Source organism: Triticum urartu, chromosome 7A, assembly GCF_056163025.1.
Source record: "Triticum urartu cultivar PI428250 chromosome 7A, HENAU_Tu73, whole genome shotgun sequence".
NCBI classification, from domain to species: Eukaryota; Viridiplantae; Streptophyta; class Magnoliopsida; order Poales; family Poaceae; genus Triticum; species Triticum urartu.
This window is the reverse complement of record NC_141879.1, coordinates 127817751-127889839: the sequence shown is the minus strand read 5'-3', so window position 1 is coordinate 127889839 and position 72089 is coordinate 127817751. Positions and strand designations below refer to the sequence as shown.

Below are 72089 nucleotides of genomic sequence, written 5' to 3'. Positions count from 1 at the left end.
ATAGTTCTGTCAGTGAGCACATACTCACTATGTCTGGGTTGCATAACCGCTTGTCTCAGCTGGGAGTTAATCTCCCGGATGATGCGGTCATTGACAGAATCCTCCAGTCGCTTCCACCAAGCTACAAGAGCTTCGTGATGAACTTCAACATGCAGGGGATGCAAAAGACCATTCCTGAGTTGTTCTCAATGCTGAAATCAGCGGAGGTAGAAGTCAAGAAGGAGCATCAAGTGTTGATGGTCAATAAAACCACTAAGTTCAAGAAAGGCAAGGGTAAAAAGAACTTCAAGAAGGACGGCAAGGAGGTTGTCGCGCCTGGCAAGCAAGCTGCCGGGAAGAAGCCAAAGAATGGACCCAAGCCCGAGACTGAGTGCTTTTATTGCAAGGGAAGTGGTCACTGGAAGCGGACCTGCCCTAAGTACTTAGCGGATAAGAAGGCCGGCAAAACAAAAGGTATATGTGATATACATGTAATTGATGTGTACCTTACTAGTGCCCGTAGTAGCTCCTGGGTATTTGATACCGGTGCAGTTGCTCACATTTGTAACTCAAAGCAGGGGCTGCGGAATAAGCGGAAACTGGCAAAGGACGAGGTGACGATGCGCGTCGGGAATGGTTCCAAGGTCAATGTGATCGCCGTCGGCACGCTGCCTCTGCATCTCCCTTCGGGATTAGTTTTAAACCTTAATAATTGTTATTTAGTGCCAGCTTTGAGCATGAACATTGTATCGGGATCTCGTTTAATTCGAGATGGCTACTCTTTTAAATCTGAGAATAATGGTTGTTCCATTTTTATGAGAGATATGTTTTATGGTCATACTCCTATGGTGAATGGTTTATTCTTTATGAATCTCGAACGTGATACTACACATGTTCATAATGTGAGTACCAAAAGAAGTAAGGTTGATAATGATAGTCCCACATACTTGTGGCACTGCCGCCTTGGTCACATAGGTGTCAAACGCATGAAGAAGCTCCATGCTGATGGACTTTTAGAGTCTCTTGATTATGAATCATTTGACACGTGCGAACCATGCCTTATGGGTAAAATGACCAAGACTCCGTTCTCAGGAACAATGGAGCGAGCAACCGACTTATTGGAAATCATACATACTGATGTGTGCGGTCCGATGAGTGTTGAGGCTCGCGGTGGCTATCGTTATGTTCTCACCCTCACTGATGATTTAAGTAGGTATGGGTATATCTACTTAATGAAACACAAGTCTGAAACCTTTGAAAAGTTCAAGGAATTTCAGAGTGAGGTTGAAAATCAACGTGACAGGAAAATCAAGTTTCTACGATCAGATCGTGGAGGAGAATACTTGAGTCACGAATTTGGCACGCACTTAAGAAAATGTGGAATAGTTTCACAACTCACGCCACCTGGAACACCTCAGTGTAACGGTGTGTCCGAACGTCGTAATCGCACTCTATTAGATATGGTGCGATCTATGATGTCTCTTACCGATTTACCGCTATCTTTTTGGGGCTATGCTTTAGAGACTGCCGCATTCACTTTAAATAGGGCTCCGTCGAAATCCGTTGAGACGACACCGTATGAATTATGGTTTGGGAAGAAACCTAAGCTATCGTTTCTAAAAGTTTGGGGATGCGATGCTTATGTGAAGAAACTTCAACCTGAAAATCTCGAACTCAAGTCGGAAAAATGCGTCTTCATAGGATACCCAAAAGAAACTATTGGGTACACCTTCTACCTCAGATCCGAAGGCAAGATCTTTGTTGCCAAGAATGGGTCCTTTCTAGAGAAAGAGTTTCTCTTGAAAGAAGTAAGTGGGAGGAAAGTAGAGCTTGATGAAGTATTACCTCTTGAACCGGAAACTGGCGCAACTCAAGAAAATGTTCCTGAGGTGCCTGCACCGACTAGAGAGAAAGTTAATGATAATGATCAAGATACTTCTGATCAAGCTCCTACTGAAATTCGAAGGTCCACAAGGACACGTTCCGCACTAGAGTGGTATGGCAACCCTGTCTTGGAAATCATGTTGTTAGACAACGGTGAACCTTCGAACTATGAAGAAGCAATGGCGGGCCCGGATTCCGAAAAATGGCTGGAAGCCATGAAATCCGAGATGGGATCCATGTATGAAAACGAAGTATGGACTTTGACTGACTTGCCCGTTGAACGGCGAGCCATAGAAAATAAATGGATCTTTAAGAAGAAGACAGACGCGGATGGTAATGTGACCATCTATAAAGCTCGACTTGTCGCTAAGTGTTATCGACAAGTTCAAGGGGTTGACTACGATGAGACTTTCTCACCGGTAGCGAAGCTGAAGTCCGTCCGAATCATGTTAGCAATTGCCACATTCTACGATTATGAGATATGGCAAATGGACGTCAAAACGGCATTCCTTAATGGTTTCCTTAAGGAAGAATTGTATATGATGCAGCCGGAAGGTTTTGTCGATCCTAAGAATGCTGACAAGGTGTGCAAGCTCCAATGCTCGATTTATGGGCTGGTGCAAGCATCTCGGAGTTGGAACATTCGCTTTGATGAAATGATCAAAGCGTTTGGGTTTACACAGACTTATGGAGAAGCCTGTGTTTACAAGAAAGTGAGTGGAAGCTCTGTAGCATTTCTCATATTATATGTAGATGACATACTTTTGATGGGAAATGATATAGAACTCTTGGACAGCATCAAGGCCTACTTGAATAAAAGTTTTTCAATGAAGGACCTTGGAGAAGCTGCTTATATATTAGGCATCAAAATCTGTAGAGATAGATCGAGACGCCTCATAGGTCTTTCACAAAGCACATACCTTGATAAGATATTGAAGAAGTTCAATATGGATCAGTCTAAGAAGGGGTTCTTGCCTGTGTTGCAAGGTATGAAATTGAGCTCATCTCAATGTCCGACCACGGCAGAAGATATAGAAGAGATGAGCGTCATCCCCTATGCATCAGCCATAGGTTCTATTATGTATGCCATGCTGTGTACCAGACCTGATGTAAACCTTGCCGTAAGTTTGGTAGGAAGGTACCAAAGTAATCCCGGCAAGGAACACTGGACAGCGGTCAAGAATATCCTGAAGTACCTGAAAAGGACTAAGGAAATGTTTCTCGTTTATGGAGGTGACGAAGAGCTCGTCGTAAAGGGTTACGTCGACGCTAGCTTCGACACAGATATGGATGACTCTAAGTCACAAACCGGATACGTGTATGTTTTGAATGGTGGGGCAGTAAGCTGGTGCAGTTGCAAGCAAAGCGTCGTGGCGGGATCTACATGTGAAGCGGAATACATGGCAGCCTCAGAGGCAGCACATGAAGCAATATGGGTGAAGGAGTTCATCACCGACCTAGGAGTCATACCCAATGCGTCGGGGCCGATCAAGCTCTTCTGTGACAACACTGGAGCTATTGCTCTTGCCAAGGAGCCCAGGTTTCACAAGAAGACAAGGCACATCAAGCGTCGCTTCAACTCCATTCGTGAAAATGTTCAAGATGGAGACATAGAAATTTGTAAAGTGCACACGAACCTGAATGTAGCAGATCCGTTGACTAAACCTCTCCCTAGAGCAAAACATGATCAACACCAGAATTCCATGGGTGTTTGATTCATCACAATGTAACTAGATTATTGACTCTAGTGCAAGTGGGAGACTGTTGGAAATATGCCCTAGAGGCAATAATAAAAGCATTATTATTATATTTCCTTGTTCATGATAATTGTCTTTATTCATGCTATAATTGTGTTATCCGGAAATCGTAATACATGTGTGAATAACAGACACCAACATGTCCCTAGTGAGCCTCTAGTTGACTAGCTCGTTGATCAACAGATAGTCATGGTTTCCTGACTATGGACATTGGATGTCATTGATAACGAGATCACACCATTAGGAGAATGATGTGGTGGACAAGACCCAATCCTAAACATAGCACAAGATCGTATAGTTCGTTTGCTAGAGTTTTCCAATGTCAAGTATCTTTTCCTTAGACCATGAGATCGTGTAACTCCCGGATACCGTAGGAGTGCTTTGGGTATGCCAAACGTCACAACGTAACTGGGTGACTATAAAGGTAGACTACGGGTATCTCCGAAAGTGTCTGTTGGGTGACATGGATCAAGACTGGGATTTGTCACTCCGTATGACGGAGAGGTATCACTGGGCCCACTCGGTAATGCATCATCATAATGAGCTCAAAGTGACCAAGTGTCTGGTCTCGGGATCATGCATTACGGTACGAGTAAAGTGACTTGCCGGTAACGAGATTGAACGAGGTATTGGGATACCGACGATCGAATCTCGGGCAAGTAACATATCGATGGACAAAGGGAATTGCGTATGGGGTTGATTGAATCCTCGACATCGTGGTTCATCCGATGAAATCATCGTGGAGCATGTGGGAGCCAACATTGGTATCCAGATCCCGCTGTTGGTTATTGACCGGAGAGTCGTCTCGGTCATGTCTGCTTGTCTCCCGAACCCGTAGGGTCTACACACTTAAGGTTCGGTGACGCTAGGGTTGTGAAGATATGTATATGCAGAAACCCGAATGTTGTTCGGAGTCCCGGATGAGATCCCAGACGTCACGAGGAGTTCCGGAATGGTCCGGAGGTAAAGAATTATATATAGGAAGTGCTGTTTCGGGCATCGGGACAAGTTTCGGGGTTATCGGTATTGTACCGGGACCACCGGAAGGGTCCCGGGGGTCCACCGGGTGGGGCCACCTATCCCGGAGGGCCCCATGGGTTGAAATAGGATGGAACCCAGCCCATAGTGGGCTGGGGCGCCAGCCCCTATAGGCCCATGCGCCTAGGGTTCCACCATGGAAGAGTCCATGTGGTGGAAGGCACCCCTAGGTGCCTTGGGGGGGAGGGAATCCTCCCCTTGGCCGCCGCCCCCCCTAGTAGATCTCATCTACTAGGGCCGGCGCCCCCCCCCCATGGCACCCCTATATATAGTGGGGGGGAGAGGAGGGATTTTACACCAGCCCCTGGCGCCTCCCTCTCTCCCCGTTACGTCTCCTTTTCGTAGTATAGGCGAAGCCCTGCTACTGTGACGCCCTGCATCCACCACCACGCCGTCGTGCTGCTGGATCTTCATCAACCTCTCCTTCTCCCTTGCTGGATCAAGAAGGAGGAGACGTCTCCCGTCCCGTACGTGTGTTGAACGCGGAGGTGCCGTCCGTTCGGCGCTGGTCATCGGTGATTTGGATCACGTCGAGTACGACTACATCATCACCGTTCTTTTGAACGCTTCCATGCGCCATCTACAAAGGTATGTAGATGCATCCGATGACTCCTTGCTAGATGAACTCCTAGATGATCTTGGTGAAACGAGTAGGAAAATTTTTGTTTTCTGCAACGTTCCCCAACAAAGACCACTAGTTTCAAGAAAAGGGCAGAGGGAAGAAGGGGAACTTCAAGAAGAACAGCAAGCAAGTTGCTGCTCAAGTGAAGAAGCCCAAGTCTGGTCCTAAGCCTGAGACTAAGTGCTTCTGCTGCAAAGGGACTGATCACTGGAAGCGGAACTACCCCAAGTGATTGGCAGATAAGAAGGATGGCAAAGTGAACATAAGTATATTTGATATACATGTTATTGATGTGTACTTTACTAGTGTTTATAGCAACCCCTCAGTATTTGATACTAGTTCAGTTGATGTGTGTTGGAAGTGGTTCCAAATTGATATGATCATCATCGCACACTCCCTATACTTTTGGGATTAGTGTTGAACCTGAATAAGTGTTATTTGGTGTTTGCGTTGAGCATGAATATGATTTGATCATGTTTATTGTAATACGGTTATTCATTTAAGTAAAAGAATAAATTGTTGTTCTGTTTACATGAATAAAACCTTACATGGTTACACACCCAATGAAAATAGTTCGTTGGATCTCGATCGTAGTGATACACATAATCATAATATTGAAACCAAAAGATGCAAAGTTAATAATGATAGTGCAACTTATTTGTGGCACTGCCGTTTAGGTCATATTGGTGTAAAGCGCATGAAGAAACTCCATGCTGATGGGATTTTGGAATCACTTGATTATGAATCACTTGATGCTTGCGAACCATGCCTCATGGGCAAGATGACTAAGACTCCGTTCTCCGGAGCGAGCAATTGACTTATTGGAAATAATACATACTGATGTATGCGGTCCGATGAAGTTAAGGCTCGCGACAAGTATCATTATTTTCTGATCTTCACAGATGATTTGAGCAGATATGAGTATATCTACTTGATGAAACATAAGTCTGAAACATTTGAAAAGTTCAAAGAATTTCAGAGTGAAGTGAAAAATCATCGTAACAAGAAAATAAAGTTTCTACGATCTGATCATAGAGAAGAGTATTTGAGTTACGAGTTTGGCCTTCAGTTAAAACAATGTGAAATAGTTTCACTACTCACACCACCTGGAACACCACAATGTAATGGTGTGTCCGAACGTCATAACCGTACTTTATTAGATATAGTGCGATCTATGATGTTTCTTACCGATTTACCACTATCGTTTTGGGGTTATGCATTAGAGACAGCTGCATTCACGTTAAATAGGGCACCATCTAAGTCCGTTGAGATGACACAATCTGAACTGTGGTTTCGCAAGAAACCAAAGTTGTCGTTTCTTAAAGTTTGGGGTTGTGATGCTTATATGAAAAAGTTTCATCCTAATAAGCTCAAACCCAAATCGGAGAAATATGTCTTCATAGGATACCCAAAGGAGACTGTTGGGTACACCTTCTATCACAAATCCGAAGGCAAGACTTTTGTTGATAAATTTGGAGTTTTTCTAGAGAAGGAGTTTCTCTCGAAAGAAGTGAGTGGGAGGAAAGTGGAACTTGATGAGGTAACTGTACCTGCTCCCTTATTGGAAAGTAGTTCATCACAGAAATCTGTTCCTGTGACTACTACACCAATTAGTGAGGGAGCTAATGATGATGATCATGTAACTTCAGATCAAGTTACTACCAAATCTCGTAGGTAAACCAGAGTGAGATCCGCACCAGAGTGGTACGGTAATCCTGTTCCGGAAGTCATGTTACTAGACCATGACGAACTTGCGAACTATGAGGAAGCGATGATGAGCCCAGATTCCGCGAAATGGTTTGTGGCCATGAAATCTGAGATATGATCCATGTATGAGAACAAAGTATGGATTTTGGTTGACTTGCCCGATGATCGGCAAGCCATAGAAAATAAATGGATCTTCAAGAGGAAGACAGACGCTGATAGTAGTGTTACTATCTACAAAGCTAGAATTGTCGCAAAAGGTTTTCGACAAGTTCAAGGTGTTGACTACGATGAGATTTTCTCACTCGTATCTATGCTTAAGTCTGTCCGAATCATGTTAGCAATCGCCGCATTTTATGAAATCTGGCAAATGGATAAACAAAACTGCATTCCTTAATGGATTTACTAAAGAAGAGTTGTATACGATGCAACTAGAAGGTTTTGTCGATCCTAAAGGTGTTAACTAAATATGCAAGCTCCAGCGATCCATCTATGGACTGGTGCAAGAATCTCGGAGTTGGAATATACGCTTTGATAAGTTGATCAAAGCATATAGTTTTATACAGACTTGCGGTGAAGTCTGTATTTACAAGAAAGTGAGTGGGAGCACTACAACATTTCTGATAAGTATATGTGAATGACATATTGTTGATCGGAAATAATGTAGAATTATTCTGCAAAGCATAAAGGAGTGTTTGAAAGGAGTTTTTCAAAGAAAGACCTCAGTGAAGCTGCTTACATATTGAGTATCAAGATCTATAGAGATAGATCAAGACACTTGATAAGTTTTTTCAATGAGTACATACCTTGACAAGATTTTGAAGTAGTTCAAAATGGAACAGTCAAAGAAAAGGTTTCTTGCCTGTGTTACAAGGTGTGAAGTTGAGTAAGACTCAAAGCCCGACCACGGCAGAAGATAGAAAGAGAATGAAAGTCATTCCCTATGCCTCAGTCATAGGTTCTATAAAGTATGCCATGCTGTATACCAGATCTATTGTATGCCCTACCACTGAGTTTGGCAAGGGAGTACGATAGTGATTTAGGAGTAGATCACTAGACAGCGGTCAAAATTATCCTTAGTGGAATAAGGATATGTTTCTCGATTATGGAGGTGACAAAAAGGTTCGTCGTAAAAAGTTACGTCGATGCAAGTTTTGACACAAATCTGGATGACTCTAAGTCTCAATCTAGATACATATTGAAAGTGGGAGCAATAAGCTAGAGTAGCTCCGTGCAGAGCATTGTTGACATAGAAATTCGCAAAATACTTACGGATCTGAATGTGACAGACCCGTTGACTAAAATTATTTCACAAACAAAACATGATCACACCTTAGTACTCTTTGGGTGTTAATCACATAGCGATGTGAACTAGATTACTGACTCTAGTAAACCCTTTGGGTGTTGATCACATATTGATGTGAACTATGGGTGTTAATCACATGGTGATGTGAACTATTGCTGTTAAATCACATGGCGATGTGAACTAGATTATTGACTCTAGTGCAAGTGGGAGACTGAAGGAAATATGCCCTAGAGGCAATAATAAAGTTATTATTTATTTCCTTATATCATGATAAATGTTTATTATTCATGCTAGAATTGTATTAACCGGAAACATAATACATGTGTGAATACATAGACAAACAGAGTGTCACTAGTATGCCTCTACTTGACTAGCTCGTTAATCAAAGATGGTTATGTTTCCTAACCATAGACAAAGAGTTGTTATTTGATTAACGAGGTCACATCATTAGTTGAATGATCTGATTGACATGACCCATTCCATTAGCTTAGCACCCGATCATTTAGTATGTTGCTATTGCTTTCTTCATGACTTATACATGTTCCTGTGACTATGAGATTATGCAACTCCCGTTTGCCGGAGGAACACTTTGGGTGCTACCAAACGTCACAACGTAACTGGGTGATTATAAAGGAGCATTACAGGTGTCTCCAAAGGTAGATGTTGGGTTGGCGTATTTCAAGATTAGGATTTGTCACTCCGATTGTCGGAGAGGTATCTCTGGGCCCTCTCGGTAATGCACATCACATAAGCCTTGCAAGCATTGCAACTAATGAGTTAGTTGCGAGATGATGTATTACGGAACGAGTAAAGAGACTTGCCGGTAACGAGATTGAACTAGGTATTGGATACCGACGATCGAATCTCGGGCAAGTAACATACCGATGACAAAGGGAACAACGTATGTTGTTATGCGGTCTGACTGATAAAGATCTTCGTAGAATATGTAGGAGCCAATATGGGCATCCAGGTCCCGCTATTGGTTATTGACCGGAGACGTGTCTCGGTCATGTCTACATTGTTCTCGAACCCGTAGGGTCCGCACGCTTAAGGTTACGATGACAGTTATATTATGAGTTTATGCATTTTGATGTACCGAAGGTTGTTCGGAGTCCCGGATGTGATCACGGACATGACGAGGAGTCTCGAAATGGTCGAGACATAAAGATTGATATATTGGAAGCCTATGTTTGGACATCGGAAGTGTTCCGGGTGAAATCGGGATTTTACCGGAGTACCGGGAGGTTACCGGAACCCCCCGGGAGCCATATGGGCCTTAATGGGCTTTAGTGGAAAGGAGAAAGGGGCAGCCCAAGCTGGCCGCGCGCCTCCCCCCTCCCCTAGTCCTATTAGGACTAGGAGAGGTGGCCGGCCCCATCTCTCTCTTTCCCCCCTCGGGGAATCCTAGTCCAACTAGGATTGGGGGGGGAGTCCTACTCCCGGTAGGAGTAGGACTCCTCCTGCGCCCTCCTCCTGGCCGGCGGCCCCCTCCCCCTTGGCTCCTTTATATACTGAGGCAGAGGCACCCCAGAGACACAAGTTGATCCACGTGATCTATTCCTTAGCCGTGTGCGGTGCCCCCAGCCACCATAGTCCTCGATAATACTGTAGCGGAGTTTAGGCGAAGCCCTGCTGCTGTGGTACATCAAGATCGTCACCACGCCGTTGTGCTGACGGAACTCTTCCCCGACACTTTGCTGGATCGGAGTCTGGGGATCGTCATCGAGCTGAACGTGTGCTCGAACTCGGAGGTGCCGTAGTTTCGGTGCTTGATCGGTCGGATCGTGAAGACGTACGACTACATCAACCAAACGCTTCCGTTGTTGATCTACAAGGGTACGTAGATCATACTCTCCCCTCTCGTTGCTATGCATCACCATGATCTTGCGTGTGCGTAGGAAAATTTTTGAAATTACTACGTTCCCCAACACAAACCTCTGCACTTGGAGGCCCAACAACGTCTACAAGAAGAAGGTTGTGTAGTAGACATCAAGGTAGTCCCTGCAGCCTCCTTGCTTAGCCTCCTGTCATTCCCGGCCTCTCTATGGCCAGGGTCGACGGTGGCTGGGGAACTCGAGGGGTCCCGCTCTGCCCGAGCGCGGGCCTCAGCAAGCGCCCCATCTAACCTCTCCCTGGCATAGATAGCGGAGATCTGCTCAAGGCGAGGGCCCTTCTCGCCGCGGAACACAATGTCACTATCTGTTGCCATGTCGGCCAAGTGTGCAAGAGGAATCGATCCTAGAACAGAGAATCCAGAGCTAGAACAAGATGGACCAGAAAGGTCAGGGAAGTACCTGGAAGGAGGTCACGAGCTGCCGCCCGCATGGCAGCCTTCTCAGTGATCGTCGGGACCCGGCCATCCAAAAGCAACCGGGAGAGGCTCTGCCGCGCTGTCACCCCCAGGGAGGGCCTCGTCCTAGACTTGGAGCCGGCCGCCTAAAGTGATGTTGCGGCAAGGTCCAAACCCGTAGGAGGAGACCCAGTAGCCGGCACCGGGACCCCCAAGGGGGAAGCAGGCGGGGACCCTGGCGAACGAGAATAGCACACCACCCCCGGGGAGCGAAGAGAGGATGGGGGACACACGTTAAGCCCCACACTCAGCTAGTCCTCCTCCTCCCCCAAGGCCAGACCATGACTCGGGGAGGACGGCGCCATGCGAGCCAGGGATAGACCGGCGGCGCCCGAGAGGGACCGAGCGGTAGTCCCAGCCGGTCCAACGAACGTCCCCCCGATGGCGGCAGGGCTACACGGCTGGCCGCCCTGGGCGAAGGGGATGAAACAAATAAATACTCTCTTCGATCCCTATTAAGTGTCACTAATTTAGTATAACTTTGTAATAAATCAGCAAAACTTTATATTGAACTGAGGGAGTATGTAATACTTTTTTAAACACAGTACACACACAAGCGCTCATTTATACGCGCACACCCTACTCCTATGAACATCTCCGAGAGGCTGAGCCGGCATATCATCTTGAGATTTTACAAAGTCGCCATATGGAGTATGTAATACTGAAGTATTGTTTTGCAACGAAACCCGTAATTTTCCGCATTGCACATGCCACATTGTGTATTTGTGTGCTCACGTATCCTTTCCTATTTTCTAGTTTAACACATGGAACAAATAAAAGAGAGGATCCGGTGGTTACCCGGGGAAACAGCCAAGAACCCACAACACATGGCTCAATTCAAATAGCAGCCACCAAATCAAAAAAAGACAGTGCTTAATAATAGATGAGAAATAGGAACAGGAGCGAAATTAAGAGCGCTCCAGAAACTAAAGAGCCCTCAGGGCCACCCTCCCCTCTCGTTGCCCACCTCCCCGGCCTCCGCACGACGGCGACCGACGGCGACGCCTGTCCATGGGCAAACAGGCATGCATGCAAGCACAATAACCTTAGCTAGCTAGGAGCCACGACCATTAATTTGTGGAGATATCATCATCAGCCAGGCGTAAGTAAGGTTGAAGGTGAAGCCCGATCGGCGTCGATCGATGGGGAGGTACGACGGCGGGAAGGAGGCGGCGGACACGCAGCTGGGCTACCCGCTGGTGGCGGTGTGCATCGACAAGGACAAGAACAGCCAGAACGCGCTCAAGTGGGCCATCGACAGCATCGTGGGCAAGGGCCAGACCATCGTCCTCGTCCACGTCAACACCAAGGGCGTCTCCGGCGGCGTGGAGGACGCCGCCGGGTTCAAGCAGCCCACCGACCCGAGCCTCAAGGATCTCTTCCTCCCGTTCCGCTGCTTCTGCACCCGCAAGGACATCCAGTGCAAGGATGTGGTGCTCGACGACCACGACGTCGGCAAGTCCATCATCGAGTTCGCCGCCCACGGCGCCGTCGAGAAGCTCGTCACCGGCGCCTGCACGCGCGGCGGCTTCGTCAGGTTCAAGGCCGACATCCCGACCACCATCTGCAAGGGCGCGCCGGACTTCTGCACCGTCTACGTGATCAACAAGGGCAACAAGGTGTCGGCGCAGCGCAACTCCATCCGCCCGGCGCCGCGCGTGTCCCCGCTCCGGTCGCAGATCGTCAACATGAGCGCCGCGGCGGCCGCCAAGCCGCCCGAGCCGGCCGTGCCGGTGCCTACGAACCAGAAGTGGTCGATGTCGTCCAGGGGCAGCGATAACGGGGAGACACCGAGGGTGGATACCATCATCCGCTCGCCGTTCACGCGCGGGTCCATGGGCCCGACCAGGAAGTCGTACGCCGACCTGAGCCACATGTCCATGCCGGACTCGGCCGACATCTCCTTTGTCAGCAGCGGCGGCCGCCGGTCCACCGCGGATGTGTCGGACATCTCCTTCATCAGCAGCAACGGCGGCCGCCGGAGCATCGACTACTACCAGCAGTCCGCGCCGCGCATGTCCAACGGCTCCTCCCTGGACAGCTACGACCACAGCTTCGAGATGACGCCCAACAAGTGGGGCGGCGACTCCTTCACCGGCGGCGACATGTCCTTCTCGCAGAGCAGCGCCTCCTCCTTCTGCTCTAGCGGCATGGACGACGTGGAGGCCGAGATGAAGCGGCTCCGTCTGGAGCTGAAGCAGACCATGGACATGTACAGCACCGCCTGCAAGGAGGCGCTGAACGCCAAGCAGAAGGCGAACGAGCTGCAGCGGTGGAAGGCGGAGGAGGAGCAGAAGAGGCAGGACCAGCACATCACGGAGGAGTCGGCGCTGCAGATGATCGAGCGCGAGAAGGCCAAGGCCAAGGCGGCCATGGAGGCGGCGGAGGCGTCGCAGAGGATCGCCGAGCTGGAGGTGCAGAAGCGGATCAGCGCGGAGAAGAAGCTGCTCAAGGAAGCCGAGGAGCGCAAGCACCGCGGCGGTGGCGGCGGCGGCGGCGAGCTCCGGTACCGCCGGTACACCATCGAGGAGATCGAGCAGGCCACGTCGCACTTCGACGACGCGCGCAAGGTCGGCGAGGGCGGCTACGGGCCCGTGTACAACGGCTACCTCGACCACACCCAGGTCGCCATCAAGGTGCTCCGGCCGGACGCCGCGCAGGGGAGGTCGCAGTTCCAGCAGGAGGTGGAGGTGCTGAGCTGCATCCGGCACCCCAACATGGTGCTCCTCCTCGGCGCGTGCCCGGAGTACGGCTGCCTGGTGTACGAGTACATGGCGAACGGCAGCCTCGACGACTGCCTCTTCCGGCGCGGCGGCGCCACCGGCGGGCCGGTCATCCCGTGGCAGCACCGGTTCCGCATCTGCGCCGAGATCGCCACGGGGCTCCTCTTCCTGCACCAGAAGAAGCCGGAGCCGCTGGTGCACCGCGACCTCAAGCCCGGCAACATCCTCCTGGACCGCAACTACGTGAGCAAGATCAGCGACGTCGGGCTGGCGCGGCTGGTGCCGCCGACCGTCGCCGACACCGTGACGCAGTACCGGATGACGTCGACGGCGGGGACCTTCTGCTACATCGACCCGGAGTACCAGCAGACCGGGATGCTGGGGGTCAAGTCGGACGTGTACTCGCTGGGCGTGATGCTGCTGCAGATCATCACGGCGAAGCCGCCCATGGGGCTGACGCACCACATCGGGCGCGCGCTGGAGCGCGGCACGCTCGGCGAGCTGCTCGACCCGGCCGTGCCGGACTGGCCGGTGGAGGAGGCGCAGTGCCTGGCGGAGATGGCGCTCCGCTGCTGCGAGCTGCGGCGGAAGGACCGGCCGGACCTCGGCAACGTGGTGCTCCCGGAGCTCAACCGCCTGCGCGCGCTCGGCGAGGACAACATGCAGTTCTGCGGCGGCGCCATCCGGGGCGGCCACGCCGGGGGCATGCACAGTTCGGCGTACCAGAGCAACGTCACAGCGTCACGCGCCGCCGTAAGCTTTTCGTGCAATCACTCCCGACTCCCGCCATGGCTGCGACCTCCACGAATCTCGCAAGCACGCCGGCTAATCTAATCTGGATGTGAAAATTTGCAGGAAGCGAACAACGATCCTTACCCGATGAAGTCGGTGTTCAGCAGAGCGAGCGAAGCGGCCATGCCTCCGAGAAGAACCAACGTCTGACGCGTCGTCCATGGGCTGGCCATGCATGCCGTGGACGTCTTGGTGCTTGCGGGCGCAGGGCCGGGGAAGGGAACATCGAACATGCAGCAAGATGGCACTTGAAATTGTGTTTGATCGTGAGTTTAATGGTATAATCGTAGCTGCCTAGCATGAGGGTTGGGGGAGCTGGAGCTGTTTTCTTGTTTACAGTGATTAGACCAAGATTTGTGCAAAATCTCCTTGTACAAGCTGTCGCTAATACAGAACAATGTGGCTCTGCCATTGCCGTGTACCAGACGTGGCTGTAATTTGTGACTCTCTGCAGCTTTTTTGGAGGGCAGTGGGAAAGGATCAGTAATAGTGGGCCGTGCTACGCGTCGGTCGGCTGATCTTTTGCAAAAGGAAAATGTTTGGGCGCGGTGCATCGGCCAAACTTTTGGCCGGCTCGCTCCTCACGCTGGCCCAACGCGCAATACGCAGTGATCCTCGCGCATCCCGCCTCCATCCCCTACCTCCAACCCTCACGCGCGCATCCCCTCCCCCTCTCCGGGCTGCGACGGAGGCCACCACGAGCTCCATCGCCGGCGGCCAGGCGCTCCCTCGCGCACCTGCCATGGCTGCCTGCTGTCATGGCCAGATCCATCCCCTACCTACATCCTTCACGCGCGCACATCCCCCCCCCCTCTCCTATCGGGTTGCGACTGGGCCACCACAGGCTCCATCAACGACGGCCAGGCGCTCCCTCGCCGGCCGCCATGGCCGGATCCACCCGCATATACAAGTGTTGCAACCGTCACCTAGAAATCTTCAACAGCTATTGAAAAAAAGCTTCAACCATAGACACAGAAAGCTTCAATGGCACTTCATAACAAGGGGAAGCTGCAACCGTAGTTGGATTTTGCTACTACCGGCTAAGCTTTTTGCTACATCCATCAAGCGGAGCTACGACCTCATGACGACGACAACGACGATTTTTCCTGCAACCGTAGTAGATTTTTGCTACTACCGCTGAAGTTTTTTGCTACATCCATGTAAGGCGGAGTTGTGACCTCGCGAAGACGGCGACGGTGTTTGATTTTTGCTGCAACCGTAGTTATTTTTTGCTACTACGGGTGAAGTTTTTTGCTACATCCATTCAAAATGGCGTTGATTGACTGACGACCTCCATCGACATAATTCCCTACAGCGAGCATCAATGGCGAGGGGCGGCGGCCGAGCTACAACCGCCGCCGTCAAGAGCTGCAACGCAGGTGGATTTGTTGCATGGCGACCGGCGACGAGGACGGCCGGTGACGGTGGGGACCGACGACGAGGATGGCCTGCGAGGGCGGGATCCGGCGGCGACGAGGAAGACCGGCGAGGGTGGGGACCGACGACCACCGGAGGGGATAGGAGTCGCGCGCCGCGCTCCCCCGAACAGGACTGCCCGAGGAAGAAGAAAGAGAGCTGGGGGTGATTCTTTTTTTTTGCTTGGATCCAGTCAAACAGCTGTGCGCACATGGCATCGGGCGGTTGCGGTGCGACCGGCCGAAACTTTCGACCGGCACACCGGCGCAGAGTGCTGCCCTTTGCAAAAATCAGGAAGACGATGGGCAACAGGCTCGGGAAAGAATAGATAGCGGGCCATATTTGGGACATGCGTAGCCCATAAGATCAATCGGGAGAGCAAGAGTGTTTCCCTCGAATTTCCTAACGGACGCTCGCTGTGTCAAATTGTCGAGGCTTCGCATAGAGGTGAGCGAACTAGCGATCAAGATGGGCCGGCCCAATTACGAGATAGTGCACGCGCTACAGCTTCCGGTTTTAGGAACCTTCTGGAGGGTTCCCTAACGGTTTTGGTAACCTTCTAGAAGGTTCTTGAATCGGGTTTTCACTGGTTTTTTCTGTTTCTTTTCTTCTTTTTCTTTTTCTTTCTTTGTTTTTTTGTTCTTTATTTCATTTTTCAATTCCTTTTTCTTCTCTATTTATTTCTTTTTGTTCTCAAGAATTTCAAATTCTTTTCCAAAATTCTAAAAATGTTCCGAAGTTCAAAAAATGTTCTTGTTATTAATTTTTGTTTACAAATTCAAAAAATGTTCTCCATTTTCTCAAAAATGTTCCCATATTATATAAAATGTTCACATTTCAAAAAATGTTCATGTTTTCAAATTATATTTGGTTGTTTAAAACAATCTTCCAATTTCAAAAAAAATTCACCAATTTCAAAAAATGTTCATGTTTTCAAATTTTGTTGGGAGTTTCCATATATGTTTCCGTTTAGAGAATTGTTCGCAAATTCCAAAAAATGTTCATGTTTCAATTTTTGTTCGGAAGTTTCAAAAGATGTACGCAAGTTTTAAAAACTGTTCATGTGTTCAAGTTTTGTTCGGGAGTTTCAAAAAATGTTCCCAGTTTTAAAAATTGTTCGAGTATCCAAAAATTATTCTCAAATTTGAAAAATGTTCGGGTTTTCAAAGAAAACTTTCACGTTTTCTATTTTTGGGAGATTTTACAAAAATGTTCATGTTTTCAAAAAATGTTTGCATTTTTCGAATTGTTGAGTTTTTCAAATTCTATTCACAATTTCTAAAAGTGTTCGCTGTTTCATACAACCTTCACGTCTTTTTCTCAAAAATAACGTTTTGCGAACAAAATTTAAAAGCCGTTCGGATATACGCTCGGCTTTATTCTTAATATGTTGTGCTGCGTTAAAAACCAGGAATCTTTATAGCTGAACTAGCTAGCTGTATTTCTTTGAAGCGTCAGGTCTCAGGCCCAACCGGGAGACCCGCCTGTGCGTCCGGTCGACATTCTGCCGCAAAGAGCGGCAGATAGGACCTCTCTGTTTCCCTTGGTAATAACGCTGAGGTAAGTGCTGCCCTGACGCAAGCAGCCCATATGCAAGCAATTCAACTAAGTGCATTTTTTTCTCTATATTACATCAGCTAGTTAAACCGAGTTACACATGCAGTAAGGAAAAAAAGGGGCAGACAACCAAACAGGCCTAGGTGTCAGATGTGGTGGCAGCGAGGTCGTGCACCACCCAAGCCAATGGTTTTGTCACCCAAGCGACCAAAAAAAAGACGCAAGGACACCCAACCACACCATGGCTCCTGGTGCGACTGCTTTGGTTTTACTGGTCACACTGTCGGGGGAGACCGACACGCGGTTCACTACTCGTGTCAAGGGGTACAACTTCGTCCAGCAAAAGCTCGTCTAGCTACACTATAATCTCCTAAGGTAACACCCCTAAGGAGGAAGTGTAGAGGACACTAGTGTCGCCTGCCCTAATGGAAATCGAAAACTTGAGCTTTCATCGGAAAGATCCAACAGCCTTGTTGGCGAGAGATGAGCTAGAGCAACCATGAAAACACCTCCAAGGAGGGTAATGATGCATGCATGCACCTTTGTCATATGCACCAACCAAGTTGGAACCCGATTATCACTCGTGCAACCGCCACCACCCACCCCCACACATAGTACACACCGCAGCAACTTACGCCCCACCTTCCTTTCTTTCGCATCATGAGGCCATAACCATGCCAGCACAGCCAAACCCACTAGATCTGACTGTCCCAGATACCCACTGTAGCTTGCACCCCCGGGTTCTAGCCTTCACGTGGAGCGACTGAGCCGTCAGGAGGCAATGCGCTATCACACTGTGAACGACCCTCACACCAACACACCCCACCTAAACTTATCTGCCAACTCTATAGGAAGCTCTAGATCTACTACAAGTTGGCTCCCTCGTCACCGCCCGACTCCCAGTGTCACACTATAGGAGAGGTAGACAATGCCGCCGCCACCACAACAGGGGACATCATCCAGGCGTCCCTACTTTGATAAGTAGGACGGTGCCCCGCCCCAAATGCCACCAAAATCCCGCATGCCACCTTTGGCAGCTTGGCCCGTAGCCACCTGGAGGAGGGATGCCCGTAGCTTCAGCAATGAGGTTGCAGTGGTGGGAAGTGTTGGGAAACGTTGCATGGAAAAAAATAAAAATCTACGCACACACAATGATCTATCCATGAAGATGCATAACAACGAGGGAGAGAGTGTGTCTACGTACCCTCGTAGACTGAAAGCGGAAGCGTTTTAACAACGCGGTTGATGTAGTCGAACTTCTTCTAGCTCCGACCGATCAAGCACCGAACGTACAACACCTCCGAGTCCTGCACACATTCAGCTCGGTGACGTCCCTCGCCTTCTTGATCCAGCAGGGTGTCGAGGTAGTAGATGAGTTCCGTAAGCACGACAACATGGTGACGGTGATGATGAAGTGATCCGCGCAGCGCTTCGTCTAAGCACCGCGAGAATATGACCAGGGGTGTAAACTTTGGAGGGGGAGGGGGAGCCGCACATGGCTAACAATTCATGTTGTGTGTTCTAGGCGCCCCCTCCCCACATATATATAGGTGGGAGGAGAGGAGAGGCAGCCAGGGGGCGTCCCAAGTAGGATCCAAATCCTACTTGGGGTTCCCCCAAGTGGTGCCCCCTTTCCTTTTCCCACCGGAGAAGAAAGGAAGGGGAAAGAGATAAAGGAAGGGGGCTGAAGGAAATATGCCCTAGAGGCAATAATAAAGTTATTATTTATTTCCTTATTTCATGGTAAATGTTTATTATTTATGCTAGAATTGTATTAACCGAAAACATAATACATGTGTGAATACATAGACAAATAGAGTGTCACTAGTATGCCTCTACTTGACTAGCTCGTTGAATCAAAGATGGTTAAGTTTCCTAGCCATAGACATGAGTTGTCATTTGATTAACGGGGTCACATCATTAGAGAATGATGTGATTGACTTGACCCATTCCGTTAGCATAGCACTTGATCGTTTAGTTTGTTGCTATTGCTTTCTTCATGACTTATACATGTTCCTATGACTATAAGATTATGCAACTCCCGTTTACCGGAGGAACACTTTGGGTGCTACCAAACGTCACAACGTAACTGGGTGATTATAAAGGTGCTCTACAGGTGTCTCCGAAGGTACTTGTTGGGTTGGCGTATTTCGAAATTAGGATTTGTCACTCCGATTGTCGGAGAGGTATCTCTGGGCCCTCTCGGTAATACACATCACTTAAGCCTTGCAAGCATTGCAACTAATGAGTTAGTTGCAGGATAGTGTATTACGGAACAAGTAAAGAGACTTGCCGGTAACGAGATTGAACTAGGTATTGAGATACCGACGATCGAATCTCGGGCAAGTAACATACCGATGACAAAGGGAACAACGTATGTTGTTGTGCGGTTTGACCGATAAAGATCATGTGGGAGCCAATATGAGCATTCAGGTTCCGCTATTGGTTACTGACCGAAGACATGTCTCGGTCATGTCTACATAGTTCTCGAACCCGTAGGGTCCGCACGCTTAACGTTACAATGACGGTTATATTATGAGTTTATATGTTTTGATGTACCGAAGTTTGTTCGGAGTCCCGGATGTGATCAAGGACATGACGAGGAGTCTCGAAATGGTTGAGACATGAAGATTGATATATTGGAAGCCTATGTTTGGATGTCGGAAGTGTTCCGGGTGAAATCGGGATTTTACCGGAGTACCGGGAGGTTACCGGAACCCCCCGGGAGCTTAATGGGCCTATATGGGCCTTAGTGGAAATAGAGAGAAGCAAGGGGAGTGTGGGGCGCGCCCCCCAAGGCCCAAACCGAATTGGTTTAGGGCAAGGGGGGCGGTCCCCTCTTTCCTGCTTCCCCTCTCTCTTTCCTTCTCCCGAATCCTATTCCAACTAGGAAAGGGGGGGTCCTAATCCCGGTGGGAGTAGGACTCCTCCCGGCGCACCCTCTCCCTGGCCGGCCACCCCCCCCCCCTTGCTCCTTTATATACGGGGGCAGGGGCACCCCATAGACACAACAATTGATCATTTGATCCTTTAGCCGTGTGCGGATGCCCCCTCCACCATAGTCCACCTCGATGTTACTGTAGCGGTGTTTAGGCGAAGCCCTGCGTCGGTAGAACATCAACATTGTCACCACGCCGTCGTGCTGACGAAATTCTCCCTCAACACTCGGCTGGATCGGAGTTCGAGCGACGTCATCTGGCTGAACGTGTGCTGAACTCGGAGGTGTCGTACGTTCGGTACTTGATCGGTCGGATCGTGAAGACGTACGACTACATCAACCGCGTTCTGCTAACGCTTCTGCTTTCGGTCTACGAGGGTACGTAGACAACACCCTCCCCTCTCGTTGCTATGCATCACCATGATCTTGCGTGTGCGTAGGAAATTTTTTGAAATTACTACGTCCCCCAACAGAGGCGAACCCTCCTTTTTCCTTCTCCAATTGGGCCACATGCCAAGGGGGGCGCCACCCCTTTGGGCTGGTGTGCTCCCCTTTTATGGCCCATATACCTTCCCCGGGGGTTCCGGTAACCCCCCAAGTATTTCGATAAATACACGATACACTCAGGAATACTTCCGGTGTCCAAATACTGTCATCCTATATATCAATCTTTACCTCTCAACCATTTTGAGGCTCCTCATCATGTCTGTGATTTAATCTGGGACTCCGAACAACATTCGGTCACCAAATCACATAACTCATATAATACAATATCATCATCAAACACTAAGCGTGCGGACCCTACGGGTTCGAGAACTATGTAGACATGACAGAGACACCTCTCCGGTCAATAACCATTAGTGGAACCTGGATGCTCATATTGGCTCCTACATATTCTAGGAAGAACTTTATCGGTCGAACCGTTATGGCAACATACGTTATTCCCTTTGTCCATCAGTATGTTACTTGCCCGATATTCGATCGTCGGTATCTACATACCTAGTTTAATCTCGTTACTGGCAAGTCTCTTTACTCGTTTCGTAATACATCATCCTGCAACTAACTCATTTTTCACTTTGCTTGCAAGGCTTCTTATGATGTGCATTACCGAGAGGGCCCGGAGATACCTCTCCGATACTCGAAGTGACAAATCCTAATCTCAATCTATGCCAACCCAACAAACACCTTTGGAGATACCTGTAGAACATCTTTATAATCACTCAGTTATGTTGTGATGTTTGATAGCACACAAGGTATTCCTCCAGTATCCGGGAGTTGCATAATCTCATAGTCGAAGGAATATGTATTTGACATGAAGAAAACAATAACAATAAAACTGAACGATTAATATGCTAAGCTAACGGATGGGTCTTGTCCATCACATCATTTTCCTAATGATGTGATCCCATTATCAAATGACAATTCATGTCCATGGTTAGGAAACCTTAACCATCTTTAATCAACGAGCTGGTCAAGTAGAGGCTCACTAGGGACACAATGTTTGTCTACGTATTCACACATGTATTTGGGTTTCCGATCAATATAATTCTAACATGAATAATAAACATTTATCATGAATAAAGAAATATAAAATAATAAATTTATTATTACCTCTAGGGCATATTTCCTTCAGGAAGTTGGTTGTGATGCTAGGTTCGCCCATGATGTCACCATGGGGTGCGACATGCAAGAATTGATAGGTAATACTCCCTTTGTTTTCATTTACTATGTATATTAGCCTTGTCTTAAGGCAAAATTTATAAAGTTTGACCATGTCTATATAAATCTATACCTAATAATAAACGGGCTATTGCTCATTGGGGTACGTCATGGAAATTGCCCACAAAGTTGTAAAATATTACCCGCCAATGCCACCTACAAGTGATGAAAAACGTTTCACACAGGGGAATCCCTGCCTGCGCCGGCCCATGCAGTAGGGACCTCCAATATTGTGCTCTGCCGCTGGGAGAAGGAGCAACACGCCAGTTTGGGCTGGCCCATGTCCGGGCGACCTATTTTTAAAATTCCATTTTTATTTTGAATTTTTCCTTTTTCTTTTTTCATTTTTTCGACTTTAAATAATTTGGGACTTCAAAAAAGTTCCAAAAATTAAAAAAAATGAGAATTTTGAAATAATTTTTTTAATAAATCATAAAATGTTTGTGGATTCAAAAATGTTCGTGGTTTTATAAAAATGTTAGAATTTTTTTAAAAAAATGTTCATGATATCTCAACAAGTCTGTGTATTAAAACATGTTAATGAAATTGAACAAAAAGTTCACCAATTCAAAAAATGCTGAGGAATGAAAAATATCATAAAAATTCAAAAATTGTTCGTCAGTTACAAAATAGTTTATTCATTCATAAAATGTTCTCTGATTCAAAAAATGATCATGCATTTAAAAAAATTGTTCGTTAAATTAAAAAATGTTGGTGAATTTAAAAAATTGTTCCACCAATTTCCAAAATATTGTTCGTCCATTCTAGAAATGATCAGCTATTCAAGAAAATTGTCAAAAAATGTTCACAATTTTAATTTTATTGCAAATAGCACAAAACGTTCATGAATTCAAAAAATTTCTTGATTTTAGAAAATGTTTGGAATTTTTAAAAGTGTTCATGAATTCGAAAAGTATTCACAAGTTTAAACATTGTTCATGATTTCACGAAATTGAGAGTGATACTGTATCTCGTTGATGCAGCAAAATGTAATCATGACCATTGGAAATTACAATTTTTTTCTCCTGTTGTAAGGCACGGGCCCTTCATGATGGATCAAATGATATAAATTTTGGATATTGATATATTTTTCTAAAAACTCGGTCAAACATGCAATCATTTGATTTTTGAAAAAACAAACACACCTTATATAAAGGAATGGAGGGAGTAGTTATTAACAACTACAATAGCAAATCAATACTATTGGATTCATCAATTAAATATTTTTACACCACATATATTTATTCAGAGAAGCTAATTTCCTGCCGGCAGGAATTTAGCCACAGGCACGAACGACCCAGTTGTTCATTTTGAATCAGACGGCTCGCACAATCCGCTCCAACTGCATCTCTTTTTCCCGTGATCCACAATTCCCGCTCGATCTCTCCGCTCGACCCCATTTTTTTTAGAAGATCTCTCGGCTCGACCCCAGCTTTGTCGCGTTCGATCAAGGCCATGTTGTGACAGTTTGTCTCGATCAAGCCCATGTCGTGACAGTTTTTTTCACAATCAAGGCCACGTTGTGACAGTTTGTCTCGATCAAGCCCATGTCGTGACAGTTTTTTTTCACGTTCCCATCATTAGGCCCATGTTCCCAGGCAAGTATTACCACTTCACTAACCACTAGGTCAGCTCAATCTTTTTGTTTACAATCAAGTTACATTATACTTGTACCTTGGATATTACAAGTTTGAATAAAACAAAAATAAACAGCCAGGCTGCCAATTACGCCGTTTCTTCTGCATGTTGTACACTACTTCACATAGTTCTATTGTTTTTTCTCCATGTCCTCATCAGCTCACACTATTTCTTTACCTACACTTTTTACATGGTCTCCGATATCTTCTTTGTAATAGCATGATAATACACGTATCATACACTTGATAACTTAGGTACAAACACCGTGATAACTAACTACGACCTGATAACATGCCCTTCGATAACTTCTATGGAAATAAGGTGATAACTTCGACATGATAACATACCCCCGATCCCCACCACAGACGTGATACCTTACACACAAACACCGCGATAACATCTGACAAGGGAAAATGTTGTTGAAAACATACCCGATAACTTCTGTAGAAATAGCATGATAATATACAATTACTCGGAACACCGCGGTAACTTTGACCGGCCGATTTTAGTTGTTGAAAACATACCCCCCCCCATAACTTTTGTGGAAATAACATGGGAATATACACACAATAGAGCTGATAACTCACATACAAACACCATGATAACATTTTGATCTGGTAAAAAAATGTTAGAAAACATACACCCGATAATTCCTGTATAAATGGTAATGAAAGCACCACAAATATGATAACTTCGGTACAAACACCGATAACGTTTACCCATGGAAAAAAATAGTTGAATACACTACACCCCGGTAATTCCTATATAAGTATCATGGTAATATAAGCATGGCAGACCTAATAACTTAGGTACAAACACCACGGTAACTTTATACCCGAATAAAAAGTTGTTGAAACATACCCCAGTTACTTCTATGCAAATAACACGGTAATATTTTCATCACGGACCTGATAACTTATGTACAAATATCATGGTAACTTCGACCCGGGAAAAAAAGTCGTTGAAAACACACGCCGATCACTTCTACATAAAAACATGTTAATATACATATAACATAACTGATAACTTATGGTAACATTTGACCAAAAAGTGATCAAAACATGCCAACATGAGATCTACTTTTGAAGTTATCGTCGCAACGGATTTTTTATGTGAAACTGTCTTTTCAATCAGAAACGACAAATTTGAGCTATAAAACATTTTCCAGTGTCGAAATAGTGATAATCAATGACATAAGCTTTCCCTTGCTCTAGTGCATTTGCATGTGGAAAGAATGTTGGAGGAGCCATTTTTGTGCCCCGGTAATTTCTATGTAAACTAGATGGTAACTCACGTGCCACAGACATGATAACTTACTTAGCCTAGGTCTGATAACTTTTGACCCGAAAAAAAATATCGTCGAAACATACCAACATGGATCTAGTTTTGAAGGTCTTGTCGCGATGAATCTTTTATGTGAAAACAGTTTTTCAATCGGACCAACGTTTGAGCTACGAAATATTTTAAATTTTCACATTGGAAAGAATCTTTGATGACAACATCAATTTTGTTTTTTCTGTATGTATATAATTAGTAGCTGCTAATTAACTGCTAATGGACAGTGGACACGCATAGAAAAAAGAAAGAAAATAAGATGAAGCTAATGTATGCATGTAAGATAGGGGGGAATCGTGCGGATATGTTGCTTAACTTTAGTATGTGTGGAAGTTAGTACTGTCCATATTTATTATGGTAAATATTTATATTGCTTTCTACAAATTTGAACATTTGATCTGACTTTATAAAGATCAACTTAGGATAGGGGTAACCTATTGCAATGGGAATAAAGCGGGTCGAACTCGAAACTGCTCCCTGCGCAGTCCCCTCTGATACAGGCCACCTATCCACCAAAAGGATCCAACGGCACGTCACGCTCTTGGCCCAGTTCTCGCCAAGCCGCCGCCGTCGCCTTCGTCTCCTCCCTCCTCGCCGAGCCCGTCCACACCGCCGTCGAGGGGCTGCTCCGGGAGGATCCGACATCTGCCCGTCCGGTGCATTGAGAACCTATCCGCCTTCGGGGTCCTCCTGGTGCAGGCACCGGCGTCGCCTGCCTTCACGTCGCCAGCAGTCAGGTTCAGCAATCGATGCTATGTTCTTCAGAGTTGATTACAGAGTACAGACCAAATGTTCCTCGGCTTAGTCATTTGTACGGTTACACTTGCAGATTGGTTTGGGCGCAAGAATTGCCTACAGATTACAGAGATGTTTTTGTGTGAAATTTCAGAAATTCACACTGCTATTCCGAGCAACCAACAGCACACATACAGCAGCAATAATTTCTCACTGCCATTCAGCAGTTTCAGCCTTCAGCGCTTTCGATTCTTTAACCAAACTTTTATTCTTTTCTCTAGTCATCTCTTGCGCACTGCACATTCGCTGCTTCAGGTTATGAAATTCAGCATTATGCATGTGGATGGTGTCACCTTTTAGTTACTTTGCTGAGAAACATCTAGATGATCAACACGATGGGGAAATTTAGCGTCAGTTTTGCTTCTGTTTCCCAGCTTGTTGATGTCCTTCCTTGGGTTATTGTCCATACAACGGGCAATATTTTCGCAAACACGAGCCTTGGAAAGGTTACAGTGCACAGCTACACATACTATCAAGGCCATGTTGGGGAACGTAGCAGAAATTCAAAATTTTCCTACGTGTCACCAAGATCTATCTATGGAGAGACCAGCAACGAGGGGAAGGAAAGTGCATCTACATACCCTTGTAGATCGCTAAGCGGAAGCGTTCAAGTGAACGGGGTTGATGGAGTCGTACTCGTCGTGATCCAAATCACCGATGATCAAGTGCCGAACACACGACACCTCCGCGTTCAACACACGTACAGCCCGGTGACGTCTCCCATGCCTTGATCCAGCAAGGAGAGAGGGAGAGGTTGAGGAAGACTCCATCCAGCAGCAGCACAACGGCGTGGTGGTGGTGGAGGAGCGTGGCAATCCTGCAGGGCTTCGCCAAGCACCACGGGAGAGGAGAAGGACTTAGGAGAGAGGGAGGGGCTGCACCAAAGGCATAAAGGGTGTCTCAAGAGGCCCTCCTACCCCCACTATTTATAGGGAGCCCAAGGGGGGGGTGCGGCAGCCCTAGGAGATCCAATCTCCTAGGGGGCGGCGGCCAGGGGAGGTTTCCCTCCCCCCCCCCCCCCAAGGCACCTAGGAGGTGCCTTCCCTCCTTGGGACTCTTCCTTAGGGTTCCCCTTTCACCCTAGGCGCATGGGCCCTAGGGGAAGTGGCGCCCCAGCCCACTTTGGGCTGGATCCCTTCTCACTTCAGCCCATGGGACCCTCCGGGATAGGTGGCCCCACCCGGTGGGCCCCCGGGACCCATCCGGTGGTCCCGGTACAATACCGATGACCCCGAAACTTGTCCCGATGGCCGAAATAGGACTTCCTATATATAAATCTTTACCTCCGGACCATTCCGGAACTCCTCGTGATGTCCGGGATCTCATCCGGGACTCCGAGAAACATTCGGTAACCACATACAAACTTCCTTTATAACCCTAGCGTCATCGAACCTTAAGTGTGTAGACCCTACGGGTTCGGGAGACATGCAGACATGACCGAGACATTCTCCGGTCAATAACCAACAGCGGGATCTGGATACCCATGTTGGCTCCCACATGTTCCACGATGATCTCATCGGATGAACCACGATGTCAAGGACTTAATCAATCCCGTATACAATTCCCTTTGTCTAGCGGTATTGTACTTGCCCGAGATTCGATCGTCGGTATCCCTATACCTTGTTCAATCTCGTTACCGGCAAGTCTCTTTACTCGTTCCGTAACACATCATCCCGTGATCAACTCCTTGGTCACATTGCGCATATGATGATGTCCTACCGAGTGGGCCCAGAGATACCTCTCCGCTTACACGGAGTGACAAATCCTAGTCTCGATTCATGCCAACCCAACAGACACTTTCGGAGATACCTGTAGTGCACCTTTATAGTCACCCAGTTACGTTGTGACGTTTGATACACCCAAAGCATTCCTACGGTATCCGGGAGTTGCACAATCTCAGGGCCTAAGGAAATGATACTTGACATTAGAAAAGCTTTAGCATACGAACTACACGATATTTGTGCTAGGCTTAGGATTGGGTCTTGTCCATCACATCATTCTCCTAATGATGTGATCCCGTTATCAACGACATTCAATGTCCATGGTTAGGAAATCGTAACCATCTATTGATCAACGAGCTAGTCAACTAGAGGCTTACTAGGGACATGGTGTTGTCTATGTATCCAGACATGTATCTGAGTTTCCTATCAATACAATTATAGCATGGATAATAAACGATTATCATGAACAAGGAAATATAATAATAACCAATTTATTATTGCCTCTAGGGCATATTTCCAACAGTCTCCCACTTGCACTAGAGTCAATAATCTAGTTCACATCGCCATGTGATTAACACTCACATGTCGCATCGCCATGTGACCAACATCCAAAGAGTTTACTAGAGTCAATAATCTAGTTCACATCACTATGTGATTAACACTCAATGAGTTCTGGGTTTGATTATGTTGCTTGTGAGAGAGGTTTTAGTCAACGGGTCTGAACCTTTCAGATCCGTGTGTGCTTTACAAATCTCTATGTCATCTCCTAGATGTAGCTACCACGCTCTATTTGGAGCTATTCCAAATAACTGTTCTACTTGGAGCTATTCTAAATTGTTGCTCCATTATATGCATCCGGTATCTCTACTCAGAGCTATCCGGATAGGTGTTAAGCTTGCATCGACGTAACCCTTTACGACGAACTCTTTTTACCACCTCCATAACTGAGAAACTTCCTTAGTCCACTAGTTACTAAGGATAACTTTGACCGCTGTCCTGTGATCCATTCATGGATCACTCTTGTACCCCTTGACTGACTCATGGCAAGGCACATTTCAGGTGTGGTACACAGCATAGCATACTGTAGAGCCTATGTCTTAAGCATAGGGGACGACCTTCGTCCTTTCTCTCTATTCTGCCGTGGTCGAGCTTTAAGTCTTAACTTCATACCTTACAACTCAGGCAAGAATTCCTTCTTTGACTGATCCATCTTGAACACCTTCAAGATCATGTCAAGGTATGTGCTCATTTGAAAGTACCATTAAGCGTTTTGATCTATCCTTATAGATCTTAATGCTCAATACTCAAGTAGCTTAATCCAGGCTTTCCATTGAAAAATACTTTCCAAATAACCCTATATGCTTTCCAGAAATTCTACGTCATTTCTGATCTATGATATGTCGACAACATATATTCATCAGAAATTCTATAGTGCTCCCACTCACTTCTTTGGAAATACAAGTTTCTCATAAACTTTGTATAAACCCAAAATCTTTGATCATCTCATCAAAGCATACATTCCAACTCCGAGATGCTTACTCCAGTCCTCAGAAGGATTGCTGGAGCTTTGCATACTTATTAGCATCTTTCAGGATTGACAAAACCTTCCGGTTGTATCACATACAACCTTTCCTCAAGAAAATCGTCGAGGAAACAATGTTTTGACATCCTATCTGCAAGATTTCATAAATAATGCAGTAATCGCTAATATAATTCCAACAGACTCTTAGCATCTCTACGAGTGAGAAAGTCTCATCGTAGTCAACTCCTTGAACTTGTCAGAAAACATCTTAACGACAAGTCGAGCTTTCTTAATGGTGACATTTACCATCGTTGTCCGTCTTCCTTTTAAAATCCATCTATACTCAACAGCCTCACGACCATCGAGCTGTTCTTTCAAAGTCTACACTTTGTTTCCATACATGGATCCTACCTCGGATTTTATGGCCTCGGGCCATTTATCGGAATCTGGGCCCACCATCGCTTTTCCATAGCTCGTAGGTTCATTGTTGTCTAGCAACATGACTTCAAAGACAGGATTACGTACCACTCTGAAGTAGTACGCATCCTTGTCATCCTACAAGGTTTGGGAGTGACTTGATCCGAAGTCTCATGATCAATATCATAAGCTTCCACTTCAATTGGTGTAGGTGCCACAGGAACAACTCTTTGTGCCCTGCTATACACTAGTTGAAGTAACGGTTTAATAACCTCATCAAGTCTCCACCATCCTCCCACTCAATTCTTTCGAGAGAAACTTTTCCTCGAAAAAAGGACCCGATTCTTGAAACAATCCCTTATTGCTTTCGGATCTGAGACAAGAGGTATACCCAACTGTTTTGGGTGTCCTATGAAGATGCATTTATCCGCTTTGGGTTCGAGCTTATCAGCCTGAAACTTTTTCACATAAGCGTCGCAGCCCCAAACTTCTAAGAAATGACAGCTTAGGTTTCTCTAAACCATAGTTCATACGGTGTCATCTCATCGGAATTACGTGGTGCCCCTTTTAAAGTGAATGTGGTTGTTTCTAATGCCTAACCCATAAACTATCGTGGTAATTTGATAAGAGACATCATGGTATGCATCATATCTAATAGGGTGCAGTTATGATGTTCGGACACACCATCACACTATGGTGTTCCAGGCTGTATTAGTTGTGAAACAATTTCCACAATGTCTTAATTCTGTGCCAAACTCGTAATTCAGATATTCATCTCTATGATCATATCATAGATATTTTATCCTCTTGTCACGACGATCTTTCAACTTCACCCTGAAATTACTTGAACCTTTCAATAATTCAGACTCGTGATTCATCAAGTAAATATACTCAACATCTACTCAAATTATCTGTGAAGTAAAAACATAACGATATCCACTACATGCCTCAGCACTCATTGGACTGCACACATCAAAATGTATTACTTCCAACAAGTTGCTTTCTAGTTCCATTTTACTGAAACCGAGGCTTTCAGTCATCTTGCCCATGTAGTATGATTTGCATGTCTCAAGTGATTCAAAATCAAGTGAGTCCGAACGGTCCATTCGCATGGAGTTTCTTCATGCATATACACCAACAGACATGGTTCGCATGTCTCAAACTTTTCAAAAATGAGTGAGTCCAAAGATCCATCTACATGGAGCTTCTTCATGCGTTTTATACCGATATGACTTAAGTGGCAGTGCCACAAGTAGGTGGTACTATCATTACTATCTTTTGGCATGAACATGTGTATCACTACGATCGAGATTCAATAAACCATTCATTTTAGGCGTAAGACCATTGAAGGTATTATTCAAATAAACAGAGTAACCATTATTCTCCTTAAATGAATAACCGTATCGCGATAGACATAATCCAATCATGTCTATGCTCAACGCAAACACCAAATAACAATTATTTAGGTTTAACACCAATCTCGATGGTAGAGGGAGCGTGCGATGCTTCAACATTGGAGACACTTCCAACACATATCGTCAGCTCACCTTTAGCTAGTCTCCGTTTATTCCGTAGCTATTATTTCGAGTTACTAACACTTAGCAACCGAACCGGTATTTAATACCCTGGTGCTACTAGGAGTACTAGTAAAGTACACATCAACACAATGTATATCCAATATACTTCTATCGACCTTGCCAGCCTTCTCATCTACCAAGTATCTAGGGTAATTCTGTTCCAGTGGCTGTTCCCCTTATTACAGAAGCACTCAGTCTCGGGTTTGGGTTCAACCTTGGGTTTCTTCACTAGAGCAGCAGCTGAATCGCCGTTTCATGAAGTATCCCTTTGTTCCCTTGCCCTTCTTGAAACTAGTGGTTTCACCAACCATCAACGATTGATGCTCCTTCTTGATTTCTACTTTTGTGGTGTCAAACATCGCGAATATCTCAAGGATCATCATATATGTCCCTGATATATTATAGTTCATCACGAAGCTCTAGCAGCTTGGTGGTAATGACTTTGGAGAAACATCACTATCTTATATGGAAGATTAACTCCCACTCGATTCAAATGATTGTTGTACTCAGACAATCTGAGCACAAGCTCAACAATTGAGCTTTTCTCCCTTAGTTTGCAGGCTAAGAAAATCGTCGGAGGTCTTATACCTCTTGACGTGGGCACGAGCTTGAAATCCCAATTTCAGCCCTCAAAACATCTCATATGTTTCGCGACGTTTCAAAACGTCTTTGGTGCCTCAACTCTAAACCGTTTAACTGAACTATCACGTAGTTATCAAAATGTGTATGTCAGATGTTCGCAACATCCACAGACAACGTTCGAGGTTCAGCACACTGAGCGGTGCATTAAGGACATAAGCCTTCTATGAAGCAATAAGGACAATCCTCAGTTTACGGACCTAGTCCGCATAATTGCTACTATCAACTTTCAACTAATTTTTCTCTAGGAACATAACTAAACAGTAGAACTAAGGCGCGAGCTACGACATAATTTGCAAAATCCTTTTGACTATGTTCAAGATAATTAAGTTCATCTTATGAACTCCCACTTAGATAGACATCCCTCTAGTCATCTAAGTGATTACATGATCCGAGTCAACTAGGCCGTGTCCGATCTGTGCGTGAGACGGACTAGTCAACGTCGGTGAACATCTTCATGTTGATCGTATCTTCTATACGACTCATACTCGACATTTCGGTCTTCTGTGTTCCGAGGCCATGTCTGTACATGCTAGGCTCGTCAAGTTAACCCTAAGTGTTTTGCATGTGTAAAACTGTCTTACACCCGTTGTATGTGAACGTAAGGATCCATCACACCCGATTAACACGTGGTGCTTAGAAACGACGAACTGTAGCAACGGTGCACAGTTAGGGGAGAACACTTCTTGAAATTGTTGTAAGGGATCATCTTATTTACTACCGTCGTTCTAAGCAAATAAGATGTATAAATATGATAAACATCATATGCAATCAAATAATAGTGACATGATATGGCCAATATCATATAGCTCCTTTGATCTCCATCTTAGGGCTCCATGATCATCTTGTCACCGGTATGACACCATGATCTCCATCATCATGATCTCCATCATCGTGTCTTCTTGAAGTTGTCTCGTCATTGACATGCAAGTCGTGATTCCCTTGACAAGAACATGTTCAATGATCAATCTCATACATCACATATATCATTCATCACATCCTTTTGGCCATATCACATCACATAGCATACCCTGCAAAAACAAGTTAGACGTCCTCTAATTGTTGTTTGCATGTTTTACGTGGCTGCTATGGGTTTCTAGCAAGAACGTTTCTTACCTACGCAAAACCACAACGTGATATGCCAATTGCTATTTACCCTTCATAAGGACCCTTTTCATCGAATCCGATCCGACTAAAGTAGGAGAGACAGACACCCGCTAGCCACCTTATGCATCTAGTGCATGTCAGTCGGTGGAACCAGTCTCACGTAAGAATACGTGTAAGGTCGGTCCGGGCCGCTTCATCCCACGATGCTGCCGAATCAAGATAAGACTAGTAACGGCAAGCATATTGAACAAAATCAACGCCCACAACTACTTTGTGTTCTACTCGTGCATAGAATCTACGCAATAGACCTAGCTCATGATGCCACTGTAGGGGAACGTAGCAGAAATTCAAAATTTTCCTACGTGTCACCAAGATCTATCTATGGAGAGACCAGCAACGAGGGGAAGGAGAGTGCATCTACATACCCTTGTAGATCGCTAAGCGGAAGCGTTCAAGTGAACGGGGTTGATGGAGTCGTACTCGTCGTGATCCAAATCACCGATGATCAAGTGCCGAACGCACGGCACCTCCGCGTTCAACACACGTACAGCCCGGTGACGTCTCCCACGCCTTGATCCAGCAAGGAGAGAGGGAGAGGTTGAGGAAGACTCCATCCAGCAGCAGCACAACGGCGTGGTGGTGGTGGAGGAGCGTGGCAATCCTGCAGGGCTTCGCCAAGCACCACGGGAGAGGAGAAGGACTTAGGAGAGAGGGAGGGGCTGCACCAAAGGCATAAAGGGTGTCTCAAGAGGCCCTCCTACCCCCACTATATATAGGGAACCCAAGGGGGGGTGCGCCAGCCCTAGGAGATCCAATCTCCTAGGGGGCGGCGGCCAGGGGAGGTTTCCCTCCCCCCCAAGGCACCTAGGAGGTGCCTTCCCTCCTTGGGACTCTTCCTTAGGGTTCCCCTTTCACCCTAGGCGCATGGGCCCTAGGGGAAGTGGCGCCCCAGCCCACTTTGGGCTGGATCCCTTCTCACTTCAGCCCATGGGACCCTCCGGGATAGGTGTCCCCACCCGGTGGGCCCCCGGGACCCTTCCGGTGGTCCCGGTACAATACCGATGACCCCGAAACTTGTCCCGATGGCCGAAATAGGACTTCCTATATATAAATCTTTACCTCCGGACCACTCCGGAACTCCTCGTGACGTCTGGGATCTCATCCGGGACTCCGAACAACATTCAGTAACCACATACAAACTTCCTTTATAACCCTAGCGTCATCGAACCTTAAGTGTGTAGACCCTACGGGTTCGGGAGACATGCAGACATGACCGAGACGTTCTCCGGTCAATAACCAACAGCGGGATCTGGATACCCATGTTGGCTCCCACATGTTCCACGATGATCTCATCGGATGAACCACGATGTCAAGGACTTAATCAATCCCGTATACAATTCCCTTTGTCTAGCGGTATTGTACTTGCCCGAGATTCGATCGTCGGTATCCCTATACCTTGTTCAATCTCGTTACCGGCAAGTCTCTTTACTTGTTCCGTAACACATCATCCCGTGATCAACTCCTTGGTCACATTGCGCATATGATGATGTCCTACCGAGTGGGCCCAGAGATACCTCTCCGCTTACACGGAGTGACAAATCCCAGTCTCGATTCGTGCCAACCCAACAGACACTTTCGGAGATACCTGTAGTGCACCTTTATAGTCACCCAGTTACGTTGTGACGTTTGATAAACCCAAAGCATTCCTACGGTATCCGGGAGTTGCACAATCTCATGGTCTAAGGAAATGATACTTGACATTAGAAAAGCTTTAGCATACGAACTACACGATCTTTGTGCTAGGCTTAGGATTGGGTCTTGTCCATCACATCATTCTCCTAATGATGTGATCCCGTTATCAATGACATCCAATGTCCATGGTTAGGAAACCGTAACCATCTATTGATCAACGAGCTAGTCAACTAGAGGCTTACTAGGGACATGGTGTTGTCTATGTATCCACACATGCATCTGAGTTTCCTATCAATACAATTATAGCATGGATAATAAACGATTATCATGAACAAGGAAATATAATAATAACCAATTTATTATTGCCTCTAGGGCATATTTCCAACAGGCCATGGTGCCTTTCTTCTTAGTTGCCATTCTTCCTTGCGAATTAAGTTCATCTGTTCAACTCTAAGGCTCTATAATAACTATGCTACTACCTGCAATATGATAAAACATTTCTTGTTTCTTGTTTTTTCTCTAAGAGGAAAACTCACTTTTACAGGATTCAGAGCGTCTGATTAAAAGAAAGAGATTATGATGTATTAGATGAATTAAGGGTGCAGGAAGTCGCAACTAGCAAGCCAACGGCGTAGTGATCAAATTGTAGATGTAGAAAGATCTTGTATTGAGAGGATCAAGTGTCACATGATCGTCAATGTGCATCATATTTCCTTTTTCTTTATCAAAATACATATGTATGTTTTGAAAGGAGGTATCTGAAATCTTGTGTTTAGAGGATCAAGTGTCACAGGATTGCTTCTCTGATTCCTTTTGAAAAAAATGAAATATTGTGTAATCTGAAATCTTGAAGGTCAAATCTAGAATGTGATGTCTGGAACCTAATCAACAATTGAAGTGTGCAATTTCGAATTGAAGAAGAGGGGAAAAACACCAAGGAATTCTCTGATTCCATGTTCCCTACGGACAATGTCAACATACATTCAGGTAACTCTGCGCAAAATAATCCAGTATTACCTTCGCCCCAAAAAGCTTTTTGGGATGGAGGGAGTACAACATAGTAGTCCACAAAAATACAGTTTCATGCAGACACCAAAATCCATTCAAAAAAGCATACTCCTTACAGCCTACTCCTACTCCATATATATTTTCCCCTGTTCAAAACTGAAAGGCATGCCAATGGAGCATTTCTAAGAAGCATGTTGGCTATAAACTTTGCTACATTCGTGACTATCTTTCCACAGTGGTTACAAATAAATTCTATGTATAGTACAGTACATCATGCAAACTAGGCCCTGTTTGATAGCAAAGTATTTTCTAAGTATTTTGAGAATACTACAGTTTTTGAGATTACCACGGTTTTATTTACAATGAGCTGTTTGGTTGCCCCTAACAACTGTGCTTTTAATATTGTAGTATTGGGCAAACTGCAGTTTTTTCTCTGCATAAAAAAAAAAGAACCCCAAACCTCTTTTTTAAAAACAGAGCTGCTGAGTGCTTAAACACAACGGCTAAACAGCAAAATTTACAGCGTTATGCGGCAACAACCAAACAGGTTCTATGTATTGTGAATACTGCAAAATACTCTGTTTTGATAAAACTATGGTATCTCACACCTATAAGCAAAATTACTGTAATTTTTGATACTTTGGTTTATATAATACTTTGCTATCAAACACAGCCTAAAGCCTAAGATGACCAAGATTGTATGCGTCCCGGTTAGTACAGTACTTCAAGCATATAAGCATAATATGTAGGCACTAGGCTAGTTGACACCCAAAACTCAAGCGACGTTTGACTTAGCATGCAAGTAATAATTTGCAGTTTTAACTCTTCAATGACAAAAAAAAATCAGAAGTTCCCAAGATAGCTGCTTAGTACACCTTGAATTCATCAACCAATCAATCCAATTTGGGCAGTTGATCCATCCATCAATAGAAGCATACAAGGGAGACAACAACACCGCAAAAGAACATATAGAGCAATGGCTATGTGCTCAAGACTACAGTAGACAAGATCCCAGGATGACGAAAGAAACCACAACTAATTGAACACAGCAAGCAAGAAATTAGGGGCAACCACATTGCAATTGCATCGGCTGGAAACGAAACAGAGCCAGCAAAATTAACTTATGAAAACAGAGGCAAGTATCAACTCCATTACTTCTGCACTTTGCAGAGTTCATCATCGTACTGAACATGATCAAGCCAGCTAGAATGACAGGTTTGCACATGCATGCGTCTATGTGCAATATCATAGAACCTTTCTTGTTTCTTGTTTTTTCTCTGACAGGAAAACTCACTTTTACACAGGATTCAGAAGTTCTGACTAAAAGAAAGGGATTATGCTGTATTAGATCAATGAAGGGTGCAAGGAAGTCGAAAGCCAATAGTGTAGTGATCAAATTGTAGGTGCAGACAGATTTTGTATTGAGAGGATAAATGTCACAGGATGTCAATGTTATTTTCTTTATCGAAATACATGTGTATGTTTTAAAAGGAAGTATCTATACTTGTTTCATTGGTAAAGAAATATGTGATTGCTTCTCTGATCCCTTAAAAATAATGAAATATTGTGTAATCAGAAATCTTGAAGGTCAATTCTAGAATGTGATGTCTGGAACCTAATAAACAATTGAAGTGTGCAATTTGGAATTGAAGAAGAATGAAAAAAAAAGCACCAAGGAATTCTATCATCTCAAGTTTCCAACTGACAATGTAGATGAAAATTCCGTGTAACGCTATGCGAGTGAAGAAAAATAACCAGTACAACATAGTAGTCCACAAAAGTAGAGTTTCATGCAGACACCAAAATCCATCCAAAAAAGCACATACTCCTAATCCATATATATATTCCCCTCTGTTCAAAACTGAAAGGCTTGCCAATGGAGCACTTCTAAGAAGCATGCTGGCTATAAACTTTGCTACATTCACGACTATCATTCCACATTGGAAACAAAGAAATTCTATGTATATTAGAGTACAATTATGCAAAAACTAAGCCTAAGATGACCAAAACTGTATATGTCCCGGTTAAATTTTCCATCGGTTCACATAATACTTCAAGCATATAAAGCATAATATGTAGACAGTAGCCTAGTTGACACCCAAAACTCAAGCTACATTTGACTGATTTAATTCTTCAGCAACAACAAAAATATCAGAAGTTCCCAAAATAGCTGCCAGCGGAAGCATGCAAAAGAAACAACAACATATAGAGCAATGGCTATGTGCTCAAGTTTACAGTAGACAAGATCCCACAACTAACTGAACACACAAGACACAACACAGCAAGCAGCACACATTACAATCGCATCGCTGGAAATGAAACAGAGCTTGCAAAATTAACTTCCGAAAACATAGCCAAGTGGTGCTATTCTATTCCATTACCAAGCCAGCCAGAATCACAACGTTTGCACATATGTATGCGTCTGACATCGCTGAAGAAACTATCAGATAGACAAAACAGCGTACGTACGCTGAACGAACGAATCGCAGGTAGGTATAGTCTCGATCGGAATCAACAGAACCTGCAGAACTGGAAAAGCAGGTAACATCGATCCAACAGAACCTGCAGGGGACGAACAAGCTAGACGAGAGAACCGAGACACTTACTACTGGAGTTGATGTTGATCTACCTAACTACTACGAGACTTGGGCGATGGAGAGCTTGGCGTTGTCGAGTCGATCATGGAGGCGGAGGATGCTGGCCGCCGGTGATGTTGAGCACGGCCTGCTCCACCAGCATCAAGGTGTCTTGCATGTCGAGCAGCTCTACCAGCACGTCGTCGACCGCGTCGATGGTCTGCTGCAGCCTCAGCGCCGCCGTCGGCATATGCGGCCCGGCCTCGGGTCGCACCCGCGACGCGGGCATGATCCCGCAGAGACCGACGGCGTGGTCAGCCGCAAGGCTCCTGTCGACGGCGAAGTTCAGCCTCTGCAGCGCCCGCCTTGCCTGGGCGTCGGCCTGGTCGTGGTTACCGGCCCAGAGATTGTACGCGATTCGGCCGCGGGGGAAGGCATAGAGACCGAGAGCCGCGGCGTAGGCCCATAAGTGGTACGCGGCACCGGCGTGGGCGACGTGGACGAGGTACCTGAGCTCGCGACTGGCCTCCTGGAGTGGCCCGCCCTCCGGCGGCGGGTTGTAGAAGGTGTCGTGGACGATGGCCCTGGCGGCGTCGGTGACGGCCGCGAGCGGCCCGGGCCAGTTGAAGAGGCTGTCGACGAAGTTGGCGGCGGGCCCGATGAGGAGCGGATTCATGCCGCGGGACACGTCCTCGAGCAAGTCGGTGTAGATGGTCTCCGCTGCGTCGATGGGCTCCCGTTCCAGGAGGAGCACCACCGAGACCTCGCGGAGCGTCACGCGGGCTCTCCGGCAGCGGGGGATGACGTAGTTCTCCAGCTCGGTGGCGACGCGGCGCCTGTAGTGCGCCGCGTACCGCAGCCTCATCGCCCTCCACTGCGCCAGCTGGTGCAACGCATGCGGATCCGGAGCCGGAACCTCCTGCACCCCCTCCTCCTCCTCCATCAACGGCGGCGGCTGCACCCCATCCTCCTCCTCCATCAACGGTGGGGGCTGCACCCCCTCCTCCTCCTCCTCCATCAACGGCGGCGGCTGCACCCCATCCTCCTCCTCCATCAACGGCGGCGGCTGCACCACCACCTCCTCCTCCTCCACCAACGGCGGTGGCTGCACCACCTCCTCCTCCTCCACCACCACGTCCGGCGGCGGGTGCACCACCCCCTCCTCGTCGACCGGCGGCGGCGGCATCACCACCCCCTCCTCTTCCATCTCTATCTCTCTCTTTTTGCGGCGTGTGTTGTGTTGCGTGGGATATTCCGCTGGTGAATGAGGTGAGAGAATGTTAGGATACGGAGAGAGAGGGGAATTTATAGACGGGAAATGCTCACACCGTCTTACGGCGGTTACTTGGGCTTGCTTGCGCGGGAAGTCGCCGAATTTACAGCCAACCTCTCTCACTGACAAGGGGCGCCCACCTTCCATCCGGTGGTTTTTTACCTCACGCCACGCTTGACGCCACCCACAGAGGTAGTTTCTGTGGACGGTCGGGGTGAAAAATCCGTTACGGAGTGGGGGCCACAGCTCTCTGCGCACTGGACGGGAATCTCCTGCAGCGCGAGAAGGCGAGATATTCCTCGAGTCCGACTCTCTTTCCCTGACCCGTGGACCGGCGGCAGGAGGACCCACCTGTCATGCTCTCAGTTGCTCTGCACAGGCAGTCTGGGAAGTTGGTTAATCCGGCTGATTTTACTTGCGTACGTCATCACCACTTGCACGGCCTTTACAGCTGGCATAAGCTAACGTGCTCATCTTGTTTTTCTTTCTGACGAGAAAAAATGTGGTGTGCTGTTAATGTTTGATCATCTCCGTTCCCAGGTTGATGACACAATTAGCGCTAGTACGAGTACAACACTGGCCCAGATAGCACATATATATGACACAAGTGCAGACATTGATTCATAATATATGAGGTCTTTGTAGACATCAACACTACAATTGCTGGCTAACAAGATGTCTTTTGTACAATTGCAAACAATAGAAGGTTTCCATGTAGCGTTTGCATGGAATGAAGGGGAATGTGCGAGGCAACATAAAAAATAAACGGATAATCTAATCCAAGAACTCTGTGGAGATACAAGTAACACGATAGAAACTCGTCTAAATTTAGAATTTGGGTCAGTCGATTTTCACGTGAAAGAAGGAACCACTAGTGGGAAGGCAAGAGCTCACCGGAAAATCCCTCTAGGTCTATCTTAGGTGCGTGCTACAAATCAGCTGGCTGATTTGTTGGAAAAGCAAACCGCCTCCACAGCCGTTGGATCAGCCCGCTCTCAGCCGTCAGATCCCGCGAGCACTTAACCACGTGCGACACGCTTTGAGCCGAATGACCGTTGCAACACACTGTCGGTTGCAACACAACATACCCCCGCAGACAGACTCCCACCTGATCCCCGCGTATCGCGCGACGACGGCGACGACCATGCCATGGTCTGCCCACCATCCGCCGTTGTTCTGCTGCTACAGCAGCGCCGATAGTGAACCAGCCACCCCCTTCCCCCTCCTCCATCCACCCCAACTCTAAAGCTCGCCTGCCCTACTTCGATCCAATGGCACACATCGCTCGGGACATGTTCGCCTCCGCCTACAATCGAAGCTCTGGTGGCTCTGTTGCATCCCGGTGAACGGATCCAACTTCGGCGACCGGTGTACAGCGCAGGGGGGTGTGCATGTACACTTGCTGATTTTTTACTGAAAAAACCAGAGCTCTAATGTTGTTAGTGTGGGAAATACTTCCTGCTGATGTGCAACATCACCCTTCCTCTTGAGGAATCCAACAACTCCCACGGGAATAGCAATAATCGCGAGGCGCCGCCACCTTGACGGCGAGCTCGCCAAGATCAACGAGTAGTGTTCACTTAGCAACTACTCCATGAAGGCCTGCAGGGGCAAGGCCGCTGCCAGGGCTGCACGTGCGCTGTCGGCATTGGCTGTGGCGGCCCTCCGCATGGTGTAGGAGGAAGCAGAGCGGTTGCTCCGCGATCGCCAGGCTGCAGTCGGAAAAGGTTGTCGCAGTCGACCGGCGCCCTACAACCACTGGTGGGACGACAACGATGATGGTGTGGCCGGGCAGGGTGGCGACGCGTACGAGGTGGTCGTCCATTACCAGCTTTAGTTTTTTAGTTTTGTATTAAACGGCCCAAATATCGGTGGTTGTATGTAAATTATATCCGAACTTGAATGAAAAACGTCGTGTTTGATGAAAATCGCCTGGTTTGTTAAAACCCTATTCGAAATGTATGTGAATATCGCTGGATGGCCAACTCCCGCATTGGTAATATTTTCGCAAACATGATTCTTGGAAAGGTTGCAGTGCACATCTACACACACATACTTCAAGGCCATGGTACCTTTCAGCATTCTTCCTAGGTAAGTTCATCTGTTCAACTCTATGGCCCTATATATAGTAACTATATGCTACCATGTGCAATTTTTTTTAAAAAAAAGAGGATAACCCCCAACTCTGCATCAGGACTATGCATGTAGCCATAAACCACGTGCAATATGATAAAACATTTTTTTCTTGTTTCTTGTTTTTCCTCTAGCAGCAAAACTCACTGTTGGATGCAGAAGGTCTCATTAAAAGAAAGAGAATATTTTGTATTAGATGAATGAAGGGTGCAGGAAGTCGCAACTCGCAAGCCAACGGCGTAGTGATCAAATTGTAGTTATGTAGACAGATTTTGTATTGAGAGGACCAAGTGTCAAAGGATCATCAGTATGCATCGTGTTTCTTTTTTTTATCGAAATACATATGTATGTTTTGAAAGGATGTATCTGTACTAGTTTGATCGATAAAATAATCTTATTCAGGTTTTCGATCCGGTTTTCCTTATAAACTGGATCAGTCTCTTGGCATTATTACCATTTGAATGATAATATATTCAAATGGGACCCCCCCCCCCCCCCCCCCCGGCCTCCCCTCCCGTGACCGTTCAAAAAAATGTGATTGCTTGTCTGATTCCTTGCAAACAAAATGAAATATTGTGCAACTTGGAATTGAAGAAGAGGAAAAAAACACCAAGGAGTTCTCTGATTCCAAGTTTCCAACTGACAGTGTAGATGGAAAATCCAGTGTAACAATGCGAGTGAAGAAAATCCAGTACAACATCGTAGTCCACAAAAGTACAGTTTCATGCAGTCACCAAAATCCATCCAAAAAAGCCTACTCCTTATACATATATATTCCCCCCTGTTCAAAACTGAAAGGCATGCCAATGGAGCACTTCTAAGAAGCATGTTGGCTATAAGCTTTGCTACATTCATGACTATCATTCCACGTTGGATACAAAGAAATTCTATGTATATTACAGTACATCATGCATAAACTAAGCCTAAGATGACTGTACGCATCCTGGTTAGATACATTTGACTGTGCATGCAAGTGATCAAATTGTAGATGTAGACAGATTTTGTATTGAGAGGATCAAGTGTCACAGGATCATCAATTTGCATCGTGTTTCTTTTTTTATCGAAATACATATGTATATTTTGAAAGGAGGTATCTGTACTAGTTTGATTGGTAAATAGAAATGTGATTGCTTCTCTGATTCCTTTCAAATAAGATGAAATATTGTGTAATATGAAATCTTGAAGGTCAAATCTAGAATGTGATGTATGGAACCCACTGAAAAAAATAGCGCGCTATAACGCCGCTAATAGCACGCTATAGCGTGTAGAGAATTGCTACGCTAAATTAACTTGTGTACAATGTCTTGCTAATAGCACGTTATAGCGCGCTATAGCACGCTAATAGCATATTTTCAGGGGCCGTGCTATTTTTTGTAGCGCGCTATTTTTTTCATTGATGGAACCTAATAAACAACTGAAGTGTGCAATTTGGAATTGAAGAAGAGGGAAAAAAAACACCAAAGGAATTCTACGATCTCGAGTTTCCAACAGACAATGGAGACGAAAATTCAGTGTAACACCAAGTAGTCCACAAAAGTAAAGTTTCATGAAGACACCAATAAAGCCTAGTCCTTATACATAGGTTGCACCAATAAAGCCTACTCCTACTCCATATATATTTTCCCCTGTTCAAAACTGAAAGGCATGCCAATAGAGCACTTCTAAGAAGCATGTTGGCCCATCTTTCCACGTTGGATACAAAGAAATTATGCATAAACTAAGCCTAAGATGACCAAGACCGTATGCGTCCTCGGTTAGATTTTCCATTGTTCACATAATACTTCAAGCATATAAGAATAATATGTAGGCACTAAGCTAGTTGACACCCAAAACTCAAGCTACATTTGACTGAGCATGCAAGTAATCATTTGCAGATTTCATTCTTCAGCCAAAACAAAAAGATCAGAAGTTCCTAATCTAGCTGCTTACTACTACAATTTGAATTTATCAACAATCAATCCAATTTGGGCAGTTGATCCATATCCACCTGCGGATGCATGCAACAGAAACAACAACATATAGAGCTAACTGAACACACAACACAGCAAGCAAGAAATTAGGGGCAACACGTACACATTGCAACATCGGCTGGAAACGAAACAGAGCCTGCAAAATTAACTTCCCAAAACATATATAGCCAAGTAGCTAATTCTACTCCATTACGTCTGCAGTGTTCATCATCGTACTGAACATGATCAAGCAAGAAATTCGGGGCAACACACATTGCCCCGAAACAGAGGCTGCAAAATTAACTTGCCAAAACATATGTAGCCAAGCAGTGCTACTCCATTACGTTTGCAGTGTTCGTCATCGTACTTAACATGATCCAGAGTCACAACGTTCTAACATCTCTGAAGAAACTCATCAGAAAGACAAAACAGCCTACATCGATCCAACGAAACCTGCAGGGGACGAAGAGAACCGAGACACTTACTACTGGAGTTGGTGTTGATCAGCGCCCTCGTGTCGACCGACGAGCCCGCGTCGCGCCTGGTCCAGTCGATCATGGAGGCGGAGGATCCTGGCCGGTGACGTCGAGCACGTCCTGCTCCACCTCCGCCAAGGTGTCTCGCACCTCGTGTAGCGCGTCCAGCACGTCGTCGAGCGCGCCGATGGTCTGCTGCAGCCTCAGCGCCGCCTTCGGCACGAGCGGCCCGACCCCGGGTCGCACCCTGGACGCGGGCATGATCCCGCAGAGACGGACGGCGAGGTCAGCCGCAAGGCTCCTCTCAACGGCGTAGTTCAGCAACTGCAGCGCCTCCCTTGCCAGGACGTCGGCGTGGAGGGTGTCGCCGACCCAGCGACCGTACGCAGCTTGGCCGCCGGGTAGGGCATTGAAACCGAGAATCGCGGCGTAGAGGCTGAAGTTGCGCGCGGCGTCGGCGTGGGCGACATCGAAGAGGTACCCGAGCTCGCGACGGGCCTCCTCGAGTGGCCCGCCCTCCGGCTCCGGGTAGTAGAAGGTGGCGTGGACGACGGCCCTGGCGCCCGCGAGCGGCCCGGACCAGTTGAAGAAGCTGTCGACGAAGTTGGCGGCGGGCCCGATGAGGAGCGGATTCATGCCGCGGGACACGTCCTCGAGCAAGTCGGTGTAGATGGTCTCCGCTGCGTCGATGGGCTCCTGGAGCAGCACCTCCGCGACCTCGAGGAGCGTCCCGCGGGCGGCCTCGCAGCGGGGGATGACGTAGTCTTCCACCCTGGTGGCGACGACGTGCCTGTAGTGCTCCGCGTTCCCCAGCGTCGCCGTCACCCACTGCGCCAGGAGCAACGCATGCGGATCCGGATCCGGAACCTCCTGCACCGCCTCCTCCTCCACCAACGGCGGCGGCTGCACCACCTCCTCCTCCACCAATGGCGGCGGCTGCACCACCTCCTCCTCCTCCACCGCCACGACCGGCGGCGGCTGCACCACCACCTCCTCCTCCACCACCGGCGGTGGCTGCACCGCCACCTCCTCCTCCTCCATCACCGGCGGCGGGTGCACCACCTCCTCCTCCTCCACGACCACGACCGGCGGCGGCTGCACCGCCTCCTCCTCCTCCACCACGACTGGCGGCGGGTGCACCACCCCCTCCTCCTCGACCACCAGGACCGGCGGCGGCGGCATCACCACCCCCTCCTCTTCCATCTTTCTCTCTCTCTTGCGGCGTGTGTTGTGTTGCGTGGGAAATTCCGCTGGTGAATGAGGCGAGAGAATGGAGGATGGGAGAGAGAGAGAGACAAGGAGCGGTTAATTCGTCTTCCTTGCGCGGGAAGTCGCCGAATTTACAGCCATCCTCTCTCACTGACAAGGAGCGCCCACCTTCCCGTCCGGTGTAATTTCACATGACACCGTGCTTTTTTTTTAGCATCAGTACAGACACAAGCGCTCATATACACGCGCATACACTTACCCCTATAAACGCACGCACGCATGCCCTACCCCTATGAGCACCTCCGAGAGACTGAGCCAGCATATCATCTTGAGATTTACGAAGTCACCGTAGACGCCTCGTCGCCGACGGGAACGTCTCCTCCCACTGAAAACGCATCGCCCGAAATCCTGAAATAAATCCAGGAATAATGCGAGCACCAGGATTTAAACCCTGCTAGGTTGGGGATACCACTGTCCACCTAACCAATTCAACCACAGATTTGATTCGCCACATGACACCGCGCTGTCGCCACCACATAGGTAGTTTGTGTGGACGTCAGGGTGAATAATCTGTTACGATGTGGGGACCACAGCTCGCTGCGGATTCGACGGGAGGCGAGAGATAATGCCAAGTCTGACTCTTTCTCACTGGCATTGGGGCCAGTACCAGGAGGACCCACTTGTCATGGTACGAGTCGTGTTGGCACAAGCTAGCAGTGCTAATTCGGTTGGTTTTTTACTTGTAGACGTCATCACCACTTGCCAGCTGGCACCACCGGACTGCCATAAGCTAACGAATCTTGTTTTTCTTTCTAAAGACGAAATGTGGTCTCCTGTTAGCGTTTCATCACATCTCCCTTCCCAAGTTGATGACATAATTAGAGCTAGTATCAAGCAACGACACCTGTACTTGAGAAACGCCCGTGTGCAACGGGTTTTCGCTTCCCTACATCGCTAGGAAATGCTCGCAAGATTTCTACTATAACTTCTTCCACATGAGCCAACCAAACACAACCAAAGTGTTAAGGATAAATTGACGTCATCATCTAACCATCATCAATAATACTACATCTGCATAACCTTACGATGATCCCACACAACATTCCTTCTAGTTCCTCATCCCTCCTCAATTTTCACAAGGGTGCCCCCCCTCCCCTTATTTTAATTAAAAGTTGCCAAATTAGTTGCAGCATGTAAATCGGATGTAGCTTTACGTGGATGTAGCATTCCTCTTCATTAGATCTAGCCACGTGTGTCCAAAGTGTCATGCAGGCATGGACATCTATACGGGTGCCTTCTCATGCCCTATAAGTGCTTATTGTAAGCGGGCGCCTCTTCAGAGGCTCCCCATATTCTTGTATAAAAGGGTTGTGTCCAGATCAAAAGAATAGAAAGTTTTCTCTTGATCATTTCATTCTTTGCACATTATCAGCATGCGCAAAACACTGAGTTCGGCCAAAATCATAGAACAACAAGATCAGAAGATAAGAAGGCACAACGCCCTCTACAACAAGATCATAGAATGACAGAGCTCAATCTGGAACCCTATTGCTAATTGGTAAAGAACATCACAACAACGAATGTCTCAACCGAAAACAAGAACAACAACAGACATCTCTATTCATTTTCCTCCTGTTCAAGAAATGCAAAAGAAAGAAGATTATCCACTATTACTCTGAGGTCTACATTACGTCTATAAATTTGACAGAAATGACTAGCTTCAACGTGCTCTCCCATATATTTAAATCGAAGCATAACATAAGGTACTAAGATCAAGGAGTGTACATACTTATGTCAGGTTATGACTACCAAAAAAAATATCCGCGATGATACGCCTTTGCCACAGTACGTATGTTTTTTGTTCATGCATGCGCATTCATGATGATTTTATGACAGAATCAAGATAGTCATACCTGTGTTGTCACGGAAGTGTTCGATGACAATACTCCATTTATCATCATGGAAATGTTTTCGTTAAGGGCAACCGACACGTGGCAGCCATCGTAACGGGTCGTCGTTAAGGTATCGGGTGCCGGTTTCAGATCAGATACCCGTTAATAGCCCCGGCCAATGACGATTTTTCACGTGTCAATTTCTCATTCACCAATAGTAACACGTACCAGCTCTACTTTGTGACAAGTGTCGCACATCCAACGCATGATACGTGCCAATGACACGGTGACAGGTGAGACGACCCAACAGTGGCATGTTTACTTAAAAAGGCCACCCAATCAAAGTTAGCTGACCGACCCATTAAGGGCCTACTTGTGGGTGGCCCATTGAGAACCACGACCCATAAGAGTGGTGCCAATTCGGCCCATCACCGGCCCATTAACAATCTGACACCATTGCGGCCCATCACTAGTCCCAGATCGTTAACTACCCGCTATATCTTTGGGCTCATTTGCGGCCCCACGATTCTTTCGTCCTGTTAGCGGCCAATAGTAGAATTAAGCTGTTTTTCGGTCAGGTATGTCTTTTGGGCGGTTACCGGCCCATTCTGGAGTTGGGACAATTTCCCGTCCAGTGATTCTTTTGGCCTATTAGCAGCCCATTTTGGAGTTGGGCCAATTTCCAGGCCGGTGTGTCTGTCGGCCTGTTAACGAACGACAGCGCAGTTGGGCCATTTGTGGTCTCACCTGAGTTTTGTCCTATTAACGACCCATGTTGTCCATGGCACAATTCCAGCTCGACCTTACTTTCGGCCTGTTAAAGGCCCGAGTAGTATATTGGCGCACCTATGGCCTGATTGACTTTGATCCTCTTAACGACCCGGCATGTAATTGGGCCAAACATGAATTGAGGTCTACTTCGGCCTGCAAATAGCCCGTGGGCTCTTTACCACTATTGCAGCCCAATCTAGCTTTCAGCGTTAATGGCTCATCGACTATTTGGGCCAAAAGAGCAGCGGGAGATTTGACCCATCAAGGGCCCACGTTGATTTTGGCCCAGCTAGTAACTGTGAGCCCATTAACGGGCTCATTTATGGGCAGCAGGCCATTCCGCTAGATGAAGGGCCCACGTAGATTTTGTGCTAATTAACTTCACTGTATGTTTTGGCCGTTTGCCGCTTGTGGTGCTTTCGACACGGAAAATTAGGGGTGCAAACGACGCTAAGCACATATACGGCAATTAAGGATAAACTTGGCACATCATAACATGTATTACGAAAAACTACATCCACTGGGCAATCAAAGATTGATGCCAATGCAAATAAATGAACGAAGCTTAACGATCTACGACCTCATAATCGACCTCAGCGTGGATGACACTCATAAGCATCTGAGCACCTGATAAACTGCAAGAAAAACACGGCGGTGTAACACTTTCACGTAAGTATCCCAAATAGTAATCATCCCAAGCGAAGAAGAGTATTTATGAGCAGTGTTCCTGTCACACACAAGTTGTCACAGTTCCTATGTGAAGTAACTACTTGTGATTATGCAGACGTTGTTAGTGTCCCAAGAGGCAAATAAACCAGAGTAATAAATATGATGAGTTGGTGGCAACGAGAGTAATAACTCTTTATAGTAAAGAACATAAATAAAACCGAAAGTAAAGATGTTTTTTCTGCAATAGAGAAGTTAGGTGCGGAGAGAATTCAGTTCATGGTATACATAAGTGTGCCAGTGCGACGATAATACCAATTACCTTGTATCATTGATATAGTATGTGATTTGTTTGTTCGATAGGCGGATCACCCTATGGTTACGGAACTCCTCCTCGCGGGATTACATTCCATTCTATGTTCCTGCTTTGCCGTCGCCACAGAGTGGTCGTCTCCATAATTAAATCGTTAGACCGGAATCCAGCACTAAGTTTGATGAATCACAATTATCTCATATTATTATCTTCCGTCCTCATATCTAAACAATATGTGTTACCTGTGTAGGTCTTGAGATCGTGTTGTCTGGGTCCTTAAATTGGACAACAAGCATAGAGTTCATCATATAATAACCAACCATCTCGGAGAATAAACCCTTGAAAACCATACCAATAATACGGGGAAGTATAACAGGATGTCAATGTAGTGACCAAAAATTGTAAGTGTAGACAGATTTCGTATTGAGAGGATAAAATATCACAGGATGTCAACGTGCATAGTAATTTTTTTTTATCAAAATACATGTGTATGTTAAAAAAGGATGTATCTGTACTTGTTTGATTTTGGTAAAGAAATACTCCCTCCGTCCCATAATGTAAGACGTTTTTTGACACTAATGTAGTGTTAAAAAAAGTCTTACATTATGAGACGGAGGGAGTATGTGATTGCTTCTTTGATTCCTTTAAAAAAATGAATATTGTGTAATCTGAAATCTTGAACGTCAAATCTAGAATGTGATGTCTGGAACCTAATAAACAATATTGAAATGTGCAATTTGGAATTGAAGAAGGGGAAAAGAAAACACCAAGGAATTATCTGATTCCAAGTTTCGAACTGACGATGTAGACGAAAATTCAGCATTTTGCGAGTGAAGCAAAATAATCCAGTACAACATAGTAGTCCATAAAAGTACAGTTTAATGCAAACACCAAAATCTATCCAAAAAGTCTACTCCTACTGTTCCCCTGTTCAAAACTGAAAGGCATGCCAATGGACCATTTCTAAGCAGCATGTTGGCTATATAAACTTTGCTATATTCACGACTATCATTCCACGTTTGATACAAAGAAATTCTATGTATAGTACATTATGCAAAAACTAAGCCTAAGATGACCAAAACTGTATGCTTTCTGGTTCGATTTTCCATTAGTTCACATAATACTTCAACCATATAAGCATAATATGCAGGCAGTCAGCTAGTTGACACCCAAAACTGAGCATGCAAGTACTCATTTGCAGTTTTAATTCTTCAGCAACAACCAAAAGATCAGAATTTCCCAAGATAGCTGCTTAGTACACCTTGAATTCATCAGCAATCAATCCAATTTGGGCAGTTGATCCATATCCATCAGTGGATGCATGCAACAGAAACAACCACATTTAGAGCAATTGCTATGTTCTGAAGATTACAGTAGACTAGATCCCAAGACAATCGACAAAAGATATCACGACAACTAAGTAACTAACTGAACACACAACACAGCAAGCAAGAAATTGGGGGCAACACGTACACATGGCAATTGCATCGGCTGGAAACGAAACAGAGCCTGCAAAATTAACTTCCCAAAACATATATAGCCAAATAGCTAATTCTACTCCATTATGTCTGCAGTGTTCATCATCGTACTGAACATGATCAAGCCAGCCTGAATCACACGTTTGCACATGCGTACTAGTCCACAAAAGTGAAGTTTCATGCAGACAGCAAAATCCATCCAAAAAAGTCCGCTCCATATATATATATATATATATTCTCCTGTTCAAACTGAAAGGCACGCCAATCGAGCAATTCTAATTAAGAAGCATGTTGTCTATAAACTTTGCTACATTCTCATGACTATCTTTCCATGTTGGTTACAAAGAAATTTCCATTGTTCACATAAAACTTCATGTGCAAACTATTTTCCATTGTTCACATAAAACTTCAAGCATATAAGCATAATATGTAGGCAGTAGGCTCTAGTTGACACCCAAAACTCAAGCTACAATTGACTGAGCATGCAAGTAATCATTTGCAGTTTTAATTCTTCAGCAACAATATTTTGGGAAGTTGATCTATCCATCAAAAGCATCATTGCAACGGAGACAACAACATTGCAATAGCTATGTGCTCAAGACTACAGTAGACAAGATCTCAAGACGACAACAGAAATCACCACAACTAATTGAACACACAGTGCAATCGCATCCAGGAAATGAAACAGAACCTGCACAATTAACTTCCCAAAATATAGCCAAGTAGTCCTACTCCACTACGTTTGCAGTGTCCATCATCGTACTGATTACTGAACATGATCCAGAATCACACGTTTGCACATATGCATGCGTCTAACATCTCTGAAGAAACTCATCAGAAAGACAAAACAACTAGCGTACGGTCATCAGAACTGGAAAAGCAGGTAACATCGATCCAACAAAACCTGCAGGGGACGAACAAGCTAGACGAGAGATCGAACCGAGACACTTACTACTGGAGTTGGTGTTGATCTACCTAACTAGGCGCGTACGTAGCTTGCGGATGCGCTCGGAGCCTCGGACTCGGGGGATGAAGAGCTTGGCGCGTTGCGGGATCAGCGTCCTCGTGTCGACGGAAGCGACGAGCCCGCATCGCGCCTGGTCCAGTCGATCATGGAGGCGGAGGATCCTGGCCGATGAGGTTGAGCGCGGACTGCTCCAGCTCCACCAAGGTGTCTCGCATGTCATCCAGCGCCGTCAGCGCGTCGTCGACCGCGGTGACGGTCTGGTTCAGCCTCTGCACCGCCAACGGCAAGAGCGGCCCGGCCCCGGGTCGCACCCGCGACGCGGGCATGATCCCGCAGAAACGGACGTCGAGGTCAGCCGCAAGGCTCCTCTCAACGGCGACGTTCAGCGCCTGCAGCGCCTCCCTTGCCAGGTCGTCGGCGTGGAGGTGGTCCAAGACCCAGAGATTGTACGCGCCTTCGCCGCCGGGGAGGGCAGCGAGACCGAGATTGTCGGTGTAGAACGTGAAGAAGTGCCCGGCCTCGGCGTGGACGACATCGACGAGGAGCTGGAGTTCGCGACGGACCTTTTCGAGTGGCTCCGCGTCGGGTAGGAGGACCGTAGCGACGTCGATGGCGCCCGCGAGCGGCCCGGGCCAGTTGAAGAGGCTGTCGACGATCTGCGCGGCGGGCCCGAGGAGGAGCGAATCCATGCCGCGGGACACGGCCTCGAGCAAGTCGGTGTAGATGGTCTCCGCTGCGTCGATGGGGTCGTCTCGCAGCACCGCCGCGACCTCGAGGAGCGTCACGCGGGCGGCCTGGGAGCAGGCGATGACATTTTCCACCCCGGCGGCGACGAGGTGCCTGCACTGCTCCGCGTGCCCCAGCGTCACCGTCACCCAGTCCTCCTCCTCCTCCAGCATCGGCGGCGGCTGCACAACCTCCTCCTCCACCACCACCACGACTGGTTGTGGGTGAACCACCCCCTCCTCGTCCACCACCAGGACCGGCGGCGGCGGCTGCACCACTACCTCCTCCTCCTCCTCCTCCATCAACGGTGGGGGCTGCACTCCCTCCTCCTCCTCCATCAACGGCGGCGGCTGCAGCACCTCCTCCTCCTCCACCAGCGGCGGCGGCTGCACCACCACCTCCTCCTCCTCCAGCATCGGCGGCGGCTGCAGCACCTCCTCCTCCACCACCACCACGACTGGCGGCGGCATCACCACCCCTTCCTCTTCCATCTCTCTCTCTCTCTTGCGGCGTGTGTTGTGTTGCGTGGGATATTCCGCGGGTGAATGAGGCGAGAGAATGTGGGACGCGGAGAGAGAGAGAGAGAGAGGGGAATTTATAGACGGTCACCGCACGGAAAATTTTCACACCGTCTTACGGCGGTTACTTCGTCTTCCTTGCGCAGAAAGTCGCCAAATTTACAGTCGATCTCTCTCACTGACAAGGTGCGCCCACCTTCCCATCCGGTGTTTTTTTACCTCACACCGCGCTGTCGCCAGTTTCTGTGGACGGCCGGGATGAAAAATCCGTTACAGAGTGGGGGCCACAGCTCTCTGCGTATCGGACGGGAATCTCCTGCGGTGCGAGAAGGCGAGATATTACTCGAGTCTAGCTCTTTCTCCCTGACGCGCGGGCCGGTGGCAGGAGGACCCACCTGTCATGCTCTGAGCTGCTTCTAAACAAGCAGTGTGGAAATTTAATTCGGCCGATCTTTACTTGCATACGTCATCGCCACTTGCTACCACCTTTACAGCTGGCATAAGCTAACGTATCTTGTTGGATGTGTCTAGGACACATCTAGATGTGACATAGTCACATCTAATCTGATTTTCATTTTGTTTGTGGTCTATTTTTTGTCCTGTTTTTTTTGTTGCTGCATTATATATTTGTGGGAACTTAGATGTGACATTTTTAAAAAACATTTAGATGTGAATTAGACAAACTGTATCTTGTTTTTCTATCTGACGAGAATTTTTTTGTGTCCTGTTAATGTTTGATCATCTCCGTTCCCAGGTTGATACGAGGACGTGCGACACTGCCCAGATAGTGCGTACATATGCCAGAAGTGTACACATTGATTCGTAATAGTATGAGGCAAACTCCGACGCATGTTCCCAAATGGTCCGGTTGCGTTTGTTTAGAGATAAACGGACACGAAACGCGTGGGAGTAAATAGACAATGTCGGTTTTGTCTGGTTTTGCCTCATTTTGGGCTTAAATTTGGGCTGTGTTTGAGTCGAAATGGACACGTGCGGACGGATGTGACGCATGCCCTTGTACTCCTCTGACCCGCCAGTCGGGAATATAGTCGCCCCCCTTTTCTCTTCTTTCCCTTTAGCCGCCTCCCGCCCCTACACAACCTCATCAATTTTCTCGGCCGCGCGTTGTCCAGCCCGGCTGCTTCCCACCCTCGCCATAGGCGCCGCCGCCTTTGCCTCGGCCACCTCGCTATCCAACCAGGCCGCCGGATTTGAGCACATCTGACCGCCAGATTTGTGTGCATCTGGTCGGCGGCGGTTGTGCCTTGCCATGGATTGGCCGGGTACCGGGCCACACAACCCTGGCAACGCCTCCGCGTCGCATGCAGGTATTGACTCTGCCTCTAGCCGCTCAGATGTATCCTGCCGGAGGTTCGCCGGCAAAGACACACTGGTTCGTCGTCCGGGCTTGGTGGTGGCCCAGCGGTTCGTGGGCACACCATTGCCGCTCATAAAGTGTGAGGACTACCCATGACAGGTCATGGGCCGCATTTCTACCACATCGGAACATCCCAGATGGGGTGTTCATCAAGTGCAAAAAGGTAGGGTATGTGCTTGTTTTGCTTCGGTTGTGCTCCCCGATTCGGCGCATTTTCAATGGCTCTTGGCTTATACTCAAATTTGTGTGTAGGATGGATGCAAGTTTTGGTATTGGAAAGAAGAATACATCAATCTATTGATAGGACGAAATTTGATAGATGCCCGTGCACTCCTTGCTAGAATAGAGGTTAGAGATGAGACTGAGATGAGATTAGATGCGAGGTAACGCCTACTTCTTTAGAATCGATGAAGAAAGAAGCATGCAAGGTCTGGAAGCAGCAGATCAACAATGAAGACATTGAGAAGATATTGATCCAACTTGTGGGAGCAGTTATGGAAGCTGGATTTCTTTTAAAATGTCTAATTATGATTCTTGTTTTCTTTGGTCTTGCTCTTCTAGTCAAGAATTGGTGAATGTACTCCAATGTTTCACATTGTTGTTCATGAAATAATAAAAGAAATGCGACCAAAAAAGTGTATATATAGGGCCTCCAGCCGTCCGCGGCGGACCAAATGCGGCCGCGCGTTGGGCGCACGACCGGCGCATCCAGGAAAATAGTTGGACGCCGCCCCATTACCCTACCCAAAATGACGAAATCCGGACAAAACAGACATCTGTTTTGGGTCGTGCGTTAGAGTTGGCCTGAGGTAGACAGCAACACTACAATTGCTCGTGAACAAGATGTCTTTTGTACAATTGTAGACAGTAGAAGGTTTCCATGTAATGTTTACATGGAATGAAGGGGAATGTGCGACGCAACATGGAAAATATGCGCACAATCCAATGCAAGGACTCTTGGAAATGCAAGTAACACATTAGCTATATGTAAGTCGCCTGAATTTACAATTTGGGTCATTCGAGTTTCACATGAATGAAGGAACAACCGAAGGAGCTTCCCAGAAAAGCCCTCTAGGTCTATCTTATGGTAGCAGGCGACCCAATTATCTATCTTAGGGGTGTGGGGGTGGTGCAAGTTCGGCGGTAAAAAATTGATCATTGTCGGGGTTACAAGGATGATCGGGGGCGACGACGGCATTGAGGTGGGTGATAGTTGAGGGGATGGCGGGGCGGTGAGGTGGCTGTGGGAGCGCTGCCGGTCGTGGGCGGCGAAGTAGGCGGTTAGGCCTGGGCTGGATCGGTGGGTGGTAGAGAAGAAGAGAAATAGTACCGGTTCGGACGTTGAAGATGAGCAATGTTTGTTGGATCCTGATTCAACGGTTGAGATGGGAGGAGGGAGAATCGACTGACCATTTTTCTTATTTTTCAGGTGATTGGCACCTAGAAACTCCCTACAAGTAACGGTCATCTCACCACCAATCCACTTAGCAAAAGTAGAGGAAAAAGAGTTGATGAAGTCCAATAGCAAAGGAGTAGTCTTGAAATTAGATATTAAAAAGCTTTTGATACGGTCAACCTTGGCTTCCTAGAGGAACTCCTCCTCTAGAGAAAGTGTAGCAGGAGGTGGATTAGTTGGATCCACAAAATCACCCATGGGGGCGTCCGTTGGTGTCCAACTCAATAACCCTAAACCGATTTTTTCCTCACTGGAAACGGGCTTCAGCAAGGTAATCCTTTGTCACCTTTACTTTTTAACCTGGTAGTAGATGTGCTGACTTAGGATGATCAGTAAGGTTGCTAGCACTATAAAAAAAAATGCACTTCCGTGATGATACGTGTTTGTCACAGTAGGTCGCTTTTTTTGTCATGCATATACATCCATGACAAATTTATGACAGAATCAAGATAGTCATACCTGTGCTGTCGTAGAAGTGTTCCATGACATTACCAAAATTACCATCACGGAAGTGTCCACTTCCATGACGATAAATCGCGCGTCACAGAAGTGCTTTCGTTAAGGGTGACCGACACGTGTCTTCCACCGTAACGGAACGCCGTTAAGCTATCGGGTCGGGTTTTGGATCTGATAACCCGTTAACAGCCCCGACCAATGAGAAATTTCCACGTGTAAAATTCTTATTGGCCGGACAAAACACGTGTCAGCTTGTCAGTGGGTCAGATAGGCGCCTATGATATGTCGACACATGGCACGGCCCAACAGTAGCCCATTTCGGTGAAAAAGGCCGGCCCAGTAAAAATTAGCAGGCCGGCCCATATAAGACCTACTTGTGTCAGGTCCATTTAAGCCCACGGCCCATACGAGATGTGTCAATTCGGCCCGTTAAAGATTTGACACCATTGCAGCCCATGGTCAGTTCGAGCCCGTTAACAGCCCGCTATATACTTGGTCTCAATATCGGCCCGATGAGATTTCGGCCTGTTAACGGCCCATTTAATGGATGGGCCAATTTTCAGGATGTACATCTTTCGGCCTTTTAGCGACCCATTTAAATGTTGGGCTAATTTCCGGCCAGGTGTGTCTTTCAGCCTGTTGACGGCCCATAAATCTGATGGGCCATTTGTAGTCGACCCTGAGTTTCGGCCTTTTAGTGGCCCATTTAAGTGTTGGGCCAATTTCTGGCCCGGTGTCACTTTCAGCCCGTTGACGGCCCATAAATCAGTTGGGCCAATTATAGTCGGACCTGAGTTTTGGCCTTTTAGCGACCCATTAAGTGTTGGGCCAATTCCCGGCCCTGTGTGCCTTTCGCCCTGTTAACGGACCATAAATGAGTTGGGCCATTTGTAGTCGGACCTTAGTTTTGCCCTCTTAACGGCCCATGCCCTTCATGGTCCAATACCAGCCCGGTTTCTCTTTCAGCCTGCTAAAGGCCCACAACACAGTTGGGCCGTTTACAATACGACCTGACTTTCGGCCTCTTAGCGGCCCATGCTCTTCATGGTCCAATACAAGCCCGCTGTCTCTTTCGGCCTGCTAAAGAGCTACAGTATAGTTGGGCCATATGTAGCCCAAACTTAGTAATGGCCTGTTAACGGCCCATGAAATAAATTGGGGCCACCTCTTGCCCGCTTCAATGTCGGCCTGTTAACGACCCGGGAGGTAAGAGGGCCGACCATTAACTTTCGGCCTAGTAACGGGCCATTAACTCAATGGGCCCACTAAAGTTCGTTCATGTCTTTAGGCCAAATTAGATAATTTGAGCCCATTACGACGAGCAAAGGTACGGCATACAGGGAATAACGTTGCACATCCAGAATATATTACAGAAAATTACATCCACTGGGCAATCAAAGATTGATGCCATTGCAAATAAATGAGCAGAACCTAACCATCTACAACGTCACAATCTGCAATCTCAGCACAGATGACGCCCATAAGCATGTGGGCAAGTTCTTGCTGCTTTGCCACACTGTCTCTGAAAACATTGATCAGTTGTTGTGTCGCACGACTCTGCACCTCTGATTCATCCACCATTTCCATCATTGCTTCAGCCATTAATTGGTTCACAAACATACATTTATTCCGTTGCATTCGAGACAGAGGATACTGAACAGATTCAGATGGCGATTTTGGCAGGCTTGTATTATTGATAGTGGAGAGTGTCTTGACCACTGCATCATAACGTATATTAGGACGGGAACCAAACAGATTAATCACGAGTTATTGCCATATTACCTAGCCTAGATTTACTGGAAAGAAACAATGGGGTTGCCTTGCTGTTTTCAGAGTTTGTCTTCTTATCTTCAGCAGTCTGCACAAAATTAACACACTAGCATTGCTATCATTGGACAAGTCAGATAATAGGAAAGCAACATTGACACAACGAACGTTTGGGCAACTAGACTACACCAAATTAACGCAATATGGCATAGCTATCATCAGCCAGGTAAGGTAATATGAAAGCAACATTGACACAATGAATGAATGGGCAACCAGAGAAGCACTACAATTCAGTAATGTGCGTGATATGAGATAGCACATTCATGCAGCTCAGTACACAAAACTACCAGGAAGTTTTCCTTACAAAAATCAACATTGGCGCCTTTAACATTTTGCTATAACTAATTTTAGATCAGATAAAGGTTAGATTCACGCCGATTAACAAAATACATGCTGATGTAAAAATACAGTGATATACAACAGGTACTTACATCAACACTGGAGCACAGAGAATTCCCGCAAGATATTTTCCTACAATAGGATCCCAATGGAGGAAGTCTTGTATCGTTTAACCTTATTTTCTAAAAGAGAGACGGGTAAGAAACATGTAGAAAATATGATCAGAATGCTATAAAATTTCATGATGCGAGGATACGCACACGCTTCTTAGAATGGAGTTGACATTCTTTTGCTGGACTGGAGCGGACTAGTTCTTTGGCCACTGGAATCTGCTTATTATCAGTGGGAGTTGGGTTTCTCTGTGCTGGAGTAGTATCTATGAAAAATGGAGTTGGTTTATTATCTCCTGGCTTTTGGATCTTTTGCAAAGACCTGGTTTGTAACCCTTCAGATTCTAACATAGCTGTCTTCCCCTTGCATGCCTTATATAGAAGAATGGTGATTCAGTTATAAAACATGCTACAACAGAGATGGAATAGGTACTGAAGAATAGAAAGGCATGACATATTGACATGTATTCACTCCATCCGGAAATAAATGGATGGGTCTAGGCGTATTTCAGTTCTAGATACATCCAGTTTTATCCATTTCTGCGACATTTAATCCGGACGGAGGGAGTATGATGTAAGAGCTAGGGATACAACAGGACAACACAGTAAAAAAACACTGAAAACCCCACTGCAGAACCAAAGTATTCAAACCCACTGATATGAGATAGTACACTCATGCAGCTCAGGATGCAAAACTACCAGGCAATTTTCCTTGCAAAAATCAACATTGTGGCCTTTAATCATACATTTTGCTACAACTAAATTTAGATCAGATAAAGCTTGGATTCACGCCTATTAACAAAATACATGCTGATGTAAAAATATAGTGATATACAATAGGTACTTATATCTACATTGGAGCATAGAGAATTCCTGCAAGAATCTTTCCTCATAAACGATACCATTGCAGAAAATCTTCTATCTATTAAGCTTATTTTCTAAAAGAGAGATGGGTAAGAAACATGTAGAAAATATGATCAGCATGTTATAAAATTTCATGATGCAAGGATACGCACACGCTTCTTAGAATTGAGTTGACATATTTTTGCTGGACTGGAGCGGACTAGTTCTTTGGCCACTGGAATCTGCTTATTATCAGTAGGAGTTGGGTTTCTCTGTGCTGGAGCAGTATCTATAAAAACTGGAGTTGGTTTATTATCTCCTGGCGTTTGGATCTTTTGCAAAGGCCTTGTTTGTAACCCTTCAGATTCTAACATAGTCGTCTTCCCCTTGCATGCCTTGTATAGAAGAATGGTGCTTTAATTATAAAACATGCAGCAGTAGAGAGATGGAATAGGTACTGAAGAATAGAAAGGCGTGACATATTGACATGTATTCCCTCCATCCGGAAAAAATGGATGGGTCTAGGCGTATTTCAGTTCTAGATACATCCTTTTTTATCCATTTCGGCAACATGTAATCCGGACGGAGGGAGTATGGTGTAAGAGCTAGGGATGCAACAAGACAACACAGCAAAAAAAACACTAGTTGAATGTAAAACTGTATGCTAGCGGAATGTAAAACAGGAAGGCATGACATATTTACATGCATGATCAGCATGATAAGCACATGGCATTGCAACAGAGTAGATACACTCCAGGACATTATATGCATGTTGTACCCATATCACAGGCCAAGTTAGAGCAAGGACCTTGTGGGGTGAAGAGGATTCATCTTCTTTCTGCAAGTCTTCTGAAGAACTGCCTTTACATGTTCCATCATATTGGGTATCATTGACATCAAGTTTATTGGCCTTTACATTGCTCCGTGAGGTTCTTGTGGATATATCAGTGTGTGCAATTATATCTGACATGCATGGAAGACAACTAGTAGTTAGATTTATGTAATGAGTGCCTGTAGGAGACGACATAAATAGTAGGACTGGGGTTAACTAGCAGCAACAGGTCTCATAAACTAAAGGGAGAACACAGATGAAAGCTACAGAATATGTATCGTTTGTACTCGAGATTAACTAGATGGCACACAAAAGTATTAAAGAACAACATAGGAAATACTAGAAGTGGTATAATACTATAATCACCAGCCTGTGGGATAGCATTGGCTGATAGATGATAACTATGGAACAGTGTTACCTAAAGAACAAGTATCTTAGCTGAACTATGGAACAACGTTAACTCCTGAACAAGACCTGTAAGAGATCAACATGAATATACAGTGAAATGTGATGATCTATTTTCCATGCTTAGATGAATAACAAAGCCATAAATGTTGCACACAAGTAAGATGAGGGTACAACCTATCGGGCTGCCATCCATAGGAGTGAGCATCATGTGCTGACTTGTCGATGGCCCTGCAGTTGTTGTGGCTGTGCATGTCGGGCACACGCATTTGATGCAGGGAACTGTTGAGTGGGGACTATAGCTCCCTTCTGGTGTATGCTTCCCTTGTTGGAGCAGCTGCGGTGAGTCGGAAGACGGTGTGTCTGAAGATGCAGATAACGCATAATGTTAAGAACCACATATCTCTTTGATCTGAAGAAATACACTAAGAGATCAACAACAAGGTACGAGAGTGGTCACACGTCTGTTGACTGGAGACTAAATTGGGGTCACACGATTTTATTTTATTTTGGTACTGTCCGATCTACGCCGGATGGCTGGCCGTCTTGTGCCTCCCGGCTGACACTGTTCGGAATCTTCCCTGAAGAGCCAGCGACCAACGGCAGAGCAGCCTGCCTCCGCCGTCCGTGGCCCCGGCCAAAACCCCGCTCCCCGCCCCACCGCACTGCCGTGGTTGCGCCGCCCCCGGGCCAATCCACAAAGACTCCCCGTCATTCAGATTCGGCGGCGGCAGTACCTTCAACCCACGCAACTCTAAAAGATAGCCATCTAAGCGCTGCTTCTGCGACGAACTTGCGGCACCATACCCTTACATTAGACACCAGCCAACCGGCAGCCTAGGAGCTCCGCCGCCTCGAGGGGTGCTGCTTCCCATTGCAAATCGATTGTCCCAGAATAAAAATTCAGACAACTGACACCTAAATAAAGTGATTTGAGATGAGGGTGCGACCTATCTGGCGGCATGGTGAAGTAGGCAGGTCCAGCTGCCGAGTCGGTGAGGCCGGCGTGGTTGCGGTAGCGACCGATGACAGGGAAAGAGCGATGTCGCGACGGTCGACGGCTACGCCGAAGCAGCGCCAGGACTCTGGACGGATCCGAAGTTGGAGCCGCTCTAGCACCGTGAACAACGGCGGGGGTGAATCGACTCCGGTACGGTTCACGCGGCCGTCATCGAGGCAGCACCAGCAGCACGGAGTAAGAGGCACACGGCCCAGTGCACGACGGCAAATGGACAGCGTCTCCGGCATTAGGGAGGAGGGCGGCTGTGAAATTGGTGCGGTGGGGGGCGCCATGGAGGTGGGGCTGAGGTTTTGTGTCTCGGGAGAAGGGAGCTTCCCGGGGAGAAGGTGATTTGGCGCCCACGAGGTATGAATGGGTGCGGGCGGGGGGGGGGGGAATTGGGAGGGGAGTGGAACCATGTCTTACGGATGCATTTGTTTGAAATGTGAGGGGGAGTTACAGTTCTACCCTTGCCTATAGGCTTCTCGGCTTGGGTCTATGTACTGAGGGTCGGGGATAGTATAGTAACTTTGCTTCTCCCCAAATAGTGGGCAGGAGCGATTTCGGGCGAGGAGGGCGTGTTTTGAACTATAGTGGGCGCGAGCGATTTCGGACGAGGAGAGCGTGTTTTGAAATAGTGGGCGCAAGCTATTTCGGGCGAGGAGAGCGTGTTTTGCCGACCATGGTTTATGAATTATTCGGCACATGTCATTTCGGCCGAGGAGAAGGCGCGCTTGGATGAAGTTACGAACCTACCCTCGATGTACAACGGGCCAATTGATGCGTGTCCCACATAGGACGGTAATTTCGCGTCTCCCATTTATTTGCTCGGGCGAATTCCACCGAGCAGAGAGGATGTTTAACAGTTCATTCAAATTTTGGAAGAACGAGCATCCACGTCTACCTTACCAAGTCGATTCGGATCAAATTTTGAAATATTAGCTTGCCACTTCTTTTTTAGATGGAGAGATGATGCTCGGGAATAATGTGTTTTTACATGCTCGTTGCTAGCGATTTACTATATGACAAATAGTTGACCCACTCAAAAACGCGAATCAAACCCAAAATGAAATATCTCGATTCAATGAAATAGCTCGTTCAGTAGGTCAAAATAGTGAACTAAATCTAAAATTGAACACCTCAATCGAGTAGCATGTTGTACAGTATTATAGTACTCCATTAACATGTTGAAAGTAAAATTAATGAACTTGTTTGATATACGTGTATATCCGTTCATGTGTGGATTGCAGACAACATGTTCTCCAATTTAAATATTTGAATGCAAGTTTATATCGAAACATGGTTTATATCAGTCTTTGATGCATAAAACGCGACCTCTCCGTCTCCCGGACTCCTGTTCTCTCTCTCTCTCTCGCGTCGACAATCTTCAATTCTGTCGCACGCATCCGACACAAAAACCTTGTTGGTCCCTCTCCCTTTCTATCCATCTCTCTCTCTCTCTCTCTCTCTCTTTGTGTGTGTGGGGGGGGGTCTTTCTAGTTCGCATGCATATATACACCATCTATAGGTCTCTCTCGCACACTATGTATGATACTCTAGCTAGTCCAAGCTAGATATCTTGGGTGCACTCACCGTACGCACACAGATTCCTTGGCTCTTTGCCTATAACTCTCTCACGCACCACTATGTCGTTTCGGAGCTCTTCCCCCCTCTCTCAAACTCTCCATCCACCTGGGTCACACATACACATGCATATCTCACTCGCACTCGATAGGCCCATCTAAAACTCTATCTCTCCCTCTCGTTCTCTCTCCATCTCACACGCGCACACACACAATCTCATGCCCAGCTAGTCAAGTATGATGGTCTCTCACTCAATTGTAGGCACACGCAGTCCCCCCCTATATGTATATGACTAGCTAATCTTAGTCTTCATCACAAACATGTGCATGGTCTATCTCGATTTCTCTCGGGGCATCTTTCTATCACGCACGCACTCCCTCGATCTCCCACCCATATAGTCCCCTCATGATCTCGACGGGATCTCTCTATCACAAACACACCCTCTCTCCTCCCCATGCGTCCATGCCATCCATGTGTCCCTCTCGACCTTTGTTCCTTGTTGGCCACACCTCTATTGGACATGTGCTACAGGGGTGTCTCTCTCCGTTGCAAACAATCACACACTAGCTATCTTCGTGTATCTCCTCGCCTCGCTTTTCCATCTCAGAGATGCATGCACTGCATTATCGAGCAGATGGAATATCTCTTTCCCCCTCTCAGCTATCTGACGCACCACTCAGCCTTATCGGGGCTCCTCAATCTCTCTCAAACTTTATTGGTCAGTTTGGTTCGTGACCTGACCCTCATGCCTTGATGGCCGGTACTGCCTGGTGTGGACATGAGATGTAAAATATTTCTGCCTGGCCAGGCTTGTGTGGTGCTGAAGCGTTTGGTTCATGCCTGGGCCAGGCAAAGCATCAACGTCCCATCAATCAACCCATGCATCAATTATTTAATGCTAATATCCATCCATGTTGTTGTTAGCCTCGTGGCCACACGACCAGGCACGGCCAGGCGTTCGAAATCGGTCGCCTGGGCCAGGCTACTTGCAGTGTCTGGAGTTCAGCCAGGCTAATTAAAGTGCAAGGGAACCCAGGCCAGGCGGACTTTCTTTTTCACAGGGTAGCAACCAAACAAGCGTGCATGAAATCCAGCCACAACCCTAGGCCAGGCAAAAGATGCTCAGGACGCAAGCCAAACTGGCCTTTTATCTCCCTGGTTCACACATACACATGTCTCGCTCGTGCTATACATATAGACCCATCCAACACTCTCCGCCCTTGTTCTCTCTCCATGTGACACGCACCCCCCCTAAGTACCATAATCCCTCAATCCATCATAGGCGCAAGCACTCCCCCCCTCGATCCTAAGTATGATTATTTCTTACTAGCCATCAGGAACACACGTATTGTCTCCTTCCATCCATACGTCTATCTCGATATCTCTCGGGGCATCTTCTATCACGCACACACCTTGTCACTCGATCTCCCACCCATGTAGTCCCATCACGATCTCCAGGGGATCTCTCTATGACAAACACACACTCTCTCCTCCCCATGTCTGCATTTTCTCCATACGTCTCTCTCGACCTCTCTCCCTTGTTTGTCAGACCCCTCTTGGCCACGTGCTAGGGGTCTTGCTCTCTCGGTTCCAAACAACCACATATCTCCTCACCTTGCCTCCATTGTCGAAGATGCATGTGTGATATGTTTGCATAAGACACGTACGCTTTTTCTCTACTTTTATCGTGTGCTGTCCATGTCTCTTTCACACACGCACACACACTTTTCTCTCTCTCTCTCTCTCTTGTTAGGGACTCTGTCATGTCCATAAGCATATGGATGTTTTGAAAAGTCAAACCTCAGAAAAATTTGACCAGGTATTTGTGGAGAAAAACATTTACATCTGGAACAATCATTAGATTCATCACAACATGTAATTACTTCATACTATCATTTATCTTTGGTATTGTAGATATAAGTAATTTCTTTATAAACTTGGTCAAAGTTTCAAAAGTTTGACTTAAAAAAATGTTGGAACTACATTATCGAACAGAGGGAGTAGCTCTTTCTCTCTCTCTCTACTATCTCTCACGGGCCTCCCCTCTCACTCGAACTCTCTATACCGACGGATTATACGCTCACTGTGTCAGCGTATAGCTCCGTATATTGTTTAGTTGACCGGTCAACCAATCCACATGCTGCCTTGTCAGCTCGTGTTCTGTATCTTCGTGTGCTGGCCCATGTGGCAGTGGGTGAAAATAAGTAAACTAGAGGCCCATCTGACACGCGGTGAAGTAAACAAAGTTGAAACCACTCGGGGTAGCACCCCGCACACTAGTAAATTGAGGGCACATTGAGGACAAACTTATTGCGCGGGAAGGACGCACTCGCGCACAATTCACCACTGCGCGGCGGCATGCACAGAAGGACGCAGTCGCGCACACCCAGCACACAACACACACCAGCACACGTGTACACCGGCGTCGCCGCTGGTTGAGATGGACGGCGAGGCAGCCAACAAGCGGAGGCGGCTCAAGCCAAAACCGCATCCAGCGAGCCTGGACTTCATCAGCAACCTCCCAGACGACACGCTGCTCGTCATCATCGGCCTCCTCCCTACCAAATCTGTCGTGCGGACCGCCCTGCTCTCCTGGTGGTGGCGCCCCCTCTGGCGCTGCGTCCCCCTCAACCTCACCGTCGACAGCTGCCTCTGCGACGGGGATTGCAAATGCATGGCCGTAGTCTCCAAGATCCTTTCATCGCACCCTGGGCCAGCCAAACGCCTTGACATCCGCATGTTCAGTACCAACTGCAAGGTCCAACCCAAGTTTGATGAGTGGTTCTTATCCCCTGCCCTAGATCAGCTCGAGGAGCTCAGCTTTGAAGTTGGACGATGTCGCTCTTTGCAGCCGTCCGCGCTCCGCCTCACGCCAACGCTACGCCGCGCCAGCTTCAGCTCCTGCTATCTTCCCCAGATTAATGCCGCGCCCGCTCTTCTTCTCCCTCAACTCAAGCAGCTCGACCTCTTCGACGTTGTCATCTTGAAGAAGGCTATGGAGCACCTGCTCCGCAGCTGTACTGCGCTCGAGTACCTTTGTCTTGAGCAGATCCACGGGTTCATTAGCCTCCACATCGCCTCGACGAATCTCCGATGGATTTATGTGTCTTGCTGGCCCGCAACAAGACATCAATTGGGAAGAGATCACTCCAGCTATTCCACGTTATGGTCATTGAGAATGCGCCTTTCCTTGAGAGATTGCTTGTATCGGATCTAGAAGGTCCAACAAAAATCAGGGTCATTGACGCGCCGAAATTGACAACGTTGGTGTACTCGTCTGCCAAATTCTCCGAACTCTTTATTGGATCCGTAATCATTCAGGTACATCACCCATCTTCTTCTCCGTCTTCTTGAAATTCACATTTTTAAATTTCTTCTTGATGTATTTACGACCGTCTTCCAGAAAATGATTCCCACAAGCCCGACCCAGTCCATGCGCACAATGAAGATCTTAGCACTAAAATCTATCGGCCCCAATCTGGATCAAGTTGTTGGATTCCTTACATGCTTTCCGTGCACGGAGAAGCTACTCATCAAGGTGAAACTTCTTTCCTATAAGTAAACGGTAATCACAACGTAGCTCAATTTTTTCGTAATTTTCCCAAATTACGATGACAAGTGTAGTGTTCAAAACTGCATCTACGCACTGCACCGAAAGAAATGTTTTTAGTATTTTTTCTCACGTGATCACCTGCATCATTTTTATGCTGTACTACTATAGTAGCCTAGGCTAGTCATAGTGGAAAGTAACTTATGGTTACCCTAAGAGCAAGTACTACCTCCATCCTGGTTTACTCTTCCAATTTTGTAGTATCAAAATTTGACCATAGATTTAACTGACAAAATGTTAATGCATGTCACTAAGAACTATATCGTTGGATTCGTATTTGAACATAATTTCAAATGGTGTAATTTTTAGTGACATGCATTGGCATTTTCTTAGGTAAATCTATGTCAAAATTTTATACTAAATACGAGGTAGTATTACAAAAGTGGGCTATGTAGGCCAAAACATGTGCTAAATTCACTTGTGATGCATTTGGCATCGATGGCCATCCATTGCTCACCTGGTGTCCCAATCTGCATCACCTACTTTGCTCCGGTGCCAAATTAACTCACGCAATGAAAAAACACTGCGTGGGAGAGAGAGGACTGAGGCAATAAAAAAACACTTGTTTGGGAGAGTGAGAGGCTGGTGTAGTTGGTTTGATTGATTTTTTTATACATGTGGGTCTGTGTGCACAGCAGTGCCAGCTCTCTTACATCGCGAGAGCGGTGCCAAAATCTTTTGATTTGACATTGATGCGTATTATGTGGCATACTTTTGCGAAATATGGCATCGGCCACATAGTGGAAGGAAAAAAATGCCCAAGCTCTCCACGTGCTCCTAGTTAAATGAGAGGAAACAGAGAGAGAGAGAGGGAGAGAGAGAGAGAGTGAAAAAAATATCACTAGCCAGCCAACCCTATCGTATGAGCGAAAGATATTGGTACCTCTTGATGACACGGCAATCTTATGCAGCCAGCTGCTCTAATATGTTCTCTTCTTTTGTAGATAAAAAAGACCCGAAAGTGAAAAATGTGCTGCACTATAACAATCTCATCGAATGCCTTGATCTCCATCTTATAGAAATTGATTTGATCAACTACCGAGGCAGCACATCTGAGATTAAATTGGCCAGGTTCTTTGTTCTGGAGGTATGTGTGCTCAAGGTAATGAGGTTTGGCGTTCTCTGGCGCAACAATGAATGGCGTGCTGATCACTGCAAGCATCTAAGCCTAAATGACAAAGTCTCCGTAGAAGCTGAATTTGTTTTTGAAACATCAAGTGGCCAGAGACTCGAAAACTTATTTTCCCATTAGTGAATTTTCAGGGCGGTGGATTTTAGTTTGTACGATAATGCTGCATCCACCTAAAGTAACGAAAGTTCTTACGTAAACTTCCTAGTAATTCCCTCTTCGTAGGTGCAAGATTACTCCTAACATTTGTAATATCAGTTTGAAACTTGTACTATTGCCGTGTCCTATTCCTGCGTTTTCAAAATCGTGCGAATCAAACAGGTCCTGAGTTGGTTATGATGTTGTGCCTCCCATCTTTCACCAATAGCCGTCGGATCTAGATCTGACGCATACAAACCAAGCTTCTCCATTTTTGCAAAAAGATGCCCGCACTTGTTCCCTATTTACAAACAACCCCTTGTCTCTCACAATCAGCCTCATCTCCTCCCCACGACATCTAGGAGTAGAAGGCCGTGGAAAAATCTGGCGCGATGGCCGCTGCCGGAGCCGTCCACCCCCAATCTTGGTGTTCCATGCAATGCACAGGCATCTACACACGGGAAATTATGTCGAACAGGGCTAGTTGTAAGAAGGCTAGCTCTACAACCATGATGATAGTGACTGCAGACGGTGAGGCTGACTATGGTATGCCGAACACGGTGCCTATACTCAGGTGTCATCTCCGGCGCAGGGTCTTGTCACTTCACTGTGATGAGCAGCACGTAATAATTTGACCAACGGGTAGTACAGTGCTAGTACTCCTACTACTACATTGGTAGTACTACTACTAGTACTAGTAGCACCATCGTCTGGATTTAGGAGTACTTCCACGTCCATCTGGATTTTAGTATTGACTAGCAATATCTAGTAATGCATGTCACCAAAAATGTACTACTCCCTCTGTAAATAAATACATGGTGTTTTATTCCTATCGGCGAGAGAACTTAATGTTTTTTTGCTAACTAGAGTACTGTAATAGGATTACATGCAATGAACTAAACACTGCTTGTCACGTTTGGTACTAGTCTCAAGTCATTGAAAGCATGCACAACCCACATCTCTCATTGGTTGATATGTCACGAAATAAGAAACAAGAAGGGAGTTAATGCACCGTGCCTAAGTATTTTGGGATTATTTGGTTTTCGTAAGGTGACTTACACAACATTTTTTACATGCATTAACATTTTATTAGTTAAATCAAAGGTCAAAACTTGGCGCAAAATGCAAAGGGGACCAATAAACCAGTAAACATCAAACTTCTCTCGTTTGGCCCCAACTAGAGGTCCGGTGAGATGACTATACTGCACGGGCACAGAGGGGGACGCAGCTTCATTGACTTACGGCAACTGCCTTTGGGTGAATGACAAGTGGCCCCGGGGGGTGGCTGGCCCACCTATCATACAACCAAAGGCAGGTGCAGTAGAGGGCCGAGGAGTAGTACGAAATCCTACGCACCTACGCATGCTAACCAAGGGCTGAGTGATCACTCGAATCACAAGATCAGTTGACTAGAAGCTACGCTAGACCGATGGAGGCGATGAGCGCGAGCATCAGCCGGCTGTGCCAGATGGTCCACGACGCCAGCCTGCGGCCCGGCAGGTAGTATTGCTTGAGGCCGCCAGGGCGAGGGGCCGCTTGGAGGACAGCTTCGCATCCTTGTTCGACGAGGACCTCGTCGGTTTCCTCGACAAGTTCACCGTCGTCAAGAAGCTTGCAGACGACTTTGACGTAAGCCTCCAGCCGACGCGCCCAGGCTCTACAATGCCCGCCCCACTCAACGGCCACTATGGTAACAACCTCTTCGACGCACTAGTGGCCCTGCGACTGCCCGCCGCCGCACCGGAGAATGTCCACCTCGAGGTCGCGGTCGCCGCGCAGCGCCTGGCGCAGCAAGACACCATCGACATAATCAACCACGTCTATGCGCAAATCGTCCAGAAGGACTAGTACATACAAGGGGAGGACGATAGGACGCTGGCCTTCTTGGAGCGCAGGGCAACCTTGGATGGCACTATTCAGAAGCACGTTGAGCTCGCCGCCAACGCCGCTGCTCCTCACACGTCGGTTGGTGACCCGGCGCACTAGGCGTGAGGATGTCGTTGAACATTGATGGATCCATATGTATTTTTATCCTTTCGTCAAATCCATGTAGTAGTATATGATACTACAGTAATTATCTTACCTTTCGCATCAACTTCATAATTTTCGTACGTACTCCATGCATGAACGGCGCCAGAAGCAAACTTCTCATTACTCTAGGCAAAATCGTTATTTTCTATCTATCGGTCGCGCCATGGAGCAGAACCAAATTTTACAAGTTACGAGTTCAAAAGGAAAAACCTGCCGTGTTTGCGTCGCACCCCCATATGGTTGGTCCGGCACGCCGCTCAAGCGGGAATGCATGCGGTGTTGCATTTTCACTTACAAGTGGGACCGCAGTTGAGCAAACCGACTATCGGCAAACCCCCACCCCGCCCACCACGCGATGGCTGAGAAAAGAGGACAGGAGGGAGAAGAGATGGCTGTAGCACGGACTCCAAGAAAATTGGTGTCGGATGGGACTCGTGTGGGTGGCGTGTGCCGTACTGCTAGACGTGAATGCTAGTTATGGCCCATGCCACCCCACTATATCGAGCCTATATCGAGCTACGTAGAACAAATTTCCTGCAGTCCGTGCTCATCCCTCCTCTATCTCTCTTCTCAGCCAGCCAACGGACGCGCGGAGCCCATCGTCTGTTTGCTCACATGCGGCCCCACATGTCAGTGAAAACACAAGAGGACCCACTGAACCTGCACATCTTTCACCTCGACGTGCTGGTGATGAAAAACAAATCCAATAAAGATCTTTGGTGGCCGCTTTTGGAGTAAGATTCTATTTACAGTTTAACCCAAGATGCACATCTCGTGGCTTCAACTACCACTCTATTTTCTTTCATGACACGACCTGGATGTTGGATGTCCCACGTGTCGGCAAAAGGAGGAAGAACCTGACCAAATCTTCGGTTCTGCTCTCGGATTAGACTAGTTGTGCTAACTTAAATTTTTTATTGTGTACTCCCTCCGTTCCAAAATACTTGACTTCCATTTGTCCAAAAATGGATGTACCTATATACTAAGACATGTCTAGATACATATACATTTTGACAAATAGAAGGCATGTAGTATTGTGCAACGGAGGGAGTAGAATGGATGCAAGTTTTTGTATTGGGAAGAAGAGTACATCCATATATTGATAGAGCGCAATTTAGTAGATGTTCTATCACTTTTAGCTAGTATAGAATAGAGGCTAGACATGAGACTAGATGCGAGGAAGCAACGTCTACTTCTTTACACTCGAAGAAGAAAGAAGCACGCAAGATCGAGCCTCCGCAGATCAACAATGAATGCATCGAGAAGGCACTAATCCAACTTACTACAGGAGTAGTCAAAATTATTGTTGGAGTTCATGCAAAACGGAGGTCCGTTTGGGGTCGTGCGTTGGAGTTGGCCTTACAAGTGGGCCCGCAGTTAAGGAAACCGACTATCGGCAAACCCCCACCTCGCCCGCCGCGCGATGGCTGAAGTTAGAGAAACGACGAGGTTGAAGAGATTGCTCTCGCACGGACTCCAAGAAATAATATGGTGTCAGATGGATGTCGTGGTGGTGGCGTGTGCCGTACTCCTGGACGTGAATGCTTGTTCTGGCCCATGCCACCCTACTACTCCTACTATATAGTATACTAGTATCGAGGATTCGAGGTGCTGGTTACGTACAACGAACACATTAACATATGGCTACAGTAAAAACACCCGCCCGACGCGCGAAGCATGTGAAGCTAGTACAAATAGTGTACTACTATTGTTGATTGGCCTCATCCGATAACCTGTTGCAATGCACATACAATTATGTATTTGGAAAATATTTTTTTGCCTCGTCGCACCACTCACTCAGAGAAGCGACTCGAAAGCCATTCATAAATTTAGTAAGTTTATCACAGGCATATCATTTTATTACATAGAACAACAGATCATCAACCCACATCGACAACGAGGATACATTATAAATACTAAAGTTTTCACCACACAACAAATAACAAGCAATGAAATGAACTTCAACTCAACCATTCCTTGGCGTTGGAAACGCTTGCTTTGAACCACAAGTGATTCTCTGGGACGGGCCATGCATTGTCGATCTGGAGACCAACTCAGGACTGATCATCCAGGCTGAAGCGGCCTACTATATCAGTACCAGGGTAGGGAACCATGCAAATGTCCGAGGTATAGACACAGTTGCTTCTCATAAATGTGTAAACAACGGTTGGATCGCCTTTCACCATCATCGGATAGTTTCTTCCAAGGAAGAGCGAGTTTTCTCCAACACTATCAATTCTGTGCCAGGGAGAAGGAGTTGGCGCTAGCACACTAGTATCCATCCCGAATACCATGCAACGGGTGTTGGAATAGGTCTGGAGAGTGCGACCATGGGAGACTACACCTGCTTCCTTAGCAGTAACATCGTCAGTGGGCTGTATACACACAAGAAGAGGTGATCCATCGGAATTAGTTGCCAGGCGCCACAGAGTATATCGGCGTTGCTCGTCCTCATGCTCGTGATCATCACCATCGTCATCTCCCCCTTGGTTATAAAAATCTTCAAGTATAGGTGGTGGGATGTCCACAGGACCTTGGAAACACAAGAAGAAGGTTAATTAGTAAAGGGAAAGTTGCTAACCCGCATGCATGTGGATGAAACAATTATAATTACGATGGAAGACAAATGTACCGAAAAAACGAGGATCCCCTGCAAAAATAGTGCCACGAGAGGTGGCAGCAAACACAAGATCCTTGTATTCAATTGCATCACAGTACACATCCGTGTACAGAAACTGATTTTTGAGTAATATCCATCCAGTCGAACC

At 46.7% G+C, this 72089-nt stretch overlaps 4 protein-coding genes across 4 annotated transcripts; 1 reads left to right on the top strand and 3 right to left on the bottom strand.

Annotated features, from left to right (window-relative positions):
* Positions 1-11562: 11562 nt before the first annotated feature.
* On the top strand, positions 11563-14576 carry LOC125524057 (U-box domain-containing protein 52-like). Its single transcript, XM_048689133.2, has 2 exons — positions 11563-14116; positions 14219-14576. The coding sequence occupies exons 1-2, from the start codon at positions 11783-11785 to the stop codon at positions 14303-14305; spliced, it is 2421 nt and encodes an 806-aa protein (XP_048545090.1). The 5' UTR covers positions 11563-11782; the 3' UTR covers positions 14306-14576.
* Positions 14577-37915: 23339 nt separating this feature from the next.
* On the bottom strand, positions 37916-38707 carry LOC147958490 (uncharacterized). Its single transcript, XM_087531388.1, has one exon. It carries the CDS (start codon positions 38675-38677, stop codon positions 37916-37918), a length of 762 nt encoding a protein of 253 aa, XP_087387514.1. The 5' UTR covers positions 38678-38707.
* A 4959-nt stretch (positions 38708-43666) lies between these two features.
* On the bottom strand, positions 43667-44884 carry LOC147958489 (uncharacterized). Its single transcript, XM_087534640.1, has 2 exons — positions 44748-44884; positions 43667-44471 (listed from the first exon to the last, which is right to left on the bottom strand). Exons 1-2 carry the CDS (start codon positions 44844-44846, stop codon positions 43722-43724), a joined length of 849 nt encoding a protein of 282 aa, XP_087390766.1. The 5' UTR covers positions 44847-44884; the 3' UTR covers positions 43667-43721.
* A 5341-nt stretch (positions 44885-50225) lies between these two features.
* LOC147958488 (uncharacterized) lies at positions 50226-52156 on the bottom strand. Its single transcript, XM_087537323.1, has 2 exons — positions 52100-52156; positions 50226-51856 (listed from the first exon to the last, which is right to left on the bottom strand). Exons 1-2 carry the CDS (start codon positions 52154-52156, stop codon positions 51083-51085), a joined length of 831 nt encoding a protein of 276 aa, XP_087393449.1. The 3' UTR covers positions 50226-51082.
* Positions 52157-72089: the final 19933 nt, after the last annotated feature.

Bases quoted from the DNA above. Each gene is read 5' to 3' on its own strand.
- LOC147958489 (XM_087534640.1), bottom strand. From the start codon at position 44,846: ATGGAAGAGGAGGGGGTGGTGATGCCGCCGCCGCCGGTCCTGGTGGTC. The intron at 44,472-44,747 runs GCGGTGCAGCCG...CTCCTGGCGCAG, and splicing joins TCGTGGTGGAGGAGGAGGAG to TGGGTGACGGCGACGCTGGG.
- LOC147958488 (XM_087537323.1), bottom strand. From the start codon at position 52,156: ATGGAAGAGGAAGGGGTGGTGATGCCGCCGCCAGTCGTGGTGGTGGTG. The intron at 51,857-52,099 runs GTGCTGCAGCCG...GTGGAGGAGGAG, and splicing joins TGGTGGTGGTGGAGGAGGAG to GTTGTGCAGCCGCCGCCGAT.
- LOC147958490 (XM_087531388.1), bottom strand. From the start codon at position 38,677: ATGAGGCTGCGGTACGCGGCGCACTACAGGCGCCGCGTCGCCACCGAG.
- LOC125524057 (XM_048689133.2), top strand. From the start codon at position 11,783: ATGGGGAGGTACGACGGCGGGAAGGAGGCGGCGGACACGCAGCTGGGC. The intron at 14,117-14,218 runs GTAAGCTTTTCG...GAAAATTTGCAG, and splicing joins TCACAGCGTCACGCGCCGCC to GAAGCGAACAACGATCCTTA.